The 71,867-nt window shown below is 41.5% G+C and overlaps 3 protein-coding genes across 3 annotated transcripts; all 3 read left to right on the forward strand.

Moving 5' to 3' along the window:
* Positions 1–18,572: 18,572 nt before the first annotated feature.
* LOC123648103 (40S ribosomal protein S21-like) lies at positions 18,573–18,833 on the forward strand. Its single transcript, XM_045565855.1, has one exon. The coding sequence runs from the start codon at positions 18,573–18,575 to the stop codon at positions 18,831–18,833; it is 261 nt and encodes an 86-aa protein (XP_045421811.1).
* A 15,916-nt stretch (positions 18,834–34,749) lies between these two features.
* On the forward strand, positions 34,750–43,242 carry DPPA4 (developmental pluripotency associated 4). The gene is made up of 7 exons (XM_045557086.1): positions 34,750–34,773; positions 36,622–36,790; positions 37,860–38,020; positions 38,107–38,157; positions 38,696–39,005; positions 39,939–40,137; positions 43,149–43,242. Exons 1-7 carry the CDS (start codon positions 34,750–34,752, stop codon positions 43,183–43,185), a joined length of 951 nt encoding a protein of 316 aa, XP_045413042.1. The 3' UTR covers positions 43,186–43,242.
* An 18,694-nt stretch (positions 43,243–61,936) lies between these two features.
* DPPA2 (developmental pluripotency associated 2) lies at positions 61,937–70,684 on the forward strand. Its single transcript, XM_045565919.1, has 7 exons — positions 61,937–61,969; positions 63,738–63,885; positions 65,160–65,320; positions 65,413–65,466; positions 65,905–66,166; positions 67,808–68,003; positions 70,615–70,684. The coding sequence occupies exons 1-7, from the start codon at positions 61,937–61,939 to the stop codon at positions 70,682–70,684; spliced, it is 924 nt and encodes a 307-aa protein (XP_045421875.1).
* The last annotated feature ends 1,183 nt before the right edge of the window (positions 70,685–71,867 follow it).

Genomic DNA, 71,867 nt, shown 5'->3' on the forward strand with positions numbered 1-71,867 from the left:
TGGTGCCGAAACCCGGGAACTTCTCGCACCGGCGGAGACGACCTCTTTGGAGGTGAGTTCAGAACCACAGCAGCTGGGGCGGTTTTATTTTGGACCTCTGCCCTCTTCTGACGCCGGCACCGGGTGCTTGTGACCTACCCCATGGGGAACTCTCCTAGTTATCCCTGACCGTGTCCTGCGCCATTTTGTGCAGGACGTGGACCGGGTGGCCCCATGGTTTCTCCACTCAGGGTCTTTAACGATTCCGAGTTGAGATAAGCTAGAGCAGGACCTTCGCCGTGCCCGAGAGTCTGGTCCCCTTTGGGAGTGTGTTCTCCCTGTGTGGGCACTGGTGCGCTCCTGTTTGGAGGACGACCGTTGCAGCGGTCCGGTCCGGGAAGGTCAGCAAGTACTCAGTGATTATCAAGATAGTATGTCTGAGAGAGGCAAAGTGGGTCCGGGTCGGCCGAGGAAAAGGCCGGAAAGGAAACGTAAGTCCGCGGGTAAACAGGAACGGCGGGGACGCCCGCCGCCTGAAAGGGACATGGAGGAGGTGGCTCTCAAAATGGCCTCCCTCCACATGTCGGCTTCCTTTTCTTCCTCTCGTCCTTCTTCTTCCTGTTCTTCTTCATCGTCTCGCTCTTCTTCCCGTTTGCGTTCTCGCGAGGCGGAGGAGGGGCTGTCTCCGCAGGAGAAGGCGGAGCTGGAGGAGGCGGCGGCTAGATATGAGGCGGAGCGTAATCACCCGCCCCCGTACGCTACTGCCCCTCCTTTTCCTGTTGGGGGATCCGCCCCTCTAAATATGGAGGGCGGAACCTCGTTTGTGCCTCCCCGAGCTAGAAAGAAGATACAGAGGGAGTTTGCTTTCCCCGTCTTTGAGGACGCTAATCAACATCGCTTTCATGAACACCTAGATTACAAGCAACTAAAAGCTTTGGCTGAAGCTGTCAAGGCTTATGGGTGCAATGCCACTTACACCCGTGGCCTACTGGAATGGCTAAGTGCGCATGCCATGACCCCCAGTGATTGGGCTGGTACCGCGCGGGCCTGTCTATCCATGGGGCAATATTTAGATTGGAAATCCATATATCAAGAAGCCTGTATTAATCAAGCTCGGCAGAACGCGCAGCAGGGCCAGCCTGCCTGGGATGCCGATATACTCTTAGGACAGGGTCGTTGGCAGAATAATCAGCTTAATTGGTTCTCCGAACCGTGCCAGAGCCCCTTAATATAATCTCTGATTCTGCTTATGTTGTTCAGGCTGTCCGTCACTTGGAAACAGCCCATTCTCTTAACTCTCGCAGCACGGTGTTCTCCTTATTCTGTGCTATCCGTGCTGCCATCCATTCGCGCCGGTCCCCATTTTTTATAACGCACATTCGGGCCCATTCCCTTTTGCCGGGCCCCATGGCGCGCGGCAATGCCCTGGCGGATCATGCCACTCACGCTTATTGGGTTGGCTCTCCGTTGGAGGCAGCTCGCCAGTTTCATTCTCTATACCATACTCCTTCACTGACGTTACGTCTCAAATTTGGCCTCTCGCGGGCAGCCGCACGCGATATTGTGCTGCAGTGCGCGGCCTGTGCACCTTTTCGTCCAGCACCTCATGTAGGTGTCAATCCTCGTGGTCTTCGGCCACTCCACTTGTGGCAAATGGACGTCACTCATTACTCCTCCTTTGGCACTCTTTCTTATGTCCATGTTTCTGTTGATACCTGCTCTGGCATAATTCATGCCACTCCCTTGACAGGTGAAAAGGTAAGTCATGTCATCACCCACTGCTTAGAGGCTTGGGCTGCCTGGGGTAAACCTCAGGTTATCAAAACTGACAATGGCCCTGCCTATACCTCACAAGCTTTTCGTCAATTCTGCACACGCCTAGGCGTGGAGCACCGCACGGGCCTTCCCTACAACCCCCAGGCCCAGGGTATCATAGAGCGTGCCCATGGCACCTTAAAGGCCTATCTCAAAAAACAAAAGGGGGAGACGGGGACGAGCCCTTTGGGCTTACGTACCCCTAAGCCTGTGCTCTCTCTCACCTTGTTCACTTTAAATTTTCTTTTGCTGGATGATCAGGGGCGCTCTGCTGCGGACCGCCACGCCAACCCCGGTTCCCCTTTATCAGAGCAGGTCTTGTGGAAGGATGTCCTGCTTAACAAATGGAAAGGCCCGGATCCGGTTGCGAGCCGGTCCAGGGGAGCTATCTGTGTTTTCCCTCAGGACACTCCTGATCCAGTGTGGGTCCCGGCACGCTTAACGCGGCGAGTGCAGCGGTTGGCGGATGTGGAGGATGCAGATGATGGGGCGTCCGCTGCCGGGGATGCTGCTGCTCCTGACCTTTCTGCTGCTGGCCGCATCGGTGACGACGGACCGGCGCTGGGCCATCCTGTCGGTGTTCCCGAGACCGATGCCGGTGACCCATGATGCCCAGATCTTCCCCCGGCTGTTCGCTACTAATGCCTCTTTGGGCCTTGCCAATCTTACATGGAACTCCTCCTCAACATTTGAGACGTCGGTCCACGCTATTCAGCAGCGTAATCTGTCTTTCCCCTCCACACCTGTTTGCCTCTGGCCCCCTTTTATCTGGATCACTGCTACTTCCTCTGGTCCTGGTGTTCTCAATTGCTCCACGGCAAACTGCTCCTATGCCCGTTGCTGGAATGCCTCCAGCCAGTCCATGGCAATTGTTGCCCGTATGCCTCGGCATATTCCTTGGCCGGTGGAGGCTCCTAGCTTCTTGACCCTTTTCCGACAGCGAAGAGATTTTGGCGTTACTGCAGCTGTAATTTCCACATTGGCAGTGACTGCCGCACTGGCAGCCGCTACGGCTGCAGCGGTAGGCTCTGTTCAGACAGCACAGACGCTGAACACAGCTCTGGACACACAATCCGCCGTCAACGCGCACCTGAAGGGTGGTATCATGATACTGAACCAACGTGTGGACTTGGTCCAGGACCAAATAGATGCCTTATGGCAGCTGGCACAGCTGGGCTGCGAATGGCGTTTCACAGGACTATGCATTACCGCGGTACCATTTGATAATGCTTCCGCCGCGGCCAACAAGTCTCGTCAATTATCTGCTATGTTGACAGGACACTGGTCTAGTCAATTTACCGCCTTGACCCGGCAGTTAACTCCACACGCCTGGACTTGACAGTGACCAATGGTCTCTTTCCTACATTTCAGTCAATAGTCCGAGGACTTCGGGACTGGGCTGGCCTGGGGTCCCTAGGGTTCATGGGGATCCTGGGAACAGGTTTCGTGATCTGGGGGTTCCTGCGCGTTCGTGCACAGCGCCGCAGGGACCGAGTGGTGGTTACCCAAGCCCTAGCCGCCCTCGAGTGTGGTCAATCCCCTGGCATCTGGCTACAAATGTTACGCTCCGAAGGTCAAGACCGCCTCCCCTCTCGCACAGCGTGACATGGCCCATGCACTCTGAGGGGTTTCCCCATTGCACCAGATTGTGGCGTGTCACCCCCTTACCAGCCGTTGCACCTCCCAGAGTCTCTGCTCATTGCACGGGAGACGGTGGCCTTTGCACCTGCTTCAGGGACTCCACCCCCTGGATCCGGACCTTGAGGTTGGAGTCCCCAAAGCTTGTGTTGCAAAACAAAAGGGGGAGCTGTTGGGAGCGGTCTCTGATTACGGGTGAGCACATAGCCAATAGAATCATTGCTGGGAGCCTTGTCAGGGCCCTCTACCAATCACTTCCCGCCACGACTACCTGCAATGGTATATAAGCCCACTGTCCTTCCTGTTCGGGGTCTCTCGCCATGTAACTAGACTAGATGCCTCATTAAACTGCTGTTGGAAGAACTCCAGTTTGTTGCGTCGTCCTTGCAGGCGAGTGCGGCGCGACACTGGGTATGGTTGTGTGTATCTATAATCCCAGCTACTCGCTACTCAGGAGGCTGAGGCAGGAGGACTACTTGAGGCCAAGAGTTCGAGGCTGCAGCAAGCTATGATCATATCTGTGAATAGCCACTGCACTCCAGGTGGGGTGGCATAGCGAGACCTCTCTCCCTTTTAAAAAGAAAAAAAAAATGGAATTAATGGAGTTATTGGATATGGGAAACTGGGATGCCTTGCAGATAATTGTGGTTGTGTTGATTGTTGTCTTTTAGTTCCAGAAGCAGTTTTAGGGTAGTCTAATAGTTAACATAGTCTCCAGAAGAAAAAGCATGATTTTTGAAGTCAAGCAAATTTGTCTTCAAATCCTGGCTTCACCACATAGTTTGTGTCTCTGAAAATGATCTGAACTTCTATGAGCTCTGATGTCATCATCTACAAAAGTATAATATCAGAACAAGTACATTTATGAAAATAATATAGTGGAGTGACTAATTATTTTATGGTCAGAAATCTATGTTTAAATCCTGGTTTTTCAATTTCTTAGCAGTGTGCCTCAGAACAAGGTATTTTTCTTTCTAAACTTCAGTTTCCTCATCTATAAAATAAGAATTGCTGGTGTATCTATTAATATTTTGTAGGGATTCAAGTGAAAAAAATTTTGTTATGGGATAAAATGAAATGATATACATAAAATATCAGACAAGTAATAGTTTAATTAAAAATAAATATCATGTCCTTGTTATTACCTCATAGGATGTGCTGGGGCTCAATTCAGTTCCCCCAAACATTCCTCCAGTACCTAGCACCCTGCAGGTGAGGGCCAGGCCAGGAGCCTGATTCCTGACACTGTTTTCCTCTCCCCCAACCTCATCCATCTAAGTTGCACCTGACTTTGCTTGGTTGAATTTAAATACATACCACTGTCCATGTTCACCCCCATGGCCATCACCTGGGTCTCAGCCAATCCCTTCTCTAACTTTGCTAACAATGTCCCGACTACTCTTCTCCTGGTTTCTACTCCTGCCCTCTCCAATCCTTTATCCTCACAATCTCTTTATTGTAACCCTTTTAGAGATTCAGACTCCACCATGACAACCCAACCCTTATGATCTGTCCCCTGCCTCCTTATCTAATCCCAGCTCATTCTCTCTCCCCTCTGCAGGCCCTTTTCTCTCCCCTTCTCCCAGCCATGCAAGCCCTTCTCCTTCCTCAGGGTCTCTCTAACTTGCCATTTCCTCTACTGAGAATTTTTCCCCTACCTTCCTAGATTCTTTTCTTCCTTCCTGTTTTAGCTTAAGTATATTCTTAACTGACCAGCCTATCTCAGGGAGGTTCCTCTCTGTTTTGCTGTCTTACCATCTTTTGTTAACTTTGTAGTATTTATAACGTCTAGTGATTATTGTATTTGCTTCAGGTTATTTGTTTTGTGTCTACCCTGCTCCTCACAGTAGCCCATCAGCTCTATGAAGATGAAGATCTTGTTCTCTTCGCACCGCTCTATCCCTGTCACCTAGTGTAATGGTTAATTTTATGTGTCAACTTGGCTAGGCTATGTGCCCAGTTGTTTGGTGAAACATTAGTCCAGATGTTTCTGTGAAGTTATTAGATAGAAGTGACTAACCTTTACAGTCAGTTGACTTGAACTAAAAAAGAATACTCTCCATAATGTGGGTGGGCTTTGTCCAATTAGATGAAGACCTTAAGACCAAAGAACTGAAGTTTTCCAGAAGGAAAGAATTCAACCTGAGTTTCCAACCTGGTGGCCTGCCATATGGATTTTGGACTTCCCAGCCTCCATAATCATGTGAGCCAATTCCTGAATCAGTATCTTTCTACATATATATACAGCTTCTCTAGAGAACCCTCACTAATAGACATTCTTACCATTTGTTTTCATTTTTTCCCTTTTTGTGTCCCTCTACGTGTCCAACTATTTCTTAGCATCTGAGTTTGTAGCAGTGGCCTCAACAGAAGCTTTTCTCTCATGGCTAATATTCTCGTGGAGGGGGACAGAAAGTTGTAGGGGCCAAGGGAAAGTGTCTCCTTTGCCCTCTGAAGGTTCAGTGTAAATCAACAGACAAAAGACAGATTAATAGTAAAAAAGGCATGTGAAATTTATTAACATGCACATGTGTGCTTGAGAGTCATGTAGAATATGAAAACTCAAAGAAAGGGCCAGATGGTTGATGCTTTTATACCATCTTGAGGTTTCAGAAAGAACAGGGGCTTGGAGTACAGCAAGACACATTATGGGAGGGAGAGAGGAGCAAAAGCTCTTTAGCTATTCTTGTGTTTCCAGCCTCTCTGAATAGCCATCTTGAAATATGTCAAAGAAGTATATTTTGGGGTAAAATATTTTGGGTTTCCTTTACTCAATAAGCAAACAAATAGGAAGACCAATTCCAAATAGCTATCAGTGCTATGTGGGAAGAGGGCTGTGAGACAGAGACGTGGAGGGGAAGGTGGTCTCTCCAGAATGGGTGCTCAGGGAAGGGCTAAGGATGTGACATTTGAGCTTAAGAAGAGAGAGCCAGCCATGAGCCTATGAAGGGGAAGATATTCCAAGCAGAAGGAGCAGCAGGTTTGAAGGCCTTGAAGGGAGGACAGCAGAAGGCTTGTATGAGGAGCAGCAAGAATAACTGTGCCCTGAATCAGGGTGAGCCAGAGGAGAGTGGTGGGGGAGAGTTCAGACCGGCCAGCTAACCACCATGTCAAATTAAAAGGTATGTAAAAATAATAGTAATGCCTTTAGATTTTACTCTAAACTTAGGGATTTTTTAATATTTATACTTTATAATATCTGGTACTCAAATGTTGAGCACTGGTTTAATGATAGGCATTGAAATCGTTATGCAGAATCAGCTTGTATCGAGAGTTAACATCTACCCAAGGGTTTGCGCTGCTTGGTGTGCTAGCCCCCACTCGGCCCCAGCAGCATAGGGAACTCCTGGGAGCTGAGTTGAAAATGCAGAATTTCAGGCCCTGCCCCAGACCTACTGAATCAGAACTTGCATTTTTAATAAGTTCCCCAGGTGATGTATGAGTATTTTAAGGTTTGAGAAGTGCTACCTAAGGCAGAGGCCTCAAACTCCATTGCATTCTGGCATCACCTCAGAACCTATTCTAAAAATATTAAAAAACAGGCTGGTCTAAGTACAGTGGTGTTTACAACTCATTGATCACAATGAGTTCCAGATTCCTTTGTTCCTTCTCCACTCCCACTGCTTCACTGGAGCCTTAAAAAAATTTTTTTTAATTAATTAAAAAATTTTAAAAATTTCAAAACAAAACAAAACAAACAAACACTAAACAAACTATTGCCTGGGTCACCCCAGAGAGGCTGGCATAATTGGTCTGCAGTGCAACCTGGGCATCAGGAATTCTGGAAGCCCTCGTCTTTCGAAGGTCAAAAACCACTGCGCTAAACCCACAGTGGGTGACTAGCAGCTGTTTTTCATGCTCAGCTGATTTCCCACGCTCCATTTGTCTTTATTTCCCTTCATAGCGGTTCCCAGGGACTCACCTCGTTTTCCTTTCTTTGGCCACTAGCAAAAGTGCTTCTCTCCCTGGAGATTCTCAGGACTGATTTTACTGAAAAAGGTATGAATAGTCTGGTCGGCCCTGAAGGCACACATACTGGCTTCTAATGTTAAGTTAACTGCTCTCACTAGTAGGCAACAGGCTGTCAAATAAAACAACTCTGAAGAAGTTGCAAGATCCATGATACTCTTACAAATGTGTTCCTGAGTCTAAAGTTTCTAATTTCCTTCACATGGGAAGCCTAGAATGAATTAACTTCTCTCTCAGTCCCGGCTTCCCAAAAGTCCATTTTGTCTTGCATTCAAAAAGGCCTTTTTTTTGTCTACAGCCATACCACCCTGAACGCGCCCGATCTCATCAAAAAGGCCTTTTAAGCTGGACGCGGTGGCTCTCGCCTGTAATCCTAGCACTCTGGGAGGCCGAGGCGGGAGGATCGCTCAAGGCCAGGAGTTCGAGACCAGCCTGAGCAAGAGCGAGACCTTGTCTCTATTAAAAAATAGAAAGAAATTATCTGGACAACTAACAATATAGATAGAAAAAAAATTAGCCGGGCATGGTTGTGCATGCCTGTAGTCCCAGATACTTGGAGGGCTGAGGCAGTAGGATTGCTTGAGCCCAGGAGTTTGAGGTTGCTGTTAGCTAGGCTGACGCCACGGCACTCTAGCCCAGGCAACAGAGTGAAACTCTGTCTCAAAAACAAACAAACAAAAAAATATATATATACACATATATATGTATATATAATTATGGTAGAAAAAAATAGGTTGTACTGGGCAGTTAATTTGCATCTCTGAGAACTTGGTTTCTCTCAGGTCCCACCCAGCAGAGGCATCAGCTCCCTGGGTGTTTTCTGCTGGCCCTGTAGGTCACTTCCTTGGCTAACTTCTGGAGCAGACAGTTAGTTAGAGTCCCATGGGTCCCACGTTCCCTAAGTTGCAGCAAAAGGTCTATGACAGCTATCTCTCCCTTAATAAAGTGATTTCTTTTCACATTAAACTTCTGGTATTGGGGTGACATGGGTGTAAGAGAAAAGAGGAACACTGCAAATTGTGTCACAACAATTTAGCCTCTTCAATGTAGTGCTTCAAAATGTTTAGTTTAAATCACCTTTCTAAAGTTTATCATTACTTGCTTAAGAGAAAAACTATGAAAACTGCATCTCATTCTCTCTCGGTTTTCTAAACTTTGCACTTCAACAAGTAGATATCGTTTCAAATCTGCAGATTGACAACTTAGAAGCAAAAGCATTGACACTACTCATGAAGGATCAGAGTAAAATGATTAACAATATCATAGAAATGCAAACTTCACTGACGCAGTGACTCATGCCTGTTATCCTAGTAACTCTGGGGGCCCAGGTGGGAGGATCAGCTTGAGGTCAGAAGTTCAAGAACAGCCTGAGCAAGAGCAAGACCCTGTCTCTACAAAAAATAGAAAAATTAGCCAGGTGTAGTGGCTGGCGTCTGTAGTCTCCAGCTATGAGACAGGAGAATCCCCTTGAGGTTTCAGTGAGCTGTGATGACGCCACTCTAGCCTGGGCAACCAAGAAAGACTCTGCCTAAAAAAAAATAATAATAATAATAATAAATAAAGAGGCCAGGCATGGTGGCTCACGCCTGTAATCCTAGCACTCTGGGAGGCCCAGGCAGGAGGATGGCTTGAGCTCAGGAGTTCGAGACCGGCCTGAGCAAGAGTGAGACCCTGTCTCTACTAAAAATAGAAAGAAATTATATGGACAGCTAAAAATATATATATAGAAAAATTAGCCGGGCATGGTGGCGCATGCCTGTAGTCCCAGCTACTCAGGAGGCTGAGGCAGGAGGATTGCTCGAGCCCAGGAGTTTGACGTTGCTGTGAGCTAGGCTGACGCCACAGCACTCTAGCCTAGGCAACAGAGTGCCTGGGCTCAAAAATAAATAAATAAATAAAAAATAAATAAGAGTGGGGGTGAGGGTGGAGACTGGGTTTGTTACAGGCCATTGCCTTTTACAATGGTGAAGTTATAATCTGCCTTCTTCCTAATGTTCAAACTGTGGAAAAAAATATTCTACTTTTAGAGTCCGTTCAGATGGTGTTCTTATGATGGCTTTGAGTCTAGGCCAAGAGTACTTGGAATTAATTCAGGAATTAGGCTCACTTATTCTGTAACATCTGGACCTTTATAAATGAGCCTTGCTCATTTTTGTGGTCACATTGCAAACATCAGCACCATTCTTGTCTACTTTTAACTTAGTTCCCCTCCTAAGGATTCGTTAGCTTATCTACTATTCAGTATGCATTCAGCATACTGAATGCAATCAGTAACTTCATTCCATACACATTGTATTTTCCATGCTTTGTTCCTAATCAAGTTTATTCCTGCCTTAGGGCCTTAGCACTGGTTCTGTCCTCTGTGTAGAATGTTCTTGCCCCAGTTCTTCATGTAATTGCCTCCTTCTTGTTATTCAACTCTCTATATATGTGTTCCCTCTGCAGAGAACCTTTGCCTAACCATCCAATCTAAAGTAGCTCCCCAGACACTTTCTATCACATGTTAGTTTCACCCAGCACTGGTCCGGTCTAAAATGATTCGGTTTGTTTTTTTGTATCACCTTTTACTAGAATGAAGTTTCCTATGCTTGGAATCCTTGCCTGTCTACTTACAGCTATATCCTTAGCATCTATAATTGTGTCTGAGAAATAGTAGGTGCTCAATAAATATTGCTGACTATCTTTCACAACAATTTTATGGATTTGCCTTTACTACCTGATCCAGTTTGAGTAATTAACATAAAACATCTTCCTTTGATGCATCAGAAAGACAACATAATTTTTTAAAATATATTATTGATTTACAAAAAACTTGAAAATTATAATTCTTCAATAATGAAACACCAAATATGGAGGTTGAATTGCAAATTCGAGAGTTTTTCCCCCCAAAATCAGAGAATAATGAAAAATAGATTGAATCTTTGATGCCATTTTAATTTCTGTCACTGTGATTAAAACTCAGATTGGATTCACTGTCTTGGAAAGATATCCCAGGCATAGTGATACAGAATATGGGGGGGGGGCGGTCAGGAATAAAAACTCTGACATAAAAGTCATCTTAAAAATATTGATACCACATAGGATATTTTACAAGTACGTTGATGTCAAAGAAAAGTTTTATTATAATCATGGATCTGTAACTCATTACCAATATATTTCTCTGTTTTGTATCTGAAAAAAAAATGTTTGTTTTGCCTTTTAAGCACTGCTGATAATCTGATAAACCATAGCAATCTTTGAAGAAAGACAAATTTGCTGGTTTTGATACTGTAATCCCCTGCAATGGAGTTAATACACCATTTAAGTTTTTATAAACTGCCACCTTCTCACATTCCTGATTACTTCAATCCCAGCTGCATATTCCACATCTGTTTAAAGGAGGATTTTATTTTTTAAACTGTATCTTTGGTTTTCACATATAACATGACTCATTTTTGGCTGCTATGTTCCTGCTCCTTGCAGAAAGATGAAGAGATCATCTGCTACTTGAACTTTTGTTTAGCTTGCTAGGTATTTAGGTTGACTGTAATGTGCCAGATGTTATCCAGTTGGCAAAACAGCACTTTCTTACCCATCTGTGTGCTGATCTCTCCATTTAATTCTCCAGCTGTATTGCTCTCTGCCTCTTGTATAAACAGCAATATTGAAATGTTTCCCAAGAAACACACCACTTCTCTGTTAAAAGTTTCCTTGTCTACAAGGACGTTGGGGTCATGTGCACTTGTCTCCCCTAAGATTCTCTTGTTCCTTTACATGGTATTAAAACATCTCGGTTGCAATACTGACATCCCATCTGTAACAGTGAGACAGTTCTGAAGCTGACTAAGTCAACTGTGCTTATAGCTTCTAAATTCAGCTAGGCTCTGTGAAGAACTTTAGCAAAGATGACTACCTTTTCTGAAGAATGCACATAAATTATTTATGCAAACTAAGGTCAAGTCATGCTGTACTAGCATCAATGAATGATGAAAGTATTTTTGTCTTAAAATCATTTTCCCAAGCCCCAAAACCTGTTGAAAGTAATTTAATGTCATTGACAAATATAATTAATTTAAATCTTTTAAGTTTATAAATCAATGATATTAGAAGAGCTCATTATTTTCAAAGTAGTTATTTGTGTATGTGGCCTTACTTGGAAATAAAAGTAATTATTTAGGCAGCATCCTTATTATTAGCTAATATAACCTCTATGATCCCTCAAACTGAGTGGAAAAGAAAGGAAATAACACTTGATTCATTAAAAGAATAGAAAAGAAAAACAATTATTTATATAATAATAAAAATCAACTTTTAAAAAAAATTTTTTAGAGAAAAGTTAGACCCAAGCTGGTCTCAAACTCCTGGCCTCAAGGGATCCTCCCATCTCAGCCTCCCAAGTAGCTGGGACCACAGGTGTGAACAACAGCACCCAGCTAAAATTAATATTTATTGAGTGGTTACTGAGTATCAGATTCTGTGTAAAGGGATTTACATGCATTATGTAATTTTTATAAGGACCCTCAAGTAGATACTATTATTACTTCCATTTAACAGAAAAGAAAAATGATAATTACTTTGTCCAAGATCAACGGGTGAATAAGCATTGTCTGAAAGATTCTAAATAAAATATCACGACAATGAAACTTTACCTCATATTCTTGAATTATCATAAATTAGGATTATGAGAAGAAAAGCTATGGAGACTGGGTTACTCTTTCAAATATTTTTTTATTATAACTTTTAAACACATACAAAGTAGAGAGGATACTATAATGAATTTCCAAATACCTATTATGCAGACACTATACTGTACTTACCAAAACTGTATCACTTTCCTTCATTTATTCCTTTTTCCCGTTGTGAAACTATTTGAAAGCAGATCCTAAATATGATATTATTTCATAGCTACATATTTCAGCATGCATCTCTTTAAAATATGGTTATTTTCTTCCTTACTGCAATGCCAATATTATGTTAACAAAATTGAGAATAAATCTTTGGCAGCAAGATGCAGTGGTTCGCAGCTGTAATCCCAACATTTTGGGAGGCTGAGGCAGGATTACCTGAGGCCAGAAGTTCAAACAAGTCTGGACAACCTAGCAAGACATGGTCTCTACAAAAAATTTAAAATTTAGGCCGGGCATGGTGGCTCACGCCTGTAATCCTAGAAATCTGGGAGACTGAGGCAGGAGGATCGCTCAAGGTCAAGAGTTCGAGACCAGCCTGAGCAAGAGTGAGACCTCGTCTCTACTAAAAATAGAAAGAAATTATATGGACAGCTAAAAATATATATCGAAAATTAGCCGGGCATGGTGGGTCATGCCTGTAGTCCCAGCTACTCGGGAGGCTGAGGCAGGAGGATTGCTTGAGCCCAGGAGTTTGAGGTTGCTGTGAGCTAGGCTGACACCACAGCACTCTAGCCTGGGCAACAGAGTGAGACTCTGTCTCAAAAAAATAAAATAAAATAAAATAAAATAAAATAAAATAAAATAAAATAATAAAAGGCCGGGCGCGGTGGCTCACACCTGTAATCCTAGCACTCTGGGAGGCCGAGGAGGGTGGATCGCTCGAAGTCAGGAGTTTGAGACCAGCCTGAGCAAGAGTGAGACCCCGTCTCTACCAAAAATAGAAAGAAATGATTTGAACAGCTACAAATCTATATAGAAAAAAATTAGCCGGGCATGGTGGCGCATGCCTGTAGTCCCAGCTACTCAGGAGGCTGAGGCAGTAGGATCGCTTAAGCCCAGGAGTTTGAGGTTGTTGTGAGCTAGGCTGATGCCACAGCACTCACTCTAGCCCGGGCAACAGAGACTCTGTCTCAAAAATAAAATAAAATATTAAATTAAATTAAATTAAATTCTATCATTCCTTATATATCCACTATCTGTAACTCTTCTGTGGAGGATTTTCCTGCACTTATTGGGGCTAATGCTTAACTTGATACACTGTACAAGGAAATTCTTTCCACATAATTATAAAATTTAGAAGAAAACATTGATGGCTTAGCAACTATCAATGCTGCCCAATGAGTGGGTGGGAATGAGGGTGGTGAGGACAGGGAGGGGGATCCTCTCTCTCTCATCAGTTCCATTATGAATTTATCATTCTGTATTAATGAATATACACCTATGTCATCAATTTCAATGGTGTCTAGTAATCTACTGTTTGGCTAGATTAATTGTTCTCAAAATCTGACCCCGGATCAGCAGCAACAGCTTTACCTGGGACCTCATTAGAATGCAAATACTCCAGCTCCACTCCACACCTACTGAATCAGAAACTCTGTGGGTGAAACCCAGTAGGATGTGTTTTAATAAACCTTCAGGGTGGATCCAATACCTACTAACGTTTGAGAACCACTGGGCTATATCATACTTGAATTAACTACTCATTTATGGTTGATATACCCTTGCCTTATACCCCTAAATCTCATCTGCTTCACTTTAGAATGCAAAACTTGCTTTATTCTATTTATTTATTTATTTTAGATTTAAAGGGTACAAGTGCAGCTTTGTTTCATAGATATATTGCATAGTGGTGAAGTCTGGGCTTTTTGTGTGACCACAACCCAAATACTGTACATTGTACCAATTTCACATCCCTCACTCCCCTTCCACCCTCCCTGCTTTCTGAAACTCCAATATCTTCTTTTTTTTTTTTTTGAGACAGAGTCTTGCTCTGTTGCCAGGGCTAGATTGCGTGGCGTCAGCCTAGCTCACAGCAACCTCAAACTCCTGGGCTCAAGCAGTCCTACTGCCTCAGCCTCCCAAGTAGCTGGGAGTACAGGCATGCGCCACCATGCCCGGCTAATTTTTTCTATTTTTAGTAGAGACGGGGTCTTGCTCTTGCTCAGGCTGGTCTCGAATTCCTGAGCTCAAGCCATTCTCCTGCCTTGGCCTCCCACAGTGCTAGGATTATAGGCATGAGCCACCGCACTCAGCCATCCAATATTTATTATTCTACTCTCTATGTCCATGCATACACATTACCTAGCTTTTACTATAAGAACATGTGGTATTTGGCTTTCTGTTTCTGGGTTATTTTACTAAAGATAATGGCCGCTAGTTCCATCCATGTTGTTGCAAAAGATATGATTTTGTTCTTTTTTATGGCTAAGTAGTATTCCCTGGTGTGTGTGTGTGTGTGTGTGTGTGTGTGTGTGTGTGTGTGTGTGTGCGCATTTACCCCACATTTTCTTTATTCAATCATCTGTTGATGCCCATTACTGGACATCTACCCAAAGGAAAAAAGAGACATCTGCACTAGAATGTTTACAGCAGCATGATTCACAATTGCAAAGATGTGGAATCAACCCAAGTGCCCATTCATACATGAGTGGATTAATAAAATGTGGTATGTGTATACCATAGAATTCTACTCAGCCACAAAAAGCAATGGTGATCTAGCACCTCTTGTATTATCCTGGATAGAGCTGGAACCCATTCTACTAAGTGAAGTATCCCAAGAATGGAAAAACAAGCACCACATGCACTCACCATCAAATTGGTATTAACTGATCAACACTTATGTGCACATATTGTAGTAACATTTATCAGGTGCCGAGGAGGTAGGGGGAAGGAGGGGATGGGTACTTACACACCTAACAGGTGTGGTTTGCACCATTTTGGGGATTGACATGCTTGAAGCTCTGACTCAGTCGAGGCAAAGGCAATATATGTAATCTAAACATTTGTACCCCCATAAGATGCTGAAATTTAAAAAAGTAAGAAATTTTTAAAAAATCATCTGTTGATGGACAGTTAGGTTGACTCCTTATCTTCACTATTGTGAATAGTGCTGCCATAAACATATGAATGCAGGCATCTTTTTGATATAATGATTTCTTTGGGGGGGGTAGATACCCAGTAGTAGGATTGCTAGATCAAATATAGTTCTATGAGAATCTCCTTACTGTTTTTGATTGAGGTTATACTAATTTACATTCCCACCAACAGAATATAAGCATTCCCTTTACTCCACACCCTATTTATTTATTTATTTTTACTTTTTAATAATAATAGAATGGTAAACTTGTTTTATACCCCTTTCCAGTGGGCTGGATTTTTTTTTTTTTTTTTTTTTTTTTTTTGAGAGAGACAGGATCTGACTCCTGCTCAGGCTGGTCTCAAACTCCTGAGCTCAAGCAATCCTCCCTTCTAGGCCTCCCAGAGTGCTAGGATTACAGACGTGAGCTCCCGCACCTGGCCTGTTTCTGTCTTCAATTTCAATGAGCTCATCTTAGGGTTTGGCAAACTTTTAGTTTTTTCTTAATTGTTTCTTGCATGATTCCTAACTTAGTAACTGTACAATATTCAAAAGAATCATAAGAAAATAAGGATCAAATTTTCATGTGAGAAAACATGACATACGTATTTCTCAAACAGGAGGACAATGATAAGGAACAAGAAAGATGGAGAGAGTTCACTTGTAATTGTTGCATTGTTTAGCAGCGCGCTAAAAAAATTTAAAAATTGCTTCCCAAAGCAAGGTCAGTGTTTTAAAAAATATGTCATTTAAATCTGTTTTTTTTTTAATTTCAGAATATTACGGGGGTATAAACACTTAGGTTGCATATATTGCCTTTGGACCACCCGAGTCAGAGCTACAAGTGTACCCATCCCCCAGGCATTGTTCACCACAACCATTAGGTGTAAATATTAAATCTGGTTTTAATCCAATTTATACTTAAGATCATTATTATATCCAAAGCAGATACTGGATCTATATTAGAATCACTGAGAAAGAACTTTGCTTTAAAATATTAAATATCAGTGTTGGAACTTTGCTAGATCTCATGAAAAATTATCAAGATGACTTTAAATTTAAAAAAAAATGTTACAACTAGTAAAGCCCCACTGGTCATATTTTTTGAGGTTGAAACATTCTCTCCACGAAATAGAAGATTGTTGAGAAGGAAAAAAATGACATTTTGGGGTAGTACAGATTTTATTATGCATTTCTTTGAAGTAAGGGGAAATATATTTCAAAGAGAAATGATGCAATATAAGATGAACGTGGATATCATGTTGCACAGAAAAGCAAAGAGGCTATCAAAGACTCACTGGGCATGCCAACATGAACTGTAAGAGAACAGTACAGTCTTCATGCCTGGGATAATCTGCACTCCAGAACTGGCTCCTTGGATTTTGTATCCCAACGCTTAGCCCAATGCCTGCTATATATTACGTGAAAATACATATTATTTGAGTAAACGAATAAACAGGCATGTGAGAATTAGGAAAAGGAAAAACAAAATTTGATCATAGTAATGGAAAGGGCAGTAGAAGAGCCCTAAAACTAAGTGGCACATACTTATATGTCTTATCTTCTATTGTCCTTACACCCATCACACAGTACCCTCCCCCCACCTCACACCACATACCCCTACCAGCATCCACCACTACTTGCCAACCAAAGCTCTGACTTGTGACACGTATCCGACAGCAGTATGCCCTATCTGAGCCAATGGTATGGTTCCTGTGGCCAGATACCCAAACTTAGCCTTGGTAACAATGAAGAGGACTAAACGAAGCCCCTAGGACATTTTCTTTGTTCATCCATTCAGTCATTTACTCATCACTTAGCCAATATTTGTGTGTTAGGCCCTTAGTCTACTGCTGGCAATATAAAGTCAAATAAGATATAGTCCTCGTAATCTAGAAACTCCCAATCCAGCAAACCATTATTCTGTGGAGTAAGAATTGTGCAAGTTATATGAGATACTCTGCAAAAACCAAGGAGGGAAGAGTTAAAGAAGGTGAAGCAATTTGTCAGATCAAAGAAAAATATATTATAGCTTCCCCTCTAAGCTGCTTCCAGAATCTTGGCCACAGTCTGATAGATATTTGGTTATATAGCTTTGGATTTTGTTTTCTGCCAGGTTGGGTCATGACAGGAAACCATTTATCAACAGTTGGTAAGCACTGTGATCACTCAAGTCCTAGATACATCCTCTTCTCTTCCACATCTCTTTGGTTCAAATGTGGTGTTAATAATATCACCATCTTCCTAAGCCCAAATTTAAACCTCACTCTTATTACAAAGTTTAATCCCCTACATCTAATAAGCTCCCTTGGGATTCTACCTCTGCAATGCTTCATACAACCTTCGTGATCTTTCCAGTTCCAGCAACAATCACTTCATTCTGGTCTTCATGGTCCCCAGCAAGAGGTCCCACAATAGCCTCTGACCAGAGCAATTTTCCTAAAGCACAGCTCCCATCATGCATCTCTCAGGAGCACAGCTGTGCTAATCATTAAATTCTCATCAGCACTAGCCCATAGGAATCAATATGTGTTTGCTGGAATTGACCCCTGGCTCCGGCTAATGAACTTCCTGATGTGAGCAGAAGGAATTTAATATTCCTAGTATCTGCTTCACTGTAGTGTCAAGAATGCTTATGTCCACTAGCTGGAGTTTCTGTCTCCTTTGGAAAATCGTAAATAAATTCAAACACTTAAATATTTTTTTCCCCACCCTACTGTTTGTTTGGTTTACAACAGATGATCGCAATACTTGTCTTCATTGCTACCTCTTTCTTTCTTTTATCTATGCATGTATATATCTATTTTAATTGACAAATAAAAATTGTATGTATTTATGGTATCAAACAATGTTTTTGATATACATATATACAGTATTTCCACATCTTTCAAACTAGGTTATAATTATAAAGTTCACAGAGTCTTTTATATTCACTGCATTTCAGATTGGCTACTTCCTAATGGTACAAAGGGCCAACATCCTGTCACAAAATTGCGTCTGGGACACATCACATGAGTAAACATACATGTATATTCTTACATGGTAAAAAAAAAATGTATTCCATAAGGTTTTTGTTAATGACCTTTTACCAAAGTCATCTCTAAAAACAGTATTTGTGGAGTTCATGTTAATTGTGCATCAGAGCCATTGTTCACTAACTATACAGGATGATAAATCTGAGTAAATAACCTAATCACTACATTTGATATTGTGTAAACTAACATAATGGTCATGTGGGTTGAGTGGTGCTATGGGCAGAATGCATCGTCCAAAATTAACATGTTGGAAACTGAATTCCCAAAGCAACAGCGCTGGGAAGTGGGGCCTTTTGGGAGGTGTTTAGGTCTGGAGGGCAGAACCCTCATGGATTATCCATTATAAAAGGGCTTGACAGCTTTCTCTGCCTGCAGGCATGGTGGTGGCAGCAGATGTGGTCTCGACAGGCAGATGCCAGCAAGTTGGTATACCTGTATGTACCATGGAAATGCTTCGCCAGCAACCACATCATCAATGCCAAGGACCACGTGTCTATCCAAATGAGCATGGCCGAGGTTGACAAGGTTATGGGTAGGGTTAATGGCCAGTTTAAAACCTACACCATCTATGGGGCCATTCACAGGATGAGTGAGTTAGATGACTCTATTTTCCAATTGGCCAAGGTCCAGGGCATCGTTTCAAAGAACTTCTGACTTGAGAGAATCATGGATGTGGCATATGTCATAAATAAATAGTGAAACAGCCCTCAAAAAGTGGGAGGCTTAACAGATGGGGTTTGGCTCCTATTTGCCCCTTCTATCCTTTCCACCACATGAGAACGCAGCATTTCTCCCCTGAAGAAGATGTAGCAACAAGGAACTATTTTAGAAGCAGAGAGACTGGGGCCTCACCAGCCAGCGCCTTAATCTTGGGCTTTCCAGCCCACAGAACTATGAGACATAAATGTCTACTGTTCATAGATTACCCGGTCTGTGGCACTTCGTTATAGCAGCACAAAATGACTAAGACAAATGGCTTTATCTGTTCTTCTTAAAGCCAGCTCCACACATAGACAAAGTGGGAAGCTTCCTGGATAAGGTGTCCTACACAAAACTGCACCTACCCAGTGTTTTTCTGACACCACCTTCTATAATTACTGCTAACTGGCTACATACCTAATGATCCTCAGAGTTGAGGGATATTCTAAAAAAGAATGTAAGGAATGTCAAGGATGTAAGAAGACAATAGCTGTGCCAGCTAACATGGACGCCACTGACCACAGGTGGCTATTTAGATTTTAACTAAAGTTAAATAAAATTAAAACTTTAGTTTCTCAGTCAAACTAGCTGTATTTCAAAGCTTAATAACCATATGTGGCTGGTAGCTACCTTACTGGACAACAGAGAATACAAAACATTTCCATCATTTCAGAAAATTCAATTGGACAAATCTGCTGTATAATTTAGGGAATCAGCACGTATTAAAATTGCCTTCAGGACTTGTTTAAAACAGCTTTCTAGTCCCCCAAGTTTCTTACCCAGTAGATCTGAGGTAGAGCTTGAGAATTTGCATTTCTAACAAGTTCCCAGAGGATGCTGATGCTCTTGGTCAGGATTCACATTTTGATAAGCACTGGCTTAAGGGTTAACAACTCAGGTTTTTTAGAGAGAAACACCTGGGTTTAAATCTCAGCTCACTTCTTATTAACTGTATGATGTTGAGCAAACTTCTGACCAACAGTTTTCTCATCTATAAAACAAACATAATAACAATGATTAATGAGATAATGTAAATATAATGCTTAGTGTGGATGTGCTCAGTAATTGTTAACTGTTATAATTATCTAATATCTGCCTAGAACATTTGTATTAACAAGCTAGTTCCCACACAAAAAGTACAACTAGCAGAAGTCAGTCAAAAAACAAGTAGGCTTTGATGGTTGAGTGGGAAGCAAGTACCAGCAATCACTATTGGAGCTCTCAGCATGGTCCCTATGAAGACTGCCTTAGTGTGTAAGATCCTGGGCTGCTGAGGTACCCCCTGTGTCACTGGGTAAAAGTCAGAGGAACCAAAAACATCAGGGGGATATGACAACACAACTTCACCAACTGCACCACTTTCTAAGGAGACCCAGATCCTTTCACCCTTAATAAAATTTAGGATATCTGTGCTTCATTCAGACACCTTGCCTGATAAATTGAGAAATTATGACTTCTTCTGGTTGGTCTAAATCCTCCCCCCAGAAGAAAAGGGCAAAGATCTTTCACCCTAATGCACAATCACTAATGCTGTATATAGCAAAGTAAATCTCTTTCTAGCGTAGTCAGAATGGCAGTTGCTTAAAATACTTTTAGGTGAAGATATATTATTTTTTAAAATACAATCTTTTAACACAGGGAACAGTGGCTAACTCTTTTTAATGTTTTTTTCTAATTACAAAAACAATGCATGCTAATTGCAAGAAATTCAAGTATTGCAGAAATGTCAGACATAGAAAATGACAATGCCCAGTAATCCCTTCCCACGCTTCTCCATATTATTACTATGTAAAAATGGTGTCACAGCATACAGGTTGCCCTGAAATTTGTTTTTTTACTTAAAAATATACCTAAACTTTCTTTACAATGGGAAAATGCATTGCTTAACTTCATTAGTTTTAGTGGCTGGAAAGCATCACGTTATATGAAGGCACCGTAAATTTACCTGTCCAGTTATTTATGGCTGGATATTTGAGCTACTTTAAGGTTTTCACTATTTTAAACAGGAACTATTTCACATTTTGTAAAGAACTTTCTTAATTTGGAATATTTTAACCTATTGTAACTTATATTGCATTCATTAATGCACTGTTTCACTTTTCAAATTTATTGTATTTTATGTCTTTGTGATATATTTCATTGAAAAATACACTGATTTTCTTTGAAATATTCTGGGCTTAAGACTCTTCATTTGATTAAGCTGATGTTGTTCAATAATTCTGAATGAATGAGTGTGAAGTGTGAAGAACAGATGAGAGGGAGGTGGAAGGGCCATGAGCCACTGTCACAGGCAGGCAGTGGCTCTAACAGAAATAATTCCCATTTATACTACTGACCACACCCTGTAAGTCTTTAAGTCTTGTGCTTCAGCAGAGTGGATGGGCTGGTTCTCTGATGCTTTCTGAAGTGCTTGTTAGTACCATGATTGAATTGATTTGGGAAGTGCAGAGAATATCCTATCTCCATCTTCATCTCTGTATCATTCCACCACAACTTTAGAACAGCTGACAAAGATGTCCCCTCATCACTTATCATCATGTTTTTCTCCAATGATAGCAAATGCTTCAAAACCACAAAGGCAGGTGGTCCATTGATGCCGTTGCAACTCAAGGTTGATGTTGGAGGAGTAGAAAACAAAAGAGAAAATGGCTGTGTTCAAAATCAATGCACATTGAATTCTAGCAAGGCTTTAACTCAGTATCATATTTGAGAGGGGAAACACTCAGGAATAAGGAAATTGCACAGTTGTAATTTTCAACCATAACACAGCATCAGCTAACTTTTCTTTCCTTTGAGATGCTCAGATGAAAGTCAGGCTTGTATGAATGCAAAATGTTATTATCTACCGCCTCTTCAAAGCTGCAGTTATTTAGTAATCATTCTCATTTAAGTTAGTCTTACTGTTCTATGCATGGCTATGCTTCTAGCTCAGGAGGAAAGCAATTCTTATCATAAAAGCCACCTTATTTCAGAGCCGGGTAAAATTTAAAGCCACAAGAGAATGAATTATATTTAACAAGAGTTAAGGCTTTTGAGTGAAAATGCAAACACGCTGCAGAATTAAATTAGCCTGCTTTTATAAAATTTCACTACTAAATTCCTTGAGATGGTTATCTATGTATTATAAAAAGGCCTCATGTACTCATGTTTTTTATCCCCCGAGTCATTGGGATGCGAAAGCTGAAAGGACTCCAGGGGGCGCCATTGACAAAAAAGCTGGATACCCTAGAGGCGGACAGAACAGACTTACATATAGACGGCCCCAGGTGGAGGAAGGAACAACCTTGACAGAAGATAAGAACATCAATAAGGAAGGTATTACAGTGGTACAGGTGAGAAAAAATGAGATTCTGAATGCAGATAGTAGCCGGAGGATGAAAATGAAGAATCAGTTGAGGAACATTTAGGAGGTAGACTCGACAAGACTTGATGGGTAATGAGGAGGAGGAAGTAAGGACTCTGACACTGGGAACTAAGAAATAGTCTCAGTCATTACATCTCATCTAAATCTCTATGTTCTCCTTATTTATTTATTTATTTACTTATTTACTCATTTGTTTATTTATTTTTATTTTTTAGAGATGAGGTCTCTGTTGCCCAGGTTGGAGTGCAGTGACTATTCACATGCACAATCACAGCACACAACATCCTTGAACTCCTGGCATCAAGCAATCCTCCGGCCTCAGTCTCCCAAGTAGCTGGGACAACAGGCACATGCCACCACACCAGTTTTGTGTTCTTTCTTTACTTCAAAGTAGGTCATTATGTCTCAGTGAGCTCTTATGATCACGAAGACTAGTTCAGAGACAGCCTGTGTCCAATTGAAACCAATTAATTAGAGCCTACAGTAACACAGCTGTCTCTCTTACCCAACAATGTACCAGCAAATGACTTGGGAAATCAACACTAATCAATCTACAGGCACTATCAGGTGGCTTGGTGAAGAACACACTTTAGGAAATCTATCAATGTCCTCTATGGCAATGATGAATCTTCTGGAGGACTGACAAATATACAGCAATTTATCTTGGCTTCAAAAAGCCTCTGAGGCTGGGCATGGTGGCTCACACCTGTAATCCTAACACTCTGGGAGGCTGAGGCAGGAGGATTGCTTGAGCTCAGGAGTTCGAGACCAGCCTGAGCAAGAGCAAAATCCCATCTCTACTAAAAACAGAAAGAAATTAGCCAGGCATTGTGGTGCAGGCCTGTAGTCCCAGCTACTTTGGAGACTGAGGCAGGAGGATGGCTTGAGCCCAAGAGTTTGAGGTTGCTGTGAGCTATGATGATGCCACTGCACTTTAGTCAAGGTGAAATAAATAAAGGGAATCTTAATTGGAAACAAAGTGGTCAGATTGTCCCCAGTTTGCAGATAACATGATCTTATGTATAAAAAACCTGAAGCCTCCACCAAAAAACTCTTAGAACTGATAAACAAATTTAGTAAAGTTTATACAAAATTTCACTTTTAGAAAATTTCACTACTAGATTCCTTGGGATGGTTATCAACATATCTTGGGATAACCATTCCTTGGGATGGTTATCAACATACAAAAATCATTAGCATTTCCATACACTAACAACAAACTAGCTAAGAAAATAATCCCATTTACACTAACTACAAAAAAAAGAAAATATCTATGAATAAATTTAACCAAGGAGGTAAAAGATCTCTACAAAGAATGCTATAAAGCATTGATGGAAAAAATGGAAACACAAAAAATGTTCGTGGATTGGAAGAATTAGTAGTGTTAAAATGACCATACTACTCAAAGTGATTTACAAATTCATTGCAATCCCTATCAAAATGCCAATGAAATTCTTCATAGTAATAGAAAAAAAAATTCTAAAATTTGTATGGAATGGAACACAAAAGACCCCAAATATTCAAAACAATCCTAAGTAAAAAGAACAAAGCTGGAGGCATCATATTACCTGACTTCAAAATATACTACAAAGTTATAGTAACCAAAACAGCATGGTATTGGCTTAAAAACAGACACCCAGACCAATGGAACAAACTTGAGAACCCCAGAAATAAATTCACATATTTAAGCCAACTCATTTTTACAAAGGCATCAAGAACATACACTGGGGAAAGGACAGCCTCTTCAATAAATTATGATGGGAAAATTGGATATCCATATGCAGAAAAATGAAACTAGACCCCCGTCATTCACCATATAAAAAATCAACTCTAGGCCGGGCGCGGTGGCTCACGCCTGTAATCCTAGCTCTGGGAGGCCGAGGCGGGTGGATCGCTCGAGGTCAGGAGTTCGAGACCAGCCTGAGCAAGAGTGAGACCCCGTCTCTACTAAAAATAGAAAGAAATTATCTGGCCAACTAAAAATATATATACAAAAAAATTAGCCGGGCATAGTGGCGCATGCCTGTAGTCCCAGCTACTCGGGAGGCTGAGGCAGTAGGATCGCTTAAGCCCAGGAGTCTGAGGTTGCTGTGAGCCAGGCTGATGCCACGGTACTCACTCTAGCCCGGGCAACAAAGTGAGACTCTGTCTCAAAAAAAAAAAAAAAAAAAAAAAAAAAAAAAAAAAAAAAAATAAAAAATCAACTCTAAATGGATTAAAGACTTACATGTAAGACCCAAAACTATAAAACTATTAGAAGAAAATATACGGGAAATATTTCAGCACAGGCAACAATAGCAAAAAATAGGCTAATGTAATTATACCAAAATAAAAGTTTCTGCACAATGGAGGGCCAAGGGAAAACTTCTCCTTTTCCCTCTGAAAGTTCACTGAAAACTCAACTCACAAAAAGGAAGATTAAAGGCATACAATTTTTTTAATGTGCACATGAGGGAGAATCACAGAGTGATTACCTCAACCTCTCAATGGGGTATAGAGCTCATAGGCCATCTTGCAGTTACAGAAAAAATGGTGGCTTGGATCTCGGCAAAACAGGTCACAATGCCAATATCAGTTATGGGAAGGGGAGAAGAGAAGGCCTGGCTTGGAAAGGCAGTCTTGTTATATAAATGAAACCTCACAGGTAACAGTCCCCAGAGATAATAGATGGTAAGTCTTTCTTTCAGATCTTTAAAGGTGTCAAACTCCCGGTTAATCTTTCCTAGAGCCGAATAAGGGAGGCCTCAGAGAAAACCAGGCAGCATCCCTGCAGATTCTCTACAGATGCCAATCTCCCCCAGAAATGACAGCTTGGCAAGGTTACTGCTATTTGCTGGCTCCCTAAACAATCATCTCAAAATATGTCAAAGAAATGCATTTTGGGGTAAAATAGTTTTATTTCTTTCAATATGCACAGGAAACAACAGAGTAAAGAGACAACCTGTGGAATGGTAGAAAATATTTGCAAACCATGTAACAAGGGACTAATATTCAGAGTATACAAGGACTGACTGAAAAAACTCAAGAGCAAAAAACCAAAAAATCCAATTAAAAAATGAGCAAATGATCTGAATAGAAATTTCTCAAAAGAAAACATAAAAATACCCAAAAAGAATGTGAAACAAATGCTCAACATCACTAATCATCAGAAAAACATAAATCAAAATAATGAGATATTAGCTCATTCCAGTTAGAATGGCTATTTGAAAAGATGAAAAATAACAAATGTTACTGAGGATGCAAAGAAAGGCGAACTCTTATAACCTATTGGTGTATGGAAAACAGCATGGAGATTTCTCAAAAAACTCCTAATAGAACTACCATATGACCCTGCTGTCCCATTGCTGGGTATATATGCAAAGGGATGGAAATAAGTATGTTGAAGAGATATCTGCACTCCCATGTTTACTGCAGCACCATTCACAATAGCCTAGATATGGAATCAACCTAAGTGTCCATCAACAGAAATATGAATAAAGAAAATGTGGTACATAATGGAATACTTTTCAGCCATAATAAAGATTGAAATCCTGTCATTCGAGGCAACATGGATGAGCCTGGAGGACATTAGGTTAAGTGAAATAAGCCAGGCACAGAAGGATAAATACTGCATATTCTCATTCATACATTGAAATTAAAGAAGTTGATCTCACAGTAGAGAATTGAACAGTGGTTACTAGAGGCTGAGAAGGAGAGGAGATAAGGAGGAATTCAGAAAGGTTGGTTAAGGGATATAAAATTACAGCTAGATGGGAGGAATAATTTTTGTGTTCTATATCACTGTAGGATAACTATAGTTAACAATAATATATTATATAGTTTCAAATAGCTAGAAGGAGGGCTGGGCGCAGTGGCTCATGCCTGTAATCCTAGCCCTCTGGGAGGCCGAGGCGGGTGGATCGCTCAAGGTCAGGAGTTCAAGACCAGCCTGAGCGAGACCCCGTCTCTAATAAAAATAGAAATAAATTATCTGAACAACTAAAAATATATATAGAAAAAATTAGCCGGGATGGTGGCGCATGCCTGTAGTCCCAGCTACTCGGGAGGCTGAGGCAGTAGGATCGCTTAAGCCCAGGAGTTCGAGGTTGCTGTGAGCTAGGCTGATGCCACGGCACTCACTGTAGCCTGGGCAACAAAGTGAGACTCTGTCTCAAAAAACAAAAACAAAAACAAACAAAAAAAAAACAAATAGCTAGAAGGAGAATATTGAATGTATTGAATGTTGCCAACACAAAGAAATAATAAACATTTGAGATGATGGATATGCTAATTACCCTGATCCAATCACTATACATTTTATGTATCAAAACATCACTATGCACTGCGTGTATATGTAAAATTTGTCAATTAACAATAAGATTTTAAAAAAGAGCAGATCCTGAAAAAAAAAATTTACAGCCAGATAGGAGGAATAAATTCTAGTGTTCTATAGCACTGTAGGGTGACTATACTTAACAACAACTTATCATGTATTTTATACAGCTAGAAGAGAGGATTTTAAATGTTCTCAACACAAGTGATAAATGCTGGAGCTGGGCAAGGTGGCTAGGGCCTGTAGTCCCAGCTATGCAAGAGGCAGAGGTGGGAGGATCGCTTAAGCCCAGGAGTTCAAGACTGTAGGGACGAGCTATGATGGTGCCACTGAACTTCAGTGGGGGTGACACAGTGAGACCCTGTCTCTAAATACATAAATATATAAGTACATAAATAAATACAAGGTGATAAGCTAATTACCCTGATTTCATCACACTGTACCCTATAAATATGTATAATTATAATATTATGCATCAATTAAAAATTTTAAAAGATATTTTAATCTGTTCTGAATAACATACTTGAAATAAACTGAGGACACAGAGCTGCCACGGCGGTTGCGAAGGTTGTGGTCTGCACAAGGGAGCTCCAGACAAAGGACAAGTATTGGGCTGAAATAAAGCTCGTGAGCCACTAACCAAGCCCCCTGGCCTCACTCAGAGCCGAGTCAGCCTGGGGGGAAGATGGCAACTTTTTTCTAACTGGTCTACTTAAGTCCTTTTTGCCACTTGTCAGACCCAAATTGTTCTTTTCCAAATGTACACAAAAGTTCCTTTGTGCTAATGATGGCCCTAGGCTACACAATTGCTTTGGCACTTAGTGCATGCAGACAGAGAACCTAAGAACCAAGAAATGATTCTCCTGGAGCACAATTAGTTGGGGGTTTTGGGGGTAGGGCTAGTAGGGGAAAGCAAAAAGGAGAGCATATTAGGGGAGATTTTCCAGATGTGTTATTGTTTTAAACCATCAATTCAGTGTTTGTCCGTTATCATTAAGGCAGATCTGTGGGGCCTGGAGCTTATACAATTTTGGAGTTCCCGCTTTTTAAAAAGGGATAGAAAATTATGAATGCAAAATTGCCAGGAATCTGAGGGGAATTTGCAATAGGCCAGTGCAAGTAAAGGACCAGAAGCTAAATCTGCCCCCTTTTCCAGTATTTTTAAGTTGATGCCTGAAGAGAATAGGTATTTACTTGAATGACACTGTTTGCTCACATTTTTAGAACTCTTCCTATTGTGAAATAATTAAAACCTAGAACAACCTTTTTATCATTAGTGCCTGAAATAGGATGGAAGGAAGGAACGAAGGGAAGGAGGGAAGAAGAAAGGGAAGGAAGGAGGGAGGGAAAGAGTTAATAAACAAAGAAATAGTTTTGGGTTTTTTTTTTTCTTTTTTGGTGATACCAGCTCTACCATCTACCTCCAAATTTTTTCCTTTTTTAAGCAAAGTTATTAACTAACCTGATGGCCTAGTGATTTAATTTTTATTTCAGCATATTATGGGGGTACAAATGTTTAGTACCCCCATAATATAGTATATTGCCCTTGCCCTCCCCCACCTAGTATTTAATTGTAAATGACTCACGTGTTTCCTAAAGTAAGCTAACCCCTAAAGAGTAATTATTTCCCACTATAGGACACAGTAAAGAGTAGAATTGTTATAAACTAGGGGTGTCAAGTTCTAGTACATTTTTTAAGATACAAGTCTCTTGGATGTGGTGAAAGAGGTGCTCCTGTGCACTGTTGCAAACTGAGAGAATCATTTTGGATATGAATTAAACTATATATAAATTTCAAATGAGCCCAGCTTTTGACCCAGCGCTTCAAGGAATGTGCAGCACTGAGAGATCCAGACAAGGGCTCCCACCTGCCCCCAGAGCCATACCACCTACCACGTCCATCAGTCCTTTCTATCAGACTTGAAACGGTGGTTACCGGTTATGCAATCCTGCTTTATCTTCTGTGAATGCAGAGTAATGGCTTTGGAAGATTCATTGTCTCAGGTAAACTAAAGGCTTCATTCATTCAGCTCATTTGATTCAATTAAAACTTTTTTTTAGAAAATATAAAAACAGGCCGTGTGTGCGGTCCCTGGCTTCTCATTCTTTGAAACTCAAGGGAACAGTTGCTTTTCTGCCCTTTCCATCACAGCACTGTTAAAAGAAAAGGTAGGTGCCAAACATTGCCAAAGCAGGTGGTGTTCTGTTAATGGGATTTCAGTGAAGTCTCAGGTCTTCTCCCATAAGTGTTTGTCCATTTTTCTTCCCTTGACAGGAAATTACTCCAGTCTCTCAATTTTATCAAGTTTTTTTTTTAACTATAAAATATGGTATCATGGGGGCAGGGCGCAGTGGCTCACACCTGTGATCCTAGCACTCTGGGAGGCCCAGGCTGGAGGAATGCTTGAGCTCAGGAGTTCTGGACCAGCCTGAGCAAGAATGATACCCCCTCCCATCTCTACTAAAAATAGAAAAGCTAGCCAGGTGTCGTGGCCCATACCTGTACTCCCATCTATTTGGGCAGCTGAGGCAGGAGAATCACTTGAGCCCAGGAGTTTCAGGGTGCAGTGAGCTATGACAACACCACTGCACTCTAGCCCAGCCAACGGAATACAACCCTATCAAAAAGTGGGCAAACGACATGAATAGAAATTTCTCAAAAGAAGATATAAGAATGGCTAACAAACATATGAAAAAATGCTCAACATCCCTAGTCATCAGGGAAATGCAAATCAAAACCACAATGAGATACCACTTAACTCCGGTGAAAATGGCCTTTATCAAAAAATCCCAAAACAACACATGTTGGCGTGGATGCGGAGAGACAGGAACACTCATACACTGCTGGTGGGACTGCAAACTAGTGCAACCCCTGTGGAAAGCATTATGGAGATAACTTAAACAGATTCAAGTAGACCTACCATTCGATCCAGCAATCCCATTATTGGGCATCTACCCAGAAGAACAAAAGTCATTCTATAACAAAGACACCTGTACCCGAATGTTTATAGCAGCACAATTCACAATTGCAAAGATGTGGAAACAACCCAAACGCCCATCAATCCACGAATGAATAGTAAATTGTGGTATATGTATACCATGGAGTATTACTCAGCTATAAGAAATAACGGTGATACGACATCTCTTTGGTTCTCCTGGAGAGAGTTGGAACCCATTATATTAAGTGAAGTATCCAAAGAATGGAAAAACAAGCATCACATGTACTCACCAGAAAATTGGTTTCCCTGATCATCACCTAAATGCACATCGGGAAAAGATACCAATTGGATATCAAACTGAGACGGGGGTGGGGGGGAGGGGATGGGTGTATGCCTACATGATGAATGCGTTGCGCACTGTCTGGAGAATGGTCATGCTTGAAGGTGCTGACTTGGGGAGGTGGGGGGTGGGGGGAGGGGATGGAGGTATGACTACATGGTGAGTGCCAGGCGCACTGTCTGGAGAATGAACACGCTTGAGGCTCTGACTCAGGGGGATGGGCAGGACATGGACAATGTATATAACCTGAGCTTTTGTACCCCCATGAAGAGCTGAAATTAAAAAAAAACCAAAAAAACAAAAACAAACAAACAGAAAACAAAGAAAAAAAGAAAACCTGGCAGGAATACCCCACATCTCTCAAATCTGTATTCCTCTTCAGTGTTCTAATAGAAACATCTAACACTGATCCAACATGTGCTATGCAGGACACTGTTTTCTTGGGACATGCCCACGATCCTCTGAGTAAGATCTATTATTTTTAACACCCCCATCTTACAGGTAAGAGGAAAGGGAGAGGCCTAAAGGTGTTATATAATTTGCCGAGGTCCCAAAGCTAGTGAAGAAATTGGGGTTTAAATCCAGTCTGGCTGGCTGCTAAAAAATTGCATTAAAAAAAATCAATCAATCCAGTCTGGCTTTGGAGTCTGTGCTCTGAGCCACAGTCTGTACTCCCTCACCAACGGCCAGGACCTCAGGCCTACAGCTGCTGCAGTAGCCTCCTGGCTCACCTTCCTGACCCACCTCCACTTCTTTCTCATTGCAGTTGAGAGATCTTTGGAAAATGCTCCTCAGAGTCAGCCGCCCTTAACCCCACGGAGAATTTTCCAATAGCTTCCCATAGCCCTGAATCTAAATATTCAAAGGGCTACCTGTCCCAGCTCAGCTCACACATGCCCCCTTCCTCTCTGAGCTCCAGCCACTGAGTCTTGTGGCAGTCCCTGACCTTCTGGGAGCACTGCGCCTTTGCCCCAGGGCCCATCCTTCCCTTCCCTATTCACTTAGTTTAGTTCACCTCCTCCTTCAGATCTGGTGTTTTTCTAACTTCAAAACCCCTATTGCAGGCTGTCATACATAGGGAGTTTTCCTGCTTTTCACGAGTCATAATTGAAGACTTGGCATTTGTTTTGATTATACATGCACATAAGCATACTTGAAAAGCACATGAAAGAAAATTTGCTTATGCTATTTGCCCTCACTATTATTAATATTTGCTGTCTGTCCTCCCTACCAGACTATAAACCCATGAAGGTGCTGTCCCTGTCCACCACTTTTGTCCACCACTATGCTGAACACATAATAGTGTTCAGTATATTTTTATTCCATATATGAATGGGAGATTCAATTATGAATACTTTTTTAACTCAGGATAGATAAAACTTCAGGCATTGGAATGATGACATAAAAAAGCAGGCTGGCCGTGGTGGCTCATGCCTGTAATCCCAACATTTTGGGAAGCCTAGGTAGGAGGATTGCTTGAGGGCAGGAATTGAGACCACCCTGAGCAAAATTCTACAAAAAATGGAAAAATTAGCCAGGCATGCTGGCATGTGCTGTAGTCCCAGCTACTCCAGGGACTGAGCAGAGGAATCTCTTGAGCCTAGGAATTTGAGGCTGCAATGAGCTGTGATGAGCCATTGCACTCTAGCAAGGGCTACAGAGTGAGACTGTCTCAAAAAAATAAAATAAAATAAAATAAAAACCATAAAAAAACAGCAAACAGTCTTTCTTTCTTTTTATTTATTTTAGAGATGAGGTCGCCTATGTTGTCTAAGCTGATATCAAACTCCTGGGCTCAAGCAATCCTCCAGTCCCAGCCTCCAGAATAGCTGGGATTACAGGTGTGTGTTTACCACACTTGGCTGAATGGACTTTCTTTTGGTTACTATGTATTTATAAGAAATTTTAGGCCAGGCGCGGTGGCTCACGCCTATAATCCTAGCACTCTGGGAGGCCAAGGTGGGAGGATGGCTCAAGGTCAGGAGTTCCAGACCAGCCTAAGCAAGAGTGAGACCCCACCCATCCACCGTCTCTACTAAAAAATAGAAAGAAATTAGCTGGACAACTAAAAACTATGTAGAAAAAATTAGCCGGGCATGGTGGCACATGCCTGTAGTCCCAGCTACTCGGGAGGCTGAGGCAGTAGGATCGCTTGAGCCCAGGAGTTTGAGGTTGCTGACGCCACGGCACTCTAGTCAGGGTGACAGAGCAGGACTCTGCCTCAAAAAAAAAAAAGAAATTTTACACATAAAATTGCATTAGTTATGTCTCAAAAAATACAAAAAACTTAGTTATTCCTACTTTACATTTGAGAAACCAAAGCACAAATACATTGTACTTTGTCCAAAATTGCTTATAAATTACAATTCCAACAAGCCTGGCAAAAAGATATTTGGTTTTTTGCATAGTTCAAGAACTCAGTAATATTATTGCTAATTATGCCCAAATATTTTACATTAAATTGTACTATTCCATTTTATGTATAGTGTGTCAACTAACCTGTTTGTTTTAATAGTTGGTACAATTCTTTTAGGGTTGTGTTCCCCAAAATAGTAGTGGACCTAAGAATTCATAAACCATAATTCCAACGTACACTTCATTTATTTATATACAAATTAGTGTGTCCCTTGCCCAGAACTAGATGTCTCAATGCCTCAGTTTGTAGTTAATTCAGAAATCAGCAATATTACTTCCAATTACACTGAGAAAAGAAAGAGGATTCAATTATGTACATTTTTTTTTTAGACAGAGTCTGGCTCTGTCTCCCCAAGTAGAGTGCAGTGGCATCATCATAGCTCGCTGCAACCTCAAACTACTGGGCTCAAGCGATCCTCCTACCCCAGCCTCCTGAGTAGCTGGGACTACAGGTGTGTGCCATGACGCCCAGTAATTTTTCTATTTTTAGTAGAAAAGGGGTGTCTCACTTTTGCTCAAGCTGGTCTTGAACTACAGAGCTCAAGCAATCTTCCTACCTGGGCCTCCCAGAGTGCTAAGATTACAGGTGAGAGCCACTGCACCTGGCTTCAATCATATACTTTATATATAAACCTTAACCAGTAACTCTTCATTGGTTGTTTTCTAAGGGCCAGGATAAGGAACTGATAAATCAAAGCCCTAACACGATCTCCCAGATGATCTCAATTTAGCTGGTTTCTTTGCTGCATTGGGGCTAGCCCAGTCCACAACCTGTACTTCCTTCTCTACCCCTGGGTCCTATTTACTTACGTCCTCTTTCCCTGTATTTCTAGACTGCGAACAGATTATCACCATCATTCTGTGTAAGGATCATCTCTTATTTATCATTTCTGGACAAACAATGCAATGTAGAAAAAAAAAAGAAAAGAACAAAAAAGACTTTGTAACCTGACAAAGGAAGGTTTTAGTCCCACAATCACTGCTTCTTAACGTAGGAAATTCCTTTACTTCACATCTCTGATCCCTGACAACTTTGACAAGGAGGGGTGATCTGAGGAGGGATTTTTCAAACCATTTTTAAGGAGAGAATTTTTTTTTTTTTTTTTTTTTTTTTGAGACAGAGTCTTGCTCTATTGCCCGGGCTAGAGTGCTGTGGCATCAGCCTAGCTCACAGCAACCTCAAACTCCTGGGCTCAAGCGATCCTCCTGCCTCAGCCTCCCAAGTAGCTGGGACCACAAGCATGCGCCACCATGCCTGGCTATTTTTTTTCTATATATTTTTAGTTGTCCAGCTAATTTCTTTCTATTTTTTAGTAGAGACAGGGTCTCACTCTTGCTCAGGCTGGTCTTGAACTCCTGACCTTGAGCGATCCTCCCGCTTCGGCCTTCCAGAGTGCTAGGATTATAGGCATGAGCCACTGTGTCTGGCCTAAGGAGAGAATCTTGAACTTGTTTGGGAATCTATAGGTTAGGGGCCCACTTATTGTGCTATTGGGAAAGTTATCAATTGCAAACTTTTGTAATCTATAAAATGGGGAACAATATTGACTGTGAATTCTAATTTAGAATTTGGTATCTAACAAATACTCAATAGACTTTAAAAAGTACTATTATTAGTTGTTCGCAGATGGGAAGGTGCTAGTTATTAATACAGAGAGAAAGCTAGAGTTTTGGCTGGGCGTGGCGGCTCACACCTATAATCCTAGCACTCTGGGAGGCTAAGGCAGAGGATTGCTTGAGGTTAGGAGTTTGAGACCAGCTCTGACCAAGAGGAGACCCCATCTCTACTAAAAACAGAAAAATCAGCTGGGCATTGTGGCACACACCTGTAGTCCCAGCTACTCGGGAAGCGGAGGCAGGAGGATCGCTTGAGCCCAGGAGTTTGAGGCTGCAGTGAGCTACGATGAAGCCACTGCACTCTACCCAGGGCGAAAGAGCAAGACTGTCTCAAAAATAAATAAATAAATGAATAAATATTTTTTAAAAGCTAGAGTTTTAATTAGTAGAGTAGCTTTCTTAAGAAATGAAATGTATTTGGTACAAGGAAATGGTTTAGCTTTCTTCAAGTCGCCAGTCTGGTTGCTGAATTCTATTGTTTCCACAGGTTCCATCGTTAAATCCCCTCACACATACAGTTCAGGAGTTTCTGGTAACTTTTTTTTTTTTCCTGTAGAATTATCCAGAAGGAGTTTTCAAGTTCCCAATGTTTCCTGAACTATTCCTTGGCTAATTATGTTAAACGTGCACAGAAAGGGGCCAGGAATGTTATTAATAATTCAACCACACAATAGTCACTTCATGAATAAAAAAGTACACAGTTTTAGTAATCACAAATTGTGGGGGAGGGAACAGAAGTGGGGGAGGAGAGAAGGGGAGGATAAAAAGAGTGCCTCAGGGAGGCAGGAAGTGGGAGGGGACTTTTCAGAGTAAGCTGTCTTGGGCCAGGGGCCACTTTGGAACATTTTTTTTTCTTTTAATTCAACCTCCACTTCTCTCTGGGTATGGAAAATCCAAGAGGCAAAGAGGTAAGTACAATTTTAGTGGGTTTGTTTTCTATCTTTGTGAGTCTTCTCATGTTTCTCTCTCCCCTGAGCACACACTCTTTCTTTTGGGGAGAAAAATGCGTGCCTTAGAACTTTCTCCTCGTTTTTTTTTTTTTTTTTTTCTTAAAGTACAGCCATAGACACTAGAAACGATTGCAGGCAGGTATATTGTAGTGAGGAGACAAATGAAAAATGGGGTTTCCTATTTTGATGTTGAAGAGAAGCTTTATCCTGGCGGAAAGAAGAAATTCATCGGGGCTGGAGGGAAACCGTAACCAGGGAAAAGGGGAAGTAGGGGAACGATTTTAGGAAGAGGTGATTGAGCTGAAGTTGGAAAAGAATGAAACCCCTTCATGCCCTTTAGTCAGGGCACAGATCCTAAACCAACGATGCCGGATCTGAACTCGTCTTTTTTTCCCTGGGTTCTTAGGGCCAAGACTTATTGACAACAATGTAGACAGAAACTGAAGGAGGAGAGGCTTTGAGACTTGTTCCAGAGACAATGAACTAGCACACCTGAGTGCTATCGGGGTCTTTGCTAGAACGGGCTCATTTTTATTTCAATTTTAAGAGTTGTGAGGTCCAAGAGTGAGTACTTTGTGTAAAGGTTATGCAAATGTAAAACTCGATACAAATGTAAAACAGCTATAGAGATGTAGAAATGCCATACATATGTTAATGTATCCAGTAATCCCACCTTCGGGGTATAGAAAAGGATTTACATTTATTTGGGAGAAAATTGACCTAGGATTTAATTTATATCTAACATGCTCTTAATGTCCTTAATTATGTAACCTCCAAGCCTCAGCTTCTGCGTGTAGAAAAATAAATTGTCGCCAGATTGCTATGAGGATTAAATGAATGGAAATAAGGAGCACGCCAAAGCCAATACCTGGTATAAGATAGTGGCTCCATACGTGTTAGTTTTTCTGTATTGAACAACATTATCCCCACCACTCCTTCATTTCTTTTAATTCAATTAACCAGTATTTATTGAGTGCCTATGATGAAGGGGAAAGAAATTCTACGCTTTTGGAGCTTACAGTCAAATGGATTATCGGGCATTGTTTAAATCACACAGGCAAATGTAAAACTGTAATTAACAAGTGGTAGAAACGAGGCAGTACTCAGTAGGATTGACTTGGTCTGGAAGGACTAGAAAGGATTCCCAGGTGAAATAACTTTTGAAATGAGACTCTTTAAAGGAAGAGTAAAATTTTTAAATGTAAGTAGAAGTGGGTGGAGGCCTGGGCTGAAGAATGTCACTTCCGGCCAAAGTAACAGCTTTGGAAAGGAAAGGAATTATATGATGACCTTGGGCAGGAGAGCAGTGTCGGGTATGGCTAAAATAGGCAAGAAAAGCCCGGTATGTTACAGGAAATTTTTTCATTTAATGCTAAGAGCAATAAACCACTGAAGGGATGTAAAGGTTTGATAGCATCCCTACCGCAACAGGGTGGGAAAATAATATATTTGGTAAGGGTCAAGAATAAAGGAATGGGAAAAACGATTTTCCAGGTGAGAGATGATGGGTGTGGCAGATAGCTTAAGGGTGTCTTCCTCCAAGGCAGAGCCTATTTTCTTCTACTTATTTTGTTTATATTTCTTTTTTTTTTTGTATTTTCAAATTGGTGTTCTCCCATTCGTCGTCACTGCTTCCATCTCTTATAAGTGAAATTGGGTATTAAGATGATGCCCAGAGGGGAGTTCACACTGCTGGAGGCATGCAGCCACGGTCTTGGTGCCTGAGAAGTGAGTTTTCTTAAGGCAGGTAGTGTATGTGGGGGTCCTGACACCAGAGGAATGACTGACCGGCTCTTCTATCCCCAGTGGAACTCCACAGAGAAGTCCAGGGAGGAATGTGGACATTCTAACTCTGAACAAGAGCCAGCAGAAACTAGAGAGGATCAGCAGGCTGCCAATCAACAAAGCACAGTGTTACCGGGAACCTCAACGAAGAAGGGGACCAAACGAAAAATGTCTGCCAAGCATAAGGAAGGTAAGAGGTCTACTACACATTCTCAAATCCCGCTTCCTGGGGCCTAGGAAGCCTGAGAAATTTCCATCCTATGTTCTGCAAATCCTACACTTCATCGAAGCCCAGCTTAAATTACCCCTCCTGGAAGATTTCCTTTGGTCGGCTTTGCTCTGACTGTTCCCTTTCTATCTCCAAACTCCCACAACACATTTGGTTCTGATGATCATTTTGCCTTCCCTCGCTGCTTGGAGTTAGGCTCTTAATGTGCAATGATGTGGAGACAGATAGCTGTAAGTTGGAAGACCCATCCTTGAAACCTCACTTCTTGTTCTAAAAATGAGTGAGGACTATACCTACCTTGATGGGGTGGACGTGGGGTGGGGGAAGGGTGTAATTTACATGGAATAATTAGGTAAAACACCTACACTATGCCTGACAAGTAATGTGTTCTCAGTAAACCCTAATGGCAACTAGTGGCATTACATACAGTCTGTGTCCTTCCTGGAGGTGTGTTCTGGAAGGCTTCACTGAATGGAGATAATGTGTGTGAGAGGTGTAGGCAGCAGGAAGAACAGAAACACAGTGGAGGTAAGGAGACACACCTGCAATGAGACTAGAATGCTGCCCTGACTGGGGTGGGCTGGCAGAATTATGGGTATTAGTAGTTGTCTGTGTAGCATTGGCAGGTGTGCATTTTGTTCTGTGGTGAGAAGTCACCACTGAGTATTTATGATTTCAAGTCTAAGACCTCAGTCATCCCCCTGGGATGGGAGTGCAATCCCTAGTGCAACCATCTGGGTCCTGTGGGTTGAGGGACTCAGAAGGGGCAAGTGTCCGTGAGCAGAGGATGGTTTTATTAACTGTGAAATGGTGGTGTTAAGGCTGGGCATGGTGGCTCACACCTGTAATCAATCCTAGCACTTTGGGAAGCCAAGGTAGGAGGATCGCTTGATCTCTAGAGTTCTGAGACAAGTCTGAGCAAGAGTGGGGGGGGGGGTTGGACTATAAGAACTAGAAGTGATAATACTTCTGAAATTCTAAAAAGCTACACAAAGTTAATTATTACTAATTTCATTCCTTTCTCTGTCAGAGTCCGGCCGAAAGAAGGCAGCAGAACACAATGACGATTCCAAACCCCGAAAGAAGATACCAATTCCTCCCTTACCTTCTCAGCTGCCACCAGTTAATCTGCTGCACCGGGACATTGTACGGGCCTGGTGCCAACAATTAAAGCTAAGCAGCAAAGGCCAGGTGAGGGCCTGGGCTGGGGACCATGCCGCTGGGATGAAGCATAGGAACCTTAGTTTCCTTATTAACTTACTTTTCTCTTATTTTAGAAATTGGACGCATATAGGCGATTGTGTGAACATGCATATCCAAATCAAAAGGTGAGTCACTTTTATTTTAGGAAAATTGGCAGAGTGAAAGTTTCAATGTTTATCCTAGTTACCCATTCTAGCATCAAAAAGTGAGTAAAGGAACTGTCTTAGCCTCTCTTCCCCACCACTCCAGCTCTAAGAAAGAACAATAACCCTTCTCCCCACTTTTCACCAACTCCACGCAAAGAGTAATAAAAATGAGGCTGCATTTTAAAAAAAAAATTTTTTAATTGTCAAAAATTGCGTGTATATTTATCATGTACAGCATATAGTTTTGAAATATGTATAGATTGTGGAACGGCTAAATTGAGCTAATTAACATGTATTACCTTTTTTTTTTGTGGTGAGAACACTTAAAATCCACTCAGGAATTTTCAAGAATATAGCACATTGTTGTTAACGATGGTCACCATGTTGTACAATAGATCTTTTGAACCTGTTCCTCTTATCTAACTATGTTGGTCAATACCACCCCAACCTCCAAAACAACACTTCTGGTAGCACGGTAATCTTTATTGTTAACTTTTTTATTTAACCCTATTTGTAGGATATTCCTTGCACAGCGAAGGAGGCCAAGATCCGGGTATCATCACAAAGAAAATCAAATGTGCACAAGAAGGAAGCCTCCCAGAAAAGTTCAGAGCAAAGGGTGTGTCGTGAGGGGACTGACCTTCCTGCAGTAGGTCCCCCCCTTGAGGAGGGGTTGCCTGCGCTAGAGTCTGCCTCTCTTCTGGAGGGAGTTAACACGGTTGTGGTGACGACTTCTGCCCCGGAGGCTTTGTTGGCCTCCTGGGCCAGAACTGCTTCAAGGGCTGGGTCATCCTCAGAGGCAGTGGAATCTCCACAGGAGAACTGTGGTAAGCCCAATATTAAGAGCTTGTTTGAGGCATTGAGAAAATGTGCTTAATTGATATTATTAATATCCAAAATCTTAGAGTATATCAAAATCACCTCAGGGGCTCGGTGCCCCACCCACAGAGTTTCTGATTCAAGTCTGGGACAAGGCATGAGAGTTTGTTTTTCTAACAATTTCCCAAGCAATACTAAGGATGTTGGTCTAGGGACCACACTTTGGGAATAATTGCTATAAATTATTGATGACATCAAAAGAGGGTAGCAAGCTGTTTGGCTTCATTTCTTTCCTGGGTTTGAGCTCCAGATCTTCTGGCATCTGTTAAATGAGTGACATTAATAAGTTGCTTAGTTTATACATGATGGCACACACCTATAGTCCCACCTCAGGAGCCTGAGGTGGGAGGATGGCTTGAGCCCAGGAGTTCAAGGCTGCAGTGAGCTACGATTGCACGACTGCACTCTGGCGACAGAGCAAGACTCTGTCTCAAAATAAAATATAAAAATAGTCTCTATTTTGCTCATCATAACATGGGTCAATAATATCTATCTCATATGTCCTAACAATTATAGAAAATACATGAAGGAAGACCATAAACTACTTAACATACAATGCCTGTTAGGAGTTGGGACCCCTGAACTTGTTTTATGAAGTCCTCAGACTACTCTGGGTTAATCTTTCTACCATCTGCCCACTTGCAGCTATATCACTTCCAACTAGATTTTTTGTTTCTTTTTTTAAGTTTTAACGGGGACTGTCTTGCATACTTTTCTAAACGGCACTGGATAGAGTAGAGGTTAAGTTAGGATTCCAGGGCTCACATCTTGGAGCTGGTGCTTGAGAAAGAGAAGAATCAAAGATGACAGGCTATGATGAAGTCTCAGCCTTGAGCAGATGGTCTAGGTGTGTTTACACTGCTATTTCTTGCCTTCCCCAGATGTCAGGTGGTGTGTGGTCCATGGGAGAAGTCTCCCTGCAGACACAGATGGTTGGGTTCACCTACAATTCCATGCCGGACAAGCTTGGGTGCCCGAAAAGCAGGGAGGGAGAGTGAGTGCGCTCTTCTTGCTTCCTGCCTGCAATTTTCCACCCCCACATCTTGAAGACAACATGTTGTGTCCCATGTGCGTTCACAGGTAATTATACTTTTCTATAAACTAAAAGTGGGCACTTGAGTTATAGTTGGAGAAAGGGAAAATACACGCTAATCTTCATTAGCCATGTATTTCAAACATAAGTTGTCAGTAATGAGTTTCAAGAAAATTATTACTTTGATAAGTTTATCCCCAGGAAAAAGCATTTATGTGTCAGGGCTTGATGTTTCTACTTAGAGACACAGAATTCTGGAGCAACATACGTTGTATAATTACTATATTCAAGATATATGCACTATACAGAACTAATGACTAGTAAAAAGATCCCTTAAATAGCCAATAGTCTAATGGGGATGATTGGTTTATAAGCAGCTGGAATACCATATGATATCAAAGGAGAGGTTTCTTAAGGGAAGAACTGACTAGATGGAAAGAAGGAATAAGATTATTTTTCAGCATAAAAAACAGCACCAAGGCTATGAAAGAACTTATAACAAAATAGAAGTTGCAAGTGGTTCAGTGTGACCACAATATGGCAGTACAGGGTGGAAGGATAAGCTTCAGTTTTGTCATTTATAAAATAGGCAGATACTGGTGTGAAGCCATCATGAAAATTAAATGAGTTAATGTAGACAAAGTTCTTAGCATTGTGTCTGGCCCATAGCAAGTATTCAAAAAAAAAAATGAGATAATTATACTAGCAAGTAGAATTAGTTTGAACAAATCATGAAATGGAAGTATACAACGTATGTAAGAATTCTTGACTCAAGTTGAATATTATGGAAATTTCATTAGTTTGACAGCAAATTGCAGTAAGCTTTGAATGTTGGAAGTTTAGAGATTACCCAGTAGCCAATGGTGTTCTTTTGAAAGGTTTAGTTATATGATGTGTGTGATCAGTGGAGTATCTCTGTAATCACTCAACAACCAACATTAGAAGCACAGTTATGAAGAGAATGGACAGAATGCTACAAAAAGCTTTTCTGTATAACTGAAGTTCCAAGCCAAACTGAAATCAACACACTAAAGAAAATGATTTGATTGTATGAGGAATGGACCTAGGGTGGGGTCCGGGGCCCATCAATTTGCTGTTCTCTTCTGCATAAACTATACCAGCTAATGGATTGTGATTTCTATTTCTAAACAAAGATGGGAAATATAACTTTACACATGCCCCTTAACTTTTCTGTGCCTCAGTTTCCATATCTCTAATCTGAGCACCAAACTGGACCAAAAAGTCTACAAAGTCTACAAAGGTTAAATATAGCTTTAAAATTAAAAAGTTCTCAGGAATTTTATATGCCTGTATTAGGGGAGTTTATTTTTAGAGAGAACCCGTTGAGGAAACTTACGTGCTGTTTACAGACAGATGCACATATGCCAAATTTTGAAACATTTTCCAGGAGCAGGGAGGAGGGACAAGTAGTTTGAAGTCAGGCAGCTCTTTATTGCTGGGTAATGAGCCATTGAAGGACTTTAAGCAATTAAATGGATTGAGGTGTGTACTGCAGAGAAGGGGCAAAGGGTATAAAATCAATTAGAGGCCTAGCAGAGGAGCTTATGCCTGGAATCCCAGCACTTTGGGAGGCCAAGGTGGGAATATCACTTTGAGGCCAGGAGTTGGAGAGCAGCCTGGACAACACAGCAAGACCCTGTGTCCACAAAAAATTTTTAAATTAGCTGGGCTTGGTAGTTTGGTAGCCTGTAGTCCTAACTACTCAGGAGGCTGAGACAGGAGGATTATCTGAGCCCAGGATTCGAGGTTACAGTGAGCTGTGATCATACTACTTGAACTCCAGCCAGGGTGACATACAGACCCTGTCTCTTTAAAAAAAAAAAAAAGTAGAAAAATCTTGTGGGAGAATCTAGGTTTTCATACATTTAAAGTGCCTGGTACCTTCTTTAGGTGCTAGAAGAGAAATCTGGCATTTAGGTAATTATTTGGTGGTTATTTAAACATCAATAAGGATGAGTGGGATTTTCACCGGTACCGAGGACAGAACTTTAAAGAACAGCAATATTTTAGGAGCAAGTTAAAAGACAGGAGAGAAACAGCTAAAAACAAAAGCTGGAATATGAAGTCAGTAAGGAGAATTTGTATGGCGCTATTGCCTTAAGTAGTATGAAATAAAGCCAAAGAAGATATGAATAATATTCTTAGATAATATAAGAGATTCAAAGCAGTAAAGGATGCAGATAATTTGATATCGGTTGAATAAGAGGAGGGGAGAAGTGGAGTCTGCAATTGGAGCTATTTTCTGAAAGTGTAAATGGAAAGATAGAACAGGGGGATGCTTAAAGGATTTTTAAAATTGGTTTTATCACAAAGGGCGAGCCTAAGTATACTGCTGGGCCTAGTTTGGGGAAGGCACCCACGGAGAGGGAGGATGGGAAGAAGAATCCCTTTGAAAAGGGGGACATGGTGCAGCTCAGGCTTGGCTCCCAGGGGTCCCTCTCCCCACCCTTCAGTTGCATAGAAACCATCTTGGGTTTCATCCCAGGGTCTCTGTTGGCCCACCTTTGGTTTCAGGATTACAGAACCCCAGAGGTCTAGGAAACCGGAATGCTCTCTGTCCAGTCTAGACTTCCCCTCCCCCAAGCCCATTGAGGGAGAGGCAGCCCCTTGGGCCCTGGCACAGTTACCATCTCCCAGAGGAAAAAGTGCGAATGTGTGTTTGTCTTTGCCTTCTTTGGGCTGTCCTGCTTCCTGCTATAGTGCTTTTGACAGTCTCTCTGTGCCAAGCATGTTGAATAGAAATGAGGTCACTTTAGATGACCCTTCAATGACATACTTGAGCCTTTGGGCAAATGATGAAAAGATCCACTCTGGGGCATGTCCTGCACAGGTCAGGAATGTATTAGAGACACGATAACTTGGCTGATCCTCATTCCTTAAGGACATGGTCAAAGCCTTCCCCGGAACGATTCTAGTTTTAAGGGCAATTTTATTAGCTTTCCAGCAGGGGGTGTCATGGCTATCTTCAAGGATGGAACTTGATATTTCTTCTTGATTCCTATCTTTTTAAAAAGAAAACATTTTATTTGCTTTATAGGAACAAGGTCTTAATAAGAAGTCTACAATGGGAGTAGAATACCAGAAAAAAGGACACATCTATGATTGTAAATTAATGGCAGAAAAGCTTGACAGTGGATTCCACGGTGCCACCCACAGCTGAACTCTGGTCCTCTGCACACCTGCTCACAGGCCATGCGGACTGGCGGGGTGAGATGTTATCCTCAGACCCCTAGTGATGCCTGCTGCCCCGTGGGTTGGGCTACAGAGACACTTCACAAACTGCCTTTAATTCCAGTTAGCCAGAAGAGAAGTAATTCATGTTACAAGATGTTTAGCCTTCTAAAATAGAAGTGACTTCAGTACTCTTAATTTATTCAACGGAGGATTGTGAAGGAGGTGAGCGAAGAAATAGTAGTAAGTATTTGAGAGCAAAGACAGACTGTTACTTCTGTCCTTCATTTACAAAACATTTTTCAAAGTTTTCTTAATAACCTGGGACTTCTACTTTGAATAAAGGCTAAAAACACAAGGCACTTTGTTAGTATTATTTCCACTTCACACAAAAAGCTTGCTTTCTTATAGAAATAAGCAAAAAATAAGAAAGCTACATATATTTAATGTATCCAACTGAGTTTGATTAGTTCTTAATTTTTTGTGTACTTTCTGATTTATACTCCAGTGAGTTTTGGAAAAGATCTGCTGTTTTTTCACTTGTCTTATGTTTTAATGGCAATTTTTAATACTGTTTTATAAGTAAGACAATACTGTTTTATTCATAAGAGCAGGGAATTTTTTCCCTTCCAATGCAAAAGTAACATACTGAAAGGAGTGGTGGAGTTGGAAAATTTGTAACCATCATGATGTTGATTAATACGTTTGGGCAAGAATCCTCAATAAATGTTAAAGCAAGAAAGGAAAGTTTTAGGAAGCAGACTATTTTTACAGTTTCACATTGTTATTCCCCATAACCCCCTTTGGTTGTTGGTAGTCAGAATTTTTCATTGTAATAAATAATACACATTTTGTACCTTATTGTATGTGTATTATTTTAATTTTGTTTCCTTTTTTTACCATTTTCCCTATTTTCATTGGATTGGTCATGTTTCTATTCTATTTCCTTTTCTTCCTTTTTGTTTTTTGTTTTTTTTTTTGTTGTTGTTGTTGTTGTTTTGAGATAGTGTTTGGCTCTGTTGCCCAGGCTGGAGTGCAGTGTCATCATCATAGCTTACTGCAACTTTGAACTCCTGGACAAGGGAGTCCTGCCTCAGCCTCTGCCTCTCGAATCCCTGAGACTATAGGGGCCCACCATGCCTGGCTAATGTTTTCTATTTTTGGTAGACATGGGGGTCTTGCTCAGGCTGGTCTCAAACTCCTGACCTCAAGCAATCCTCCCACCTCAGCCTCCCAGAGTGCTAGGATTACAGGCGAGAGCCACTGTGCCCAGTCTCTTCTCTTCTTAATTCAGGAATTTTACTTTGCTTTCTGATTCTGCTTATAGATAGTTTCCCTGTTTCTAACACAATTTTAAAAATTTCTCTCTATACACAATAAATTAATGACTCAGCTCATTTCTCCATCAGCCAGGAAGGACGTGTTGTGACATCAGTATATCAAGGACAGTAACTACCATGGCTTCCAATGTTTTGATGAAACTTCAGATGCGGGGCCTTCTGGCCAGGTGTCTGTGATTTCATACTGTTGGAACATTCATTGTATCCCTGGGGGTTGCCTCTTTCTATTAAGTTTTGCTGTGGCTAAACCAAAAAAGAAGGAAGGCATATGCGGATTTCTACAGAGATTTATGATTCCATGACAGATTTTGAGGAGATAAAGGAGGCTGGTATCTTTCAGAATGCAAAGTGATTTTGGAATAGAAAGAATCTATTTGGGTTGAATTATATAGAAGAGTGTCATTAACTTGTGTTGCTAAGCTAGAAATGTATGGGCTAAGGAATAGTTTCTCTTGATAAATAATTAACAATACTGTGTGTGAAGGGGGAATGAATAATTGCACTCCAACACTAAGAATTTATTTACCTCTCCTTCCTACCCCTGGCAAAATAAAACTTAAGTCACACGTACCCCACAACTTGCCCTAATCCCCACAAACTTCTCCCAAAATCTTTCTAAAATTTTAATCACCACACTCTATTCTCCCATTCCATCTCCCTATCATGCTTCCCATTAAGTAGACAAATGGTTGAAGCTATATACTCCACGTGCCTCAGATGAATTCTCTGACATTGGCACAACACGGTATGATCTTGATGTTTGCAGGGGTAGGTGCTAAGAGAGGATATTTGTGCTTCAATTTCCCGTATGTATAGTAAAAGTAACTTCCATTCAGATAGGTCTGTGCCCACAAGTGCGTGGGGTGTGAACCAGATGTGAGGGGCAATAGGAATGGTGGTGTGAGAAATCTAGATCCGGCCCTCCCAACTTCCCTTGGCTCCAAAGACCCAGGGAGACCCCAAGAGTAGGTGCTGAAGTCACTGAGCTGAAGGCGGAGGCCCTGCCAAGACACTGCTGGCAGAGGTGGATGGATTTACATGAAGAAAGCCTAAGCACTCCCTGACAGGAATCAAAAGTGATGTGACCACATGTCTGAGGATTGTCAGCCCAGGAGCAGAGGTGGAGAAGATAAAGATGGGAAAATTTTAAAATCCCAGTTCATTGAATTGGAGTAAATTTATCTAAAAGTGCCCCAAGCAGATTTCTACATTTTGGCGTGACTGAGCTTATAAACATAAAAATTGAAATTTGGTTATTTCTGTCTTAACAGTATTTAAATTTGGCATCACCAGGAATAGTACAAACTATGTTTTACGTTACAATACAATGAGAAGCATACAATGAGAAGCATACAATATTGCTGATGATATACTTGTCAAAAAGATTTGAGCCAGGTGCAGTGGCTCACCACGTGGTGGGACCATGGGCGATCTGAAGCAGGGGTGGGATCCCCTGAGCTCAGGAGTTCGAGAATAGCCTGAGCAAGAGCAAGAGTGAGACCTCCGTCTCTACTAAAAATAGAAAAAACTAGTCAGGTGTGTGTGCCTGTAGTCCCAGCTACTCTGGAGGCTGAAGCAGGATTGCTGTGAGCTAAGCTGACGCCACGGCACAGCACTCTATCCCTGGTGACAGAGTGAGACTGTTTCAAAAAAAAAAAAGATTTAATATGCATCTAATCATGAGGAAGCAATCAGTCCTAATTATACCTGTTGTCTCAGCCTAATTATTAAATGAACCTACCTTGCTTTGGGTAGCAGTTACTTGGGTATATCCATATGTAAAGAGTCCCAGAGCTATGCACTTAAGATGTATTTTATCATGTATAAGTTATATACCATCTTTTTTTTTTTTTTTAGTGCCCTGGCTTGAATGATAAATTATAGCTCTACTAGTTAAAAGAGTATTTGGGGATAATTGGGGAGATTTGAATGTGAAGTGAATATTACATGGTACTATAGCTGTGTTAAATTTCTTGGTTGTAAAAGCTGGGCACCTAGGGAGGTGCCTATAGTTCCAGCCACTCGAGAGCCTGAGGCGGGAGGATCACTTGAGTCCAGCAGTTCAAGTCTAGCCTGAGTGACACAGTGAGTCCCCATCCCTAAAAAAAAAAAAAATCCTGGGTGTTATAACCAAGGGATATATATAAATATATTATAAAATATACAGGGAATATTCCAAAATGTTAATAATTGATTAATAAAGTACAGAATATACAGGTGTACAGACTTTTATGTTTGAAAATTACATAGTAAAAACTTGGGTAAAATATTCAATTGTATATATGAAGAAACCTTTTTGAACCATAAGTCAGATATGACATTCCTCAAAATTCTCCCAAAGATCTCATTTCATTCACAGGAAAAGCCAAAGTCCTTGTAACGACCTTCAAGGCCTTAGCCTATGTGTCTCCCACTCTTCCCTCCCCTTATCTCTCTGAGCTCATCTCCAGCTACACTTCCTGTTCCTTAACCATGCCAACATCCTCCCAGCTTAGGGCCTCAGGGCTGGCTGGAATGCTTTCTCCATATGTTAATATGGTAAATTTCCTTACTTTTAAGTCTTCAAATGTCACCTTGTCAAAGACGCATACTCTCACCCCCTTTTAAAATCACAAGCTGTTTAACCACCTCCATTTGTACCATTTATCCCCTTTATGCTGCTTCAGCTTTCTGTTTTCAGAACATGTATCCCTTCTAACATGTAATTTGTTATTGTCTTCCCCTAATAGAATAAAGGGACCTCTTGTCAGTTTTCTGCACTTAAGTATCACGATCTTCTAGAGCAGGGCCCAACACACAGTTAGTACCCCAGAAATGTTTGTTCAATGATAAAAGAAAGGGTTTGGAGTGAATTATAAAAGGATAGAGCTTGCAATTTATTTAGGAATCAATATAAAAAATCAATTTCTCCAGCCGGGCGCAGTGGCTCACGCCTGTAATCCTAACACTCTGGGAGGCCGAGGCAGGAGGATCGTTTGAGCTCAGGAGTTTGAGACCAGCCTGAGCAAAAGTGAGATGCTGTCTCTATTAAAAAAAAAAAAAAAATAGAAATTAGCTGGACAACTAAAAAATATATATATAAAAAATCAGCTGGGCATGGTGATGCATGCCTGTAGTCCCAGCTACTCGGGAGGCTGAGGCAGGAGGATCGCTTGAGTCCAGGAGTTTGAGGTTGCTGTGAGCTACGCTGATGCCACGGCGCTCGCTCAGGCAACAGAGTGAGATTCTGTTTCAAAAAAAAAAAAAAAAAATCAATTTCTCCTTTTAAACTAATGTATTGCTGCATACTCACTATGTAATTTTATATAACATTCTCTGGGAAAATAATTTTCTGCTGTGAGTTACATCTTAGAAAAATTCTCTCTTGTGTATGGCACCTGGAATTCTCTTTCCCGTTCACTCTATGAATGTCATACTTAATCCTCTCTAAAATACTATTTTAGAAGGTCTTTAACAAATTCTTTTTCAACTGCTTAGCCAGAATCATGTTTGTCCCCTCTGCCGCACTACTATTTTAGAATATGAAGTCCAAAGGTGTAATCACCCGATGTTTCAATTGCCATTATCTAAAGAATAAGAAAACTGCTGAAATTACAATATTTTTTGAAGGATAAGAAAGGAGAGGAGAAAGAACTTTTTTTTTTTTTGAGACAGAGTCTCGCTCTTGCCCAAGCTAGAGTGCCATGGTATCAGCCTAGCTCACAGCAATCTCAAATTCTTGGGCTCAAGCAATCCTCCTGGCTCAGCCTCCCAAGTAGCTGGGACTACAGGCATGTGCCACCATGCCCAGCTAATTTTTTTTAATATATATTTTTAGCTGTCCAAATCATTTCTATTTTCAGTAGAGATGGGGTCTCGCTCTTGCTCAGGCTGGTCTCGAACAAGAACTTTCTATACTGAGAGGAAACAGGAAGTTAGAGAAGACATTGGAGTAGTCCTTGCATTAGGAAGACTGGCTTGGATTATTACCTATTGTTCTGGCTATGGAATATCTAGATTGGAATGGCTTGAAGGAGGTAAATCATTCCAAAGGTGTTATTTTTCTTTTCTGAGTCCATTACCTAAGGAAAGGGTTCCCTAGAAAAAGTACTGAACTGACAGCAGACTGGAGAGTGAGAATTAAATAGAAAAAACAAGGAGAGGAAAGGACATTCCAGCCGGTGCAAAGGGCCTGTGAAGATGCTGAGGTGGGTAACAGAACACCTGAAAGGCCAATGTGCTGGAAGTCAGGAGCTGGGGGACATAGATGCCACACGGGACCAGGGAGTAATAGAGGCCCAGACAATGCAAAGCTTTGCTTTGACTTACCTTTAAAAACACAAGGGAGCCATTAGAGATTCCAGGGGCTGGGCTGAAAGGTCAGATTTGTATTTTAAAAACACACTTGCCTCCAGTGTGGACAAAGGAGGCGAGGGATGGGGGGGGGGGGCGGAGTGTGTATTACATGAGACCAGTTAAGCCGTGTTTATTTTTAGCAAGAGATGTTTGGTAGCCTGGACTCCGGTGGGTGGTGGAAATGTAGCTAAGCTTGACGGGAATCAGTAATGGACCGGATATTGGGGGTAGCATAATTCAGAAAATAAAAAAGTGATTTTCAAAGTGATATCTGTCGATGAATTACCACTTCCTTTGTTCATTTTTGTATTCTTCCATCTTCTCTTATTTTAAAAAACATCTGCAAAGAAAGATAAGCAACAAGAGGACAATATGTGTAACTAAAGTAAATAAAATACTTCTCATCCAACCCTTTGCTTGTTTTCCTATTCCTTATCGTTTTAAAGATAGGTAGTATTAGAAACTGACTGTGGTTTTCATTTAGTACCCCAAACCGGCAGGAGCTGCATTAGCCTAGGACTGCTAGAATGTAAATTACTAGCCCCCAGGACCTGAATCAGACTCTGAGGGTGGGGTCCAGCAACTTTTTTGACAAATCCGGCTGGTGATTCTGATACATAGTAGAGAGTAAGAACCACTGATCTTGGTGATAGAAACCAGAACAGAGGTTTCCCCCAGGGCAGGAGTGATGGGAATTGACTGGGAGGGTCACAAAGGAACTTTTAAGTGGGAATGAAACATTTTTTCTACCTTGACTGAGGAGTTGGCTACACATTTTTCAAATTTCATCACAGTGTACACTCAAGATCTGTGCATTTCACTGTGTACATTTTACCATGAAGGGTTAAAAAAGAATTTAGTTTGGAAATCAAAGAGGAAATGGTATCTGTCACATGACTACTCCCAGGATTTCTGTGCAGAGACCTCAAAGCTAGAGATTGAAAAAGTCCTGTTTGTCTTCACAACCGATGGCAAAGGGGAAGGACTCCCAAACATCAGGGGATTCATACCATTGGAGAGAGTTATAAGAGGTTCATGGAGACTGGACAAGAATTCCGCAGCATTCTGGAACTCATGCAGCTCTAACTAGAAAACAGAGGCCAGAACCTTCTACATTCTGTTTGTCCTTCAAAACCCCGCTTCAATCTGACTTTGATAGGCTGGGCATGGTAGTTCAGGCCTGTAATCCTAGCACTCAGGGAGGGCTAGACAGGACGAGGCAGGAGGATCCCTTGAGGTCAGCAGTTCGAGACCAGCTTGAGCAAGCCCCTCGTATTAAAAACAGAAAAAATTAGCCGGGCGTGGTGGTTCACGCCTATAATCAGATCACTTTGGGAGGCTAGGGCAGGAGGATTACTTGAGGCCAGAAATTCAAGGCCAGCCTGGGAAACATAATGAGATCCTGTTTCAATAAAATAAAATATAAAACACTTGGTATGATTGCTATTTTAAATATTTGCTATTCTAACCGATATACAGTGGTCTTTTATTATAATAATTTGCCCTCCACGTATCATTTTGGTAGAGTGTGTAAGAAGTTTGCCCATTTTTTATTGGGTTGTTTGTTTTTTTTATTATTGACTTTTGGGAGTTCTTTATATCTTTATATATAAATTTACTATCAGCATGTTACCTTTTACACAAGAAGTTCTACAGGGATTGTGACAGGTTTTTTTAGGCCAATGAATGAGGGGCAGAGAAGCATTATTGCAGGCCAACAGGATGGAATAGCTCTAGAAAAATGACACTTGTTATTGTTTTTTAATGTGTTAGGGATACATATTTTCTTGCCAGAAGAATGCATTTAAGTACGTTCCTCTGTAAGAAAACACCTAGAATTAAGTAGAATACAGAAGTGTGTTAGGAGTTCTGCAAAGTAGAAGAAGGTAGTGATAAAATGCAGTTGGGTTGTGTGTAGTGTAGGATGATATTGAGAAATGAAGATAGTGGTCAACTATCTTCGCAGTTTCTGCGTTTCAATTCTAAGCCTTTATTGCCCTATATGGTTAGTATAACACAGCTATAGTTTCAATGACCTGACCTGTTAGTGGGGGCTTCAAAACCAGAAAAGAGGCAGGCATGCATGTTGGGCAAAGCGTTGGTGACCTGCAAAAATTAAGGGCATAAGAAGTCTAAGATCTAGGTTTGAGGATCAGCTCTGCTATTTCAATTGCTGGTTGAACTTGATCATGTTACCTAAATGGGAATAGTCATAATATTTATCTCACGGGTTGCAAGAATTAATGATATGTAATTAATATATGTAATATACCACATGCACTGGAGATTATGCAAATGTTATTTATGACTATTTTATTCAATTCCTTCTTAGCTTCTATTCTTTAATGTTAAGTTTCCCCAAAAGAATACTTCCCTGGCCAACCAGTCTGCCTTCCTGTGCATGGACTAACTGGTGCCAAAAATATAGCTTAAGTGCTGATGACTGGATTAGTAAATTGGAATTTCTGCTGCTCAGAGCAAAGATGGGACTATGAGTCCTCTGGTTAATTTTTGTTTCCCTTTTATGCACCACACAAAAAAAGTGACTTATGAAAGATAGTATAAACATGCATAACAAAAAAAGTCACCTTGGGGCCCGGTGCGGTGGCTCACGCCTATAATCCTAGCACTCTGGTAGGCCGAGGAGGGAGGATCACTCGAGGTCAGAGGTCAGGAGTTCGAGACCAGTTTGAGCAAGAGTGAGACCCTGTCTCTACTAAAAATAGAAAGAAATGATCTGGACAGCTAAAAATATATATAGAAAAAAATTAGCCGGGCATGGTGGCACATGCCTGTAGTCCCAGCTGCTTGGGAGGCTGAGGCAGAAGGATTGCTTGACCCTAGGAGTTTGAGGTTGCTGTGAGCTAGGCTGACGCCACGGCACTCTAGCCTGGGCAACAGAGCGAGACTGTGTCTCAAAAAAAAAAAAGTCACCTTGGGGAAGGACAGTAATGGGATAAACTCGTAATTCTTTTTATTTATTTATTTATTGAGACAGAGTCTCTGTTGCCCTGATAGAGTGTGATCGCGTGATCATAGCTTACTGCAACCTCAAACTCCTGGGCTCAAGCGCTCCTCCTGCCTCTGCCTCCTGAGTAGCTGGGACTACAGGCGTGTACCACCACTCCCAACCAATATTTTCTATTTTTGGTAGAGAGGAGGTCTTGCTCTTATTCGGGCTGGTCTTGAACTCCTGACCTCAAGTGATCCTCCCACCCGGGCCTCCCAGAGTGCTAGGATTACAGGCATAGGCCACCAGCTCGGCCTTAAACTCACAATCCTTATGCTGATTTATTTTGCCTAATTTAGGTGTTAAGCAAGGTCAGAGAAAGCAGAGGAATAAAAAAGGGGGAGGACATTGTTCTCAGACTCTCCTCCCATACATTGCTCTTTCCACACTCCCTTCCACCTGCACATGTTTTGAACTACTGAAATAAGTAACACTCATTAAAATAAAAGTTAGCAGTACCTCACTTTAGGACACTGATCATAAGGCCTGTTTGCAGAACGTGCGCACGTCAGCAGAAGTGGTGCAGAAACTGTCATCCAGGAAGAGTCTTGATGTTGGTCAGTTCAGCAATGCCTCAGCAAAGATCTAAAAGAGGGAAGAATATTGAAGTGGCCACTACCCTTGACATGACTAAAATATATTTGATAAGTAACTCAGACCAAAGGGCTGTGCAACCATTATATTCAAAGAAAGGCTCAAGATCGGACAATCCTATAGCAGTAGCTTCAGCTACTGTTACTGCCACTTTTGAATCCTAGACCCAAAAAGTTTCTGGTAAGACTGATAATAATAGTACTGGTCGAGTAGAAGGAACAAGTTCAATTTTAATTATCTTCCAATGGGAAAGTGGTGGAAAGGAAGCAATGAAGCAAGTCACTCAGCATTTAATAGTCTATAGGTTGGAAAGTGGGTTCCTGTAGGGCACCTCTCCCTTTACTATATGCAGCTCACTGTCTCCTGGCAGATGTCAACACTATTCCTGAATTGATTTCTAAGCCAGGTGATTTGGCTCTGTTCTTTTCCCATCACTGCGTGTAATTATAGTTTCAGAGGGAAGTATAAAGTGTTAAAGTGCTCAGAAGAGAGGTGCCACAACCTGAGTAAATGCTATTTTTCTTCCCTTTCTTCAAGGCATTTAGGCAAGAGAAGTGTAGCATTATGGTGTGATGGCTGTGCAAATGTGCCTTTCAGCACACTACTGCACGGAGAGTCATTGGTCAGTGCCCTCAATTTTAAATTCATCAGTATGCTCATGCCCAGGCTATAAGTCCCATCAGCTTACTCCCAACAGCCAAGTACAGCAAGGATTCTAGGGCAGGGCCATTCTTGCGGCTGAAAGTCCCATCATCCTTGTTGACATTTTCTTAGAACTGCACCACAGTTCACAACTCTTCCTCCCCAATCTCACTTCTCTCTCCTTTACAGAGGTCAGACCTACCTTAAGGTCTGACAGCCCTCCCAGCCTCTTCTGACTCCCTTCCTATTTTCCTTCACTGTTGTTTTCTGTAATAAATCTCTGTACACCTAATCCCATCTTGGCATCTGCTTTTTGGAGGACCTGAACAAACACATATGGTGTCAGGAGCAGGCAGAGAAAACAGGTGATAAGATGGGATTCTGCGCTAGCTCACTCACCTGCTGGTAAACACAAAAGGACCCATTCTGAGAACTGTGTGGGGCAGGGACAGATAGTTCCTGGTACATGATGGTGATGTAGTTGCTGAAGATTTCACTAGAGGTGACCTGGAAAAAAATGTTCTGGTAGAGGAGAATGCCCTTGCAAGAGCAGTAATTTAGGCATTTGGAAAACTTAAGTGTGAAAGGATTTACAAAGTAATGAAATTGTCTGGGTATTGATAGATAAATTGTATTAGGCCTGGTGCAGTGGCTTATACCTATAATCCTAGCACTTTGGGAGGCCGAAGCCAGAGGATCACATGAGGTCAGGAGTTCAAGACCAACCTGAGCAAGAGTGAGAGCCCTGTCTCTACAAAAAATTTGAAAAATTATCTGGTCGTGGTGGTACATACCTGTAGTCCCAGCCGCTTGGTAGGCTGAGGCAGGAGGACTGCTTGAGCCTAGGAGTTCAAAGTTGCCGGGAGCTATGATGATGCCATTGCACTCTAGCCCAGGCAATAAAGTGAGACCCAAGTTGTATCAATGTCCATCAATGGGATAATGAGAAACTGAGGGCCATTAACAAGTATTGATGTAAGTAAGACGTAAGAATCAAAGAGCTTATTTAGTACTTTGATTTTTGGTTTGTTTTTTTTTTTCATTTTTTAAAAAACATTTTTTCTTTTGCTGTTTATTTTGAGCATCTGGGTGCAGGTGGATGGAGGCCGAAAAAGGCGTCCATATTATTTAGTACTTTGTGAAGATGTATATAGCTCCTGTTGTTAGAAGGACATACACAGCTGAGTGGCAAACAGAAGCTCTAACAGCTAAAGCTGCAAAGCTAGAGACTTCTAATTTCAGCAAAGGCAGGTTGGCTACTCTAAAGTCAGCAACATGGTTGGGAAAATCTAGAACCCTGAAACATGGGGTGGGGACATTAGAATGGATGCCCCCGAGAGTACTGCTCTGTAGACCCCTCTGAATTCTTGGATCTTGCAGCAGTGACCTGCATTTTCCTAGTATGAGCTAGCGTTTTTTTACTCTTGTGCTAGAAGATGCCATACAGGCTCCTTCCCGACAAGGCAACAGGTGGCCCCCTTAAAAATTCTTCCCAACTCCTCTTCCAGTTACTAGGCCAATAACTTGGAGTTAAATTCCAGCATAACCTAGCTGGGGAAATGCTTGGCCTGACAAGGGAGGAAAGAGAATATATACTAAAGAAGTTGCAGATGTTAGCTAGCAGCATGTCCTGGCAGGAGTTAGGGGAGTAATCCCCAATAGATGTTGAGAACAATTGACCAAAGGGGCTGGAATATCACACTGAATAAACAAGAATTCATTGCCTTGGGGGCACTTTCTCCTGGCACAGGATTTAATATCCTAGTGAGGATCCCAGGAGAGGGGACAAATTCACGGCTAAGATGATTCTTAGAGTCCTGGAGAAAATGACAGCCAGCAGTGAGCAAAGTACAAATGCCCAAGCTGACGTGGCAGACAGTAGAAGGAGGAACAAATAGGCTGAAGAAAATGGACCTGCAGGGATAGACGTGTTTAGTGAGACCACACACTCACCAGAGATGGTCCTTGGGAGGGCCCAGAGGACCCAGCATGCAGCGAGGCCATCAGGAATGTGCTGGAGAGGGAACACCAGCATCGCTAACAAGGTCAGTGGTTCTCTACAAACGGCTGATGGCAGGTGAGGCAGTCACAGAGCTGGGCTTGTTAACGACATGCTGAATAACAGGCTCTGAAGTCATAGAGCCAGGTGGTGGCACTTAATCACCAGAAACGAGGAGGCTGCAATTACCAGGAAGATTGGAGAGCAGGCAAGGGGGCTTGACACACAAGGGGCTGTGGAGATGGCTAATAGACCATGACATCCCGAGGGCCAAAGTCGATGCGTGGCCAAGGATGCTGCTTAACATCAACAATCAAAACAATTCAAGAATGGAGGAGCAGGAGGCTGAGGGCAGTCACTCCAATAAAAAGTCATGGTGTCTTGCTCAGTTCCCAGACCTGAGCTGATGTCCAGATCTGGAACCCACTAAGTGATGAGATGGCTGGCTCCTGGGGAGAAGGGCCCTGTATCATCACGGCAAGTATTGTCAATAACGATTCCCTCAGTCCTTCCCCAAAGAGAGCTATAGCCATTTAATCATGTGACTGGATATTGGGAAGGAGAAATAAGATATCTTGAGGATTATGGTATACAGCATCTGTATTGACATGACTCCCACTTTTTAGAGTGAAAGCTAAAAGGAGCCAGGACTCGAGTCCTGGCCAAAGTCTAGTTCAAGGAGGCTCACTGGTTTTTTATAGACATGCCCAGGAGTCATTTCCCCAATCTTTGAAAGCATAATCGGAATTGATGGTTCAAGTAACCCTCACATTGAGTCCGTGGCCTTTGGAGTAAGAGACATCATAGTAGGAAGACCAATTCAAAACTTCTGAAACTGCTTTCTATGCCACCCTGGTGTGCACTGATCCTAAATTTTCTAGTTATGAGACTCAGCTTAGCATGGCATGTAATTAACATTTTGTAACACAAAGAATGGATTGGCTGGGAGGTAATATGACCAGTTAGGGATTTCAGTGACTCAGGTCAGACAGGAATAAGGCAGTGGCAATACAATTACAAGAGAGATAAATTCAGGAGAGATGTGCACATGTTTGGCTCCATAAAACTTTGACCCATTGGAGTTTAGGGAGAGGGAGTGTTTTAAGACAGGTGTTATGTTTCTGCCTTTAGATGACTGGATGGATGATAATACATTTCAAAAGAGCAAAAACACAGAGTGAAGTTGAAAGTTGGTAGGGAAGATGAGTTTATTTTCTAATATGTTTGAAGTACAAAATAGGAAATGCTAAAACTTGGGTCAGTAGTTCAGGCCAAAAGATTAGGCTAGAGGGCCAGGTGTGGTGGTGTCTCACACCTGTAATCCTAGCACTTTGGGAGGTCAAGGTGAGAGGATCACTTGCACCCAGGAGTTTGAAGTTGCAGTGAGCTGTGATGATGCCACTTGCACTGAAAACCGGGCAACAGAGTGAGACCCTGTCCCTCCGAAAATAAATAAATAAATAGATAGATAAATAAATAAATAAAAATAAATTGGGCTAGAAATACATATATGGGAGTTATCAGCAGGAAGGTGGTAGTTGACAGAAATAGATGAAGTTACTCAAGGAAAGTGTGAGGCATGATCAAGGACAGAGGAATGAATTCTATGGGAAATCAATGTTCTAGGAGTTAGATGGGGAAAAGAGATGGAAGGACTATGAGATCAGAATGGAAAGGAGCTAGACAGAGTAAGAAGGCATGTTCATAAAGTTAAACTGTGACAGAAAGAAGAAAGTCATTGTCAGAAATGCTAGTGTCAAAGGAGATACGTGTGTGTTTGTGTATGTGTATCTGTTTTAAGTGGAACAGGCTTTTAGAAATGTGAGGAAGAACTTGTAAGGAGGGAAGGGTAAAAAACTCAGGAAGAAACAAGTGACTGATGGGGACATGGACGCGGCCTGGGTTTACTTCACTTGCCCTGAGTCCCCATCCTTCCTCACCCACTACCCTGACAAAGGAGGACATTTGCTCAAGGGTCCAGCAGTTCCTATCACTTTAAGGTGACACAAGAATTTATGTTCCCAACTCCAACAGGTTTAAAACATATTCCATTTGCCTCATAGGAAACAGATCTTAATGAAAAGCTTCCAATATGCAAAGAGGAGGATGAGAAAGGACTTCTTTGACCAGGTTTTCCCACACTTACTGGTGGGGCTATGCCTACATTTGCATCTACTATTGGAGAACCTACAGCTAAATCAATTCCCTGTGCAATCATCAAAATTTGTCCCCATCACCTCATCTCCCCATGACTGCTATGCTCCTGTCCTAACCACGTCCTCTGTGTTATACAGAACTGAAGAGGGCAGACTGTTAGGGTGGAAAGCCTAGTAGGTGCTCACAGGGTGGGTGGAGAAAGATTTCTCACGCAGAGATTGAGATATAAAAGTAAAAAGTTTATTTTGTTCTTTAGAAGGACAGAGAATGAGAGAGCCAGAGAGAGAGAGAAAGAGGGGAAAGATGGGGGGTGGGGAGAGACAGTGTGGCATCCCAAAGAAAGAGAAAAGGGTGCCAGGAGCAAGGCCAAGTGGCTTGCTGCTTTTAAGGGGAACAAATCAAAGACAAAAAAATAGTGATGGCTGTCAGTTGATAACAAAATCGGCAGCAGGTAGATAACAAAAACCGCAAGGATGTCTAAGTCCAAGACTTGGTTTCCTGCCTTTCCTTGGAGAAGGGATTATCACAGATGTAACTCTGCCCTCAAGATATGGTTGAGGCTGTAGCTCATTCTTCTGCTGTTCACTCAGGAACTCTGTAAAAGCAGCTTCTCAAAAAAACAATTTTGAAAGAAATTTTCCTTCCGTTTAGCTCTTTTCAGAAGTTGTGCAAAACAGAACTCCTGCAGGGTACCTGTTAGTGGGAGAACTCATAGCCGCCCCTTTCACAGGCCTTACTGGCTTTGGATACTGACTTTAAAATTCCTCCAATAGTGACTGTTGCTCCATGATACAGAAGAGATTTTTTAAAAAGAAAAAATAAGCAAAATATCCATTATTTCTTGGTAAGAAGGTGAAGATCTGTAACTATTGCTTTAAAGTAGAAAAGAAGAAATGAATTTAATAGTCTTTTTAAGTGAGAGTTTCTTTTTATTTTATATTATTTCATTTCATTATTTTAGATACAGGTTCTCATTCTGTCACCCTGGCTGGAGTGTAGTGGCATGATCATAGCTCACTGCAACCTCAAACTCCTGGGCTCAAGTGATCCTTTGGAGTCAGCCTCCCTTATATCTAGGACTACAGGTGTGCACCACCTCCCCTGGGTAATTTTTCTATTTTTTTTTTTTTTTTTTGTAGAGACATGGATCTCACGATGTTGTCCAGGCTGATCTCAAATTCCTGTCCTCAAGTGATCCTCCCACCTAAGCCTCCCAAAGTGCTGGGGTTATAGGCATAAGCCACCCCACCTGGCTTTAAGTGGGAATTTCTCAAACTGAAGGATATGGCCAAATTTGGAACAGCTTTCAGTGCAATTTCATTTTACTCCTAAGAAAACTAAAGAACTCATTACCTGTCCCTTCCACAGGGTAGTAATACTGAACCATACATAGTTTCAACTGTTTCTTAGAACTGTAGTTCTGTAGGTTGCCTTACGTTTGTTTGTTTTTTAACTCACCCTGAGTTACTCTACTTTTATCTGTTATATTTTGGTGCTCCATAAACATTTACTTTTGTAGAGCATGTTCCTCTGATTTAAAACAAAGGATTTTGAAAAGCACTTATCTAAATAAGAAATACAATGCATTTATAAATATTTAACTTGGCTGGGCAGGGTGGCTCATGCCTGTAATCCTAGCACTCTGGGAGGCTGAGGCACGAGGATTGCTTGAGGTCAGGAGTTCTTGAGTCAGGAGTTCGAGACCAGCCTGAGCAAGAGTGAGACCCTGTCTCCCAACTTAAAATGGAAAAATTAGCCGGGCATCGGGATGTATGCCTGTAGTCCCAGTTACTTGGGAGGCTGAGGCAGGAGGATCGCTTGAGCCCAGTTTGAGGTTGCTGTAAGCTATGATGATGCCATGGCACTCTACTCAGGGCAGTGGAGTGAGACTCTGTCTCAAAAAAAAAAAAAAAAGAAAAAGAAAAAGAAAAAAAAATTTAACTTACAATATAGTAAATAAAATATATATTTGAAATAGGTAATGCATTTTTATCTCAGAACTATTATCTATAATTGAAACAAGTGTTAGAACACAAGTATTCAAGAATGCTTTATTCCTTTCCTTTTTAAATCTATATCCTACAGCCTAGGTTATTTTAGAAGTTCAGCATCCTGTTTCTGGCTACTTTTTAGCTTCAAGGTATGTACACTAAGCCAGTGATCCCCAACCTTTTTGGCACCAGGGACTATTTTCATGGAAGACAATTTTTCCACCAACCGGGGAGGGAGGGGATGGTTTTGAGATGATTCAAGTGAATTACATTTATTGTGAACTTTATTTCTATTATTACATTGCAATGTATAATGAAATAATTATACAACTCACCATAAATTGGGGACCTCTGCAGTAAGCCTCAGACTTAAGTAGGTGTAATACGTTTCGGAATTATTTGCTGCACCTAATTAAGAGCCTTCTATGAATCGGGCACTGTGCAGAACCCCATGGGAATTAAGAGGAGTCTGAGAATTTCAGATTGCCACAGTCCGGTAGGAGAGAGTCACTTCAGTCTGTGATCAGCGTTTACACAAATCTTTTAGCAGCAGCACAGAAAGGGACATTTACTTCAAAATATTGTGAAAAATGCAATGAAGAAAAGAAAATATGGCGATGAAATGGTCTTCCCACCTGAAGCCCTAACAACCGCTAAGGCGCTAGGATCAGCTCAGACCACCAGGTCAGCTGCCCTCTAAATTGCCTGGAAAAATCCCCAGAGGCCGCACCCAAGCTGGCAGCTGTGCGCTTTGTAGGCTGATTCTCCCCCGGCTTCATTCTGTTTCTACAGTGGAAAGGAGGAGCCGGAATTCCAACCATTAACTGCCATTATTTGCCTTTCTCCAAACTCCTTAGGTCAAATTCTGACCTAGCCAGTACTTCCAGACTGTAGGAAAGAAGAATTACCCGCAGGGCTTGCCGGAGCAGTTTCTTCGTCCCCACCCCCAGGGATCGGATTAAGGAGGTAAGGGTGAGGCCTCCTAATTTAAACTTCCAATCACTTCTTCCGAACTGAAGCTGAGCATTTGTAGACAGCAGTTTGAATATATTACTAAATTAAACTGACCGTGGGCCCCCTGGGTCCTCAGACAAACGGACCGAACCATTCCTGGGGTACAAAAAGTCCGCTGTAAAGACATTTGGATCTCAGCGCTGCCATGCTATTTGTGAATGGCATTTTCCCTTTTTAAAGTGACCCACGGAAACATCTGCTTTTATCTTTTATCACTGCCTGCCTCCAACATCTGCTCCAGCAATTCCCAAGTGCTTACAGTTCTTCCTCCTGCCTTATTATTCCATTACTTGTCTTAATTATTATTACTATTATTATTATTATTTTTTTTTTGATAGAGCCTTACTCTATCCCCTTGGGTAGAGCACAGTGGCATCATTGTTGCTCACTGCAGCCTCAAACTCCTGGGCTCAAACGATCCTCCTGCCTCAGCCGCCGGAGTAGCTGGGATTGCAGGCGCTTGCCATGACGCCGGGCTAATTTTTCTATTTTAAGTAGAGATGGGGTCTCACTCTTGCTCAGTCTGGTTCCAAGGAACTCCAGAGCTCAAGCAATCCTTCCGCCTGGGCCTCCCAGAGTGCTAGGATTACAGACATGTGCCGCTGAGCAGGCCTTGTCCTAATGTTTTGACTCTTGCTGCTTTGATTCTGAATAGCCAAACCCTTCTCTTCTAGCCAGCTCAATAATGCAGGCTAAATATTTGTATTTAGAACTAGATCTAAGAGAGATGCTGTTACCCAACCCCCACAATTTAAATCTCGGGTCTCCCAGTGAGTGACACGCCCATGAGCATAAATCAGTTATACCTCTCTAAAACCCTCTTCCAGTTTTCTTCTAACTTTCAACTTAAAGAAATAAAGGCAAAAAATCTAAATTTTTTTTTTTTTTTTTGAGACAGTCTCACTGTGTTGCTGGGGCTGGAGTGCAGTAGTGGCGTCATAGTTCACGGCAACCTCAAATTCCAGGGCTCAAGGGTTCCTCTGACTCAGCCTCCTGAGTAGCTGGGACTACAGGTGCAGATCACCATACCCGCAGGTAATTTTTCTTTTTCTTTTTTGTAGCGATAGTCTCTGCTTTTGCTCAGGCTGATCTTTAACTCTTGGACTCAAGCAATCCTTCCGCCTTGGCCTTCCTAAGTGCTAGGATTACAGGCGTGAGCCACCACACCTGGCCAAAAATCTGATTTTAAAAAAGTATTTCAAGTGATCTAATTTCCCAATAATTCAACTATTACCTTATGGACAAGAGAGAATGTAAAATAGATAAAATTATCATGTTGTCAGATCAGGAGGGAGGGGGAAAAAAGAGGAGGGAAAGAAAACAAAGGTCATCTGGGTAACAGGAAGTAGAGGGAGACATTTGCTTTTAAAAGGAGATATCAAGCTAGAAATTCTTAGATTAAAAGAAGTAATTTGGCCCTGGGTGCTCTGTCTCGGGAGCCGGCGGTAGGCGGGCCCACCGGCGCACAGCAGGGTCATCTAAAAAAAAAAAAGGAAAAGAAAAAAGAAAAAAAAATAACCTGCATATGTCCTGAACATTGCTGGCTTTGCCTTCCCCTAGGTGTTGCTGAAAATGTCAGACTCACATCACGAAAGCAGCACGAAGGTAAGTTTTCTAATAGAATTCATTTTGTCAGAGTCGCTTTTGAAAGTCTCTGTAGGTCTTGCTCGTGTCTTTTTTGCCATGAATGTTAATTTCCAGCTGTAGGAAACGTCCATCTGGAACCACCTCTTTGCAAATGGATTGTTACTTTTCTTTCATGTGACTGTGGCTCCGTGTATATGCGGGTGAGAGTAGAAAGAAGTAAAATTTCTTGTTCCTAGTCCAAAGGAAAAGATTTATTTTGTAGGAAAGACAAGAAGAGCCATAGCTGGACAATGTTAAAATGATTTTTTTTTTTAAAAAAAAAGGAAAGCTAAGATAAAAATAAAGTAGTAAAGGGTAATATGGATAAAGTCAGAAAGTAAAGTGGCCAATTGTTTTATTTCCCTCCAGGAGTAAGAAGTAATCTACTCCCAATGGCCTTTGGTACCGAATGAGTTTCCAGACTAGCAAACGTCGGGCTGTACAAGAAACTAGATAGAGAAGCCATCTTAGTGTATTTACAGGGACCACTGTACCAGGCTAGAGGACTGAATTAGCCAGTATTAGGTATATGATTACAGGCAAGTCACACAGCTACTTTGAGCTTTGAGCCCCTACTTAATTCTATAATGGAGTAATATTTGCCAAGTAATGTTTTTCTGAAGCTGACAAGAGTGAAAGTGAGCGGAGTGGTTTGAAAAAGTGCTATACAAATGTAAAAGTAATAATGTGCAAAGAGTAAGAGTAGCAGAAAGCCCTTGAAGAGATTAAACTGGGGAGGGGGAGGGGCATGACGGCAGCTCTAGTGGAGAGTATTGCAGTAGGGCTGGAATAGAGTTTATTCACCCTTGGATTTGAGAAGAAAAGCTAACCAGAACCATACGTACTCAAGCTTGTGTTACTCCATGGCATTATTCATTTCAATTCTGAGACTCAACTTCCTCATTTGTAAAACAAGAAACTAAAAAATGTCTAGAAGAGACATACTATGAGAATTAAGTCAGTCCTTTCCTACTTACCTGCTTTTCCCTTTTAACTTCCCTTCTTTAGATCCTAAAAACAACAGGAAATGCCTATTGTGTTGGGTGCTTTGTTAGTTTCGGTGAATGCTACAAAGGGTAAAACAGATACATGCTCTCCCTTCAGGTCTGGGAGCTGAAATCAGCCCCTTGTGGCTGAAGCTCAGAAAGCTTGCTGTCTTGAGCTGGCTGGGCTGGCAGGGCCCAGGCTGTTGAGGCATTTATACACAGATTTGTGGGCTAATCTGAATTTCGTCTTTAACTGGAACAGCAAAAACAAGCCATCGAAAGAGTTTTTGACAAGCAGGATAGCAATCTGTACAGAAAGGACAGTCAGAACGGATTTGGGGCTAACAGGAGGTTATTGCTGGTGCCAGTGAAATTTAATAAATTGAATATGGGAATCTTGGGTATGACAGAAGATGGAAAGGCAGGAACACATTCCATTCAGATTTAGGAGACACAGGGAAAGTGTTTGGTGTTTTGGCTGATGGAGAGGAAAGCCCTGAGGAACATAATTCTTCCAACCCAAGCCCTACTCTTTTATTTTCTCTTTCATTATCACCCACCTGTAAATTGGCTTTTGCCCATTTTCTCATTTTTTCCCTTGATTAAGGATCTGCCAATCAACATCACATTTAAGGAATCTCAGAGCTCTTCTCTCCACCTATTGTCCTCTCAGTTTCTTATTCATTAGTTGTGCTTTGAAAGTAAGCAGTTTAGTTGTGTGATATTAAATAAGAATCAGTGCCTGACTCTTCTCTTTCCAGAATTTCTCTGAGGAGGAAATAGTTGACGAGGAAAGTGTGATCCTGACATTGGTTCCATTTGACGAATCAAATACAGAACAACGGTTAGAATCCACAGTTTCTTCAACTTCTGATGTAAAATCGAACAAGCCTGGGAAACACTGTGAAGGTATGAGGACAGAGATTGCTCAGTTAGCTACTCCTACAACTCTGGGAAGACCAGGAAAAGTAAGATTTTTCTTCCCTATCCTCTGACTGTACAACACCCAGCTTAAATCTCCTTGATAACCTGGGGTAAGAGACTTCTCAAACTCCTTACTTCTCATGCCCCATGTACTGCCTTGCTTTTAAAACACTAAATAAGGCCGGGGAGCATGGCTCACACTTGTACTCCCAGCACTTTGGGAGGCCAACACAGTAAAACTGCTTTAGGCCAGTAGTTCAAGACCAGTCTGGGCAATGTAGCAAGACCTTATCTTAAAAAAAAAATTTTTTTTTTTTTTTTAAATTAGCCAGGCATGCTGGTGCATACCTGTAGTCTTAGCTACTCTGGAGGCTGAGATGGGAGGATCACTAGCTATGATTGTATGACTGTACTCCAGCCTGGGCAACAGAGCCAAAAAAAAGACACACAATAGGCATGTAGAACATTTTGGACAGAGCAGGCTCTTATGGGGCAGCTAGACACGAGTTCATATGAATTCCCAACACATGAAACTTAATCTCTTTTATAAAAATGAGGTTAATACATACTTGTCTCATGAAAATTTAAATAATTTTGGTAAGCATCTAGTATTTTGCTTGGCAAGTAATTACTGATCAAATATATAGCAGCTCTTAAAATCATGACCCTTTGGATCTATTCTCAGTGCCTCATATAAGGGCATCAAATAAGTATTTTCAGAATGATTTTATTTTCTGGGCCAATAATGAAGATTTTAAGGTGAAGTGAATAGTGATGGGTTAGAGCTAAGCAGAGTGAGGTGAGATGGGGTGCTGCAGAGAAAAATGAGGCAGGCTGACAGAAGGGTAGACCATTGTTGATTGGGGGTAGGGTTAGTGGTGGTTTCTTTGATTTCTATAGGGAGAGCTGATATTTTATGGTCCAAAATCTAGACATTTGGGAGGAGAAATCCAATATAATGTTCTGTTTAGTTGGTTGTTGAAGGCCACAGAAAGTAGGCTGCTGTACCTGGCATAAAAAACATAGAATTTAGAATCTAAATGTAGGTTTGAGACCCAGTCTGCCATTTTTATGGCTGTGTGATTTTGGGCAAGTCCTTAAATAACTGAATCTGTTACCTCATTTGTAATAGGAAAAATAAAAATTGGTATGTATGTGTGCAAATTGGGTTGTGGGAAATGCAAAAAGGTCTTTGTAAAATTGTAAAAGAATCTTACAGACTTTAAATTATCTCTACTTTTGTTCCATTCTTTTTTCAGTTCATCTACCTCCAACAAATGAACAATTCGAAGCTCCCCCAAAAACTAGACGTAAAGCACCAATTCTTCCTTTGCCAACCATTTTGCCTTCCATTAATAGTGTACGGAGAGACACTTTACGGAACTGGTGCCAACAGCTCAATTTGAGTACTGATGGGAAGGTTAGTAACACTGGTGAGAACCTCTGCTGCTCTGAATAAGTATGGGAACCTTTGTCAGCGTTTAATTTTTATTTCCCTCTTAATTTCCTAAGAAAATAGAAGTTTTTTGGAGGCTTCAGCAGCATGCATACCCAGAGCAGAAATATGTGAGTAATGGGTATGTTGATGGTGTGAGGGTGGGTTCTGAGCTTGAGTTGTCTCTACTCTTCCACCATCTCTACATATGGTGTACCTCTAAGGTAATGTTTCTTAACTGTGGCACTGACATTTTGGGCCAAATAAATTTTCGTTTTAGGGGCTTCCCTTGATCCTTATCATCTACCCACTAGATGTCAGTAGCAACCTCTCTCTCCTCCCCCTCAGCCCAACCCCCCCCCCACCCCCAACCCTGACCCCGAGCCCCCAGTTTTGAAAACCAAAAACCTCTCCTAATTGAGAACCACTGCTGTAAGACAACTAATATTCCCAAACCCTTCCTACATTGACATACATGTTCGGGTCAGTATAAAAATGATAAAATTGACACAAAAGTCTGTATGGCAGTAGTACTTACACTGAATACTCGTCACGAATTTCATTTGCAGGATATTCCTAAAACATCAAAGGAGGCCAGATTACAGCCATGTTCAAGGACACACAAGACAGTGACTAAGAGAGCAAAGCTTAAGGGATGTTGCAGGATGAGTGAGAGACCAGAACAGACTAATGCTGCTGAAGTGATATCGTCACCTCAGCAATCTTCCTTGGCATCATGGGGAAGGATTGCTGCAAAAGCTGTGCAGCCTAAGGCTGCAAATTCATGTTCTATTCCCGCTTCTGCTGAGGCTTTTTTGACACAAGCCTTTGGTAAGATCAACCTTAATGTATGAGTACCACTCCAGAGAAACAAGGTTAACTTTTATTAATCTAATAGTGTGGTTAGCCACAGTCTGATGTCTTCCCCTTTTCTTTTTCCCTTCCTTAAGGCATTCATAACAGAAGAAAAGGAAGGTGTTGGTTCAAAGTCTTCTTTTTATTATTGTTGTTTTGGTTTTTTATTTTTTTCAAGTTCTTGCTTTACCATTTCCTAGATATGTGACATTGACAAGTTACTCAGCCCAAGTGCTGGTATCCTCGTCTATAAAATGAAAACTATATTAATAACTACGTATTTCATAGAATGGTTGTGAGACTTGTATGAGACACAGAACTTAAAACATTGAAAACAAACTAATGATTAGAAGGTTTAGGGCCCCTGTCCTCTAAGAAATCTTGAGGGTAACTTAACTCCACCTTTCTTCAACTCGTACTCCTCCTTCCTTGCTATTTTTGCTTTCATCTCCAGCAGACCCTATCTCAGGCCAGCACAAAGTCACCCTCCTTTTTGACTTGAATCCTTTTCTTCTCTGCCCCCATTTCCAGGAGTGTTCTAGATCCTCTTTCACTTAGGGCTGACTTACGTAGTAGGGTGCATTATGCGTCATGTAAGGAACACAACCACAAGGAAGCTCTAGAGCTGAAATTGGCCTATCCTTAGCTCCCCGAGCTGCAATCCTTTCTGTAAGGAGGAATAGGCTCCTGTTAATAATCTGTGCAAAGACATTGTCCGGCCGTAAAGCTGTGTGTCTGGGGGGCTGCCTCCCCAAAGATGACACTTCATTGTAATTTTCATTAATATGCCTGTGGGCTGATATCATCCCACAGTTACTCATCGTTTTATGTTCTTCATTCAGCAATTATTAAACATCTACTGTGGTCTAGGAGTATGTTTAGCTGCTGAGTATATTGTGCTAAACACACATTCGATACTTTTGTTTACAGTCTAACTGGGGAGATACTGCACTGCTTATTCACAGATAGTTAAAAGCCCCCCATGACTGTGCCTTTCTCTCTATTTCAGACATTTGGAATCTGGACCACTTATGTCATTTTCTTGAAAATAACCCATCTCTCTAACTAGATTATCCTTTACACTTCTTTGGGGGGGGTGGTTTGGCCTCCCTGCCTTTCCTTTTGCCTCTACTTCGGTTCCTCATTCTTTACACTTTTAAACAGACTCTTTGCCTGTTTTCTGTGGTTGAGGCAGTACAATGTAGTGGTCAGGTACATGGGCTATGAGTTGGAATACGTGGATCCATGTCTTGCCTCTGGGAAAGTTATGATACTTCACACCATAAACTTCAGCAACCTCACCTATAAATAAGAAAAGCAAATAGAAGATAATTATTAATGTACTTAAGAATAAATGCATTAGGACATGTAAACCGCTTAGCAAAATCCTGGACACAAAGCAAGTGTTCCAAAATGGGTAACTATTATTATCCCTCATGCTATGTAATTTGTGAAGTTAGATTATAGTGTCTTTTGGTCTACATTTTCATGCATTTCATTCAATTGATTTGCAAGTAGAATATAAGAGAGTGAAATCCAGAGTGACTTGATGAGAGGTAGTGTGGGAGGGCCATCTTGATTGCTGCTGTTCATGTTTGCTTCTCTTTCCTTCCCCAGGCGTCAGGTGGTGTGTGGTCCATGGGGAACCTCTCCCGGCGGACACAAAGGGTTGGGTTCGCCTGCAGTTTCATGCGGGTCAGACCTGGGTGCCTACCACGCCCAGGAAGATGATTTCTCTCTTCCTGTTACCAGCCTGCCATTTCCCATCTCCGGGCCTGGAAGATAATATGTTATGCCCTGACTGTGTGAAGAGGTAACCCTTAAGTACCTTTCTAAGCATGGCACACAGAAAAGTAGATATGTAGATGGATTTCTGAATAATTTAATAGGACAAGGCAGAGGGCAGACGTGCTGTTTTGTTAATTTGCCATATAGATAAGGCAAAAATAGGAAGCAAAAAGAACTTAGTAATGGATTAAAACTCAGATGAATGTGGCTAGTTCTTAGCAGCCTTAACAAAGTATCTGACAAGTTAGAATCTGATTTCTGCCTCAGTGGTAGGGGACCTGTTCTAAAGAAAGAAAAAAACAAACAAGTATTAGAATTTTTTAATTTTTTAAATTATTTTAGAGACAGAGTCTCGCTCTGTTGCCCAGGCTAGAATGCTGTGGCACAATCATCATAGCTCACTGCAGCCTCAAACTCCTGGACTCAAGCAATCTTCCTTCCTCAGCCTATCAAGGACCTGGGACTACAGGCCTGGCCACCATGCATGCCCGGCCTCAAGTGGGAATTCTTGCTAAATGGCAGATACTCAGCTGGGGGTACAAAATTTAGACAAAATCCATGTAGCATACTCAAATAAAAATGAGTAAGAGAAGCTATGAAAATATATGGGAAGTACCTGTATTGGAGTAGCTTAGGGAAACTTATTGTGGAAATTACATGTACTGAGGACAAGCTTACCAGTTGTGGGAATGGCTAGTACAAACACATGGGAATAAAAGAATATGATATACTTAGAAACTGCCAATAGGTCAGCATGATTGAAGCTTATATTGACATGAAGCTTATATTGACATTTATGTCTGTATTAAAGGCCTCATATATTATCCTATAGGTTGCTATTTCTCCGTCACTTTTTTTTTTTTTTGAGACAGAGTCTTGCTTTGTTGTCCAGGCTAGAGTAAGTGCTGTGGCATCAGCCTAGCTCACAGCAACCTCAAACTCCTGGGCTCAAGCAATCCTCCTGCCTCAGCCTCCCAGGTAGCTGGGACTACAGGCATGCGCCACCATGCCCAGCTAATTTTTTCTATATATATTATAGTTAGCCAGATAATTTCTCTCTATTTTTAGTAGAGACAGGGGTCTTGCTCTTGCTCAGGTTGGTCTCAAACTCCTGAGCTCGAGCGATCCACCCGCCTCGGCCTCCCAGAGTGCTAGGATTACAGGCGTGAGCCACCCGGCCTTCTCTGTCACTTTTGAGACACAAACTCCTTTGAGAATGTAGTGATAGCTACATACCCTCCAGGAAAATATATGTTGGACACACACACAAACACTGCTTTAGATTTTATATAGATTGTATAACTCCTAATGTCCATCCATAAGTTCAAAATTCAGATTTTGGTCATGGAATTGGGTAGAAGTGATATGAGAGGGGTGTGGACAGAAGTTAAAGGGTTTTTTGTTTGTTTTGGGGTTTTGTTTTTTTTTTTAGAAAGTGGGCTACAATCTTGCAACAGACTAGATAGGACAGTAAGTAAGCAATTACTATAATTAAGAAAGATAATTTATTACTCTGACAAATAATTTGAAGAAGTCAATGTCAAAGTCAAAGGTCAGGGAAGAAAAAAAAAGAGGAATGAGACAAATTTAAGGGATATAGGAGTAAAAGGAACAAGATGCTGTCTTAGAAGATGGAGGAAAGGTAGAAGTCCAGTGAAGAAGAAAATCTGAAACTCGGGACATGTTCTAGAATTCTGAGAGAAGTATGGGTTAGAGGTAAATACCTTCGGGAGTCATTAGCACATACATTTTTGGTAGGAGCTTCTAAGAAAGGAGTTAGGAAAGAACCCTAAAGAGAATCAGCATATTGATGGGAGGTGGACAATGAGGACAGAAACAGCACAATTAGAGGTTTGGAGATGAGCAGAGAGTCTTAGAAGGAAAAAGTGGTTGGCAGTGAGGTGAAGATGAATGCAGTGGTGCTGGGACTAGACTCTATTTTTTTTGGTAGAGACTGGGTCTCACTCTGTCACCCAGGCTGGTCTTGAACTTCTGGTCTCAAGTGATCATCCCACCTTGGCCTCCTAAAGTGTTGGAATTACAGGCGTGAACCACTGCACCCAGCCATGGTGGCCTTTTTGAGAGTACATTGAGGGGGTCAGTAGAAGCTAAAATGTGATTGCAGTAAGTTAGAGTAGAGCTTGTGCAGAACTGGGAGCAGGACATGTTGATAATCAAAGCCTAGGAGGGGATGGCAGCTAGTTCAGGCAGTAACCTCAAGGGAGGTTCCGTTCTTTTCTTTCTCTCTTTTCCTCCCTCCTTCCCTCACTCTCTTCTTTCTTCCTTCCTTTCTTTTTTCCTTCCTCCTTTCTTATTTTTTAATGAGAAAACCATAAGCATGTGTGAATGGGGAGGAGTTATGAGAAGGGAAGTGAAGAAGGGAATGGAGAGTATAGGGGAAGGAAGTGAGACCCATTCCTGTATACAGAATAGGAGCCCTGGGCATAAGTGGGCAATCCTGTTCCTTTGTTTGCTACATAAAGCCTTTGTGTGCACAGTCCCTAAGTTTGGGGGCAAATTACTCAGGAACTCCAGAAGTAGATTCTTTATTTTATTGGTCGTTTTTAAGGGGTTGGTATGGAATGGTTTATCTTACTGTAGCATTTTTTCACAATTCTTTTCTACCTGCCTTCTAGAAATAAGAAGATAATGAAAGCATTAATGATGACGGAGAAGAAAAAACAAACTGGGTTGAAGGCAATGTAGGAACCAGAATATGCCACCTCAGGGTAAATACTATTTTAAGCTGAAGTCAATTGAAAAGAAACAAGAAAAACTCTCTGCCTTCCCACTATTTGCCAAAATGTGGGGCAGAAATTCACAAAAGTTGGCCGGGCACGGTGGCTCACGCCTGTAATCCTAGCACTCTGGGAGGCCGAGGCGGGTGGATCGCTCGAGGTCAGGAGTTCGAGACCAGCCAGAGCAGAGCGAGACTCCGTCTCTACTAAAAAATAGAAAGAAATTAACCGGACAACTAAAAATATATTTTGTAAGTTTTGTTAAAAAAAAAAAAAAAATCCCTTGTGTTCTACCTCTTCATCCCTCCATCCTCCCATGCCCTGGAAACCATAGATCTTTTTACTGTCTCCATAGGTTTCCCCTTTTCTAGATTGTCTTATACTTCAAATGTAGCCTGTAATCTATTCAGATTGGCTTTCACATAGCAATACACATTTAAGGTTCCTCCGTGTCTTTTCATGACTTGATATCATTTCTTTTTGGTGCTGAATAATATTCCATTGTCTGCATGTACGATTTGTTTATTCATTCACCTACTCAAGGACATCTTGGTTGGTTCCAAGTTTTGGCAATCATGAATAAAGATGCTATCAACATTACAAAATTATAAAACATTTATTATAATAATTAACTATTATAAAACATTTTTTTGTCTTTGAGACAGTGTTTGCTTTATTACCCTAGGCTGGAGTGGCAAGATCATAGTTCACTGCAGCCTTGAACTCCTGGGCTCAAGTGATCCTCCTGCTTCAGCCTCCCAAGTATCTGGGACTATAGGCATGTACCACTATGCCCGGCTAATTTTTCTGTTTTTTTTTTTTTTTGTGTGTGTGTGTGTGTATGGAGATGGGGTCTCTTTCTCTTGCTCAGGCTGATCTCAAACTCCTGGCCTCAAGTGATCCTCCTTCCTTAGCTTCCCAAAATGCTAGGATTATAGGCATGAGTCACCGTGCCCGGCCTCATGTCAGAATTTCTAACTACTCTGTAAAGTGATACTTCAGCAAATGTGACTATCTTAAGCCTCTTCCCAACAACCATTTACCTGAAGATTTTAGCATCCAATGGTTGTCCATGTCTGAAATCATTATTACACGGAGGGTTGCAAAATGTTATCAGTCCTTATTTATTTGTTAGCTCTCTTTTTACTATA

Source organism: Lemur catta, chromosome 1 (genome assembly GCF_020740605.2).
Source record: "Lemur catta isolate mLemCat1 chromosome 1, mLemCat1.pri, whole genome shotgun sequence".
Taxonomy (NCBI): domain Eukaryota; kingdom Metazoa; phylum Chordata; class Mammalia; order Primates; family Lemuridae; genus Lemur; species Lemur catta.

Excerpts from the sequence above, each read along its gene's own strand:
- LOC123648103 (XM_045565855.1), top strand. The coding sequence starts at position 18,573 with ATGTGGTCTCGACAGGCAGATGCCAGCAAGTTGGTATACCTGTATGTA.
- DPPA4 (XM_045557086.1), top strand. The coding sequence starts at position 34,750 with ATGGAAAATCCAAGAGGCAAAGAG. Across the intron at positions 39,006-39,938 it reads ATCTCCACAGGAGAACTGTG|ATGTCAGGTGGTGTGTGGTC; the intron begins GTAAGCCCAATA and ends TGCCTTCCCCAG. Across the intron at positions 40,138-43,148 it reads TGTCCCATGTGCGTTCACAG|GAACAAGGTCTTAATAAGAA; the intron begins GTAATTATACTT and ends TTTGCTTTATAG.
- DPPA2 (XM_045565919.1), top strand. The coding sequence starts at position 61,937 with ATGTCAGACTCACATCACGAAAGCAGCACGAAG. Across the intron at positions 63,886-65,159 it reads GCCTGGGAAACACTGTGAAG|TTCATCTACCTCCAACAAAT; the intron begins GTATGAGGACAG and ends TTCTTTTTTCAG. Across the intron at positions 65,321-65,412 it reads ATTTGAGTACTGATGGGAAG|AAAATAGAAGTTTTTTGGAG; the intron begins GTTAGTAACACT and ends TAATTTCCTAAG.